The following is a 72,089-nucleotide window of genomic DNA, read 5'->3' as shown; positions in this document are numbered from 1 at the left end:
CTGACCTGTTTGCAATTAACATGTTCATCTGTGGAATGTTCCAAACAGGTTCTTTTGAGCATTCCTCAACTTTCCCGGTCTTTTGTAGCCCCTGTCCCATCAAATTCAAAATCAGTGAATATTTGCAAAAAAACAACAAAGTTTATCAGTTTGAACATTAAATATCTTGTCTTTCTAGTGTATTCAATTGAATATAGGTTGAAAATGATTTGCAAATCATTTAATTCTGTATTCTTTTTTTTGACACAACGTCCCAACTTCATTGGAATTGGGGTTGTAACACAACGTATAAGTAACAGATTTTAAGTACATATTCTGCTCACCACAAATATTGTGTAAATTAATTGTCTGTCTAAGCCTGTTGTGCTTTTTTCCCCTTCCCACTTGGAGTTTATTTTTCAAGCACTCATTATAACTCAGTTACAATAAGAGCTGCAGCTCTCAAATTGATTTCTGTATTCGGACATTGTTACATTCCTGCTGCTTGCATTGTCAGAGGATTTGATAAGGATTTACTTGTGTTCATGTGTGTGTGTGTTTGGTCCTAAGTGTGCAAGCACTAATCTTTGGCGAGAGCATCTGTCTCTAAGAGATAATATAACTAGTGAATTAGAAACGCCGTCTTGCAACCAACACTCAATCTCACTTTTACAGCCCCCTTCAATAATACCATAACTGTTTGGACATGACACGATGAGCATGTGTATGTAACATGTACGTGTTTGTGGCATGTGTGTGTACGTGTACGTAGCGTATGTGTATGTAACAGAGATGGAAATTAACTTTTTTGCCCACCAGCCACTGTGGCAGGTAGATTAAAAAATCTACCAGCCCTCATCTTTTTTACCAGCCACTTTTTATACGCTATATATTTTTTTAATATATGCGTACATTTTAAACATATAATAGTAACAATAGATAAGAAAAGTGTTTTTCATACACATCTTTTTTTCCATCAGAAGTCATTTTTACTGTAAGTAGGTTCTACCAAGGAACTGAGTTGAAAACATTACACTCTTACCGCTCATGATAAACAATACACAGGTATCTGCCATGTTAAGTCAAGTTAAGTTTATTTCAAAGGTGTTACGATGACAAGTTTGGGGATAATTCAGCTATACAAAGTATTTTCAATAAAAAAAGAGTAAAACGAGAGTAAAAACAACCCCCCCCCCCCAAATCATATGCAGAGGACAAATAATTAGTTGTTCCAAAATAATATATTTCATTTTATTATTTTGATTTCCCCCCTTGGGGTTTAAGTGCAATCAACAACAACTAGCCAAAAAGGCATTATTGCAGTAAACAGTGTAACATGTAACATAACATAAAATACAATAAAATATTTCTGTAAACATGAAATATTAATAATAAGAGGTTGTTCTGATAAAGTGCCAAAATAACATTCAATAAAGCATTAAATCAGTGCATGAGAGCATAAGGTGCTTTTTTAAGTTGGAACATAAGTAAGTAAGAACATGCGCTTCGTTAAACATTTTTAGCCAGGAAGACAAGCCTGTCTACGACCTCTGACTTTAGACATACCCGGTGGCATGTAACAATGGCCCCCCCTACACTGAAAACCCTCTCTGAGGGCGCACTTGTTGCTGGGATTGAGAGGTATTTTTTTGCCAGGACACTTGCACTTGAAAATTCGGTTGGTGGCGCTTCCACCACTCAAGAGGATTGTTGTCTGGGTCTACGTCAGGGGTCAATAAGTAGGATTTCAGCTCAGTCTCCATCTTTTCTTCCTCTGACTGGTTGGGAGATGACACTGCATTCTTTTTGAAGAAGGCTGCTAAAGTCATCTTCTTCTTGGGTGGAGGCTGTGCATCTTCTTGGCGCACCTGTACAGCTGTGCAAGGCTGCTGTGGTGTACTGTTGTTGGCAGGAGACATCAGCTCATCAACAGCTCTTTTTTTTACCTGTTCCACATTGTCTGGGTCAATGTAGGTTGTGCGGAAACTCGGGTCAACCAGTGAGCCACAAGTTGAAGCGTATGCATCCTTTGAGACCCCCTTTGATAAAAGGGGGTCTCAAATGTTGACCCTCAGTCACCTATTGCATCACTTCCTTTAGGGCTTCGGCCTCCTAATTGATCATTATAGTATAATTGAATGCCCTCTTTCATATATATGATACCTCCACCACTGGGACGTGGCAACAATTCCCCAAATCCATATGGGGAGGGGGGGGGGATGCTTGTGGACAGTAGGGGTGTATACTCAACATAAATAGGAAGCAAACTCAGGAGAAGTAATGACATCTCACAAATATTTATTTAATCAATTGTTTCAAATAACCCTGCCTCGCTAAATCAATTAGCTTGGTGTTTTGCTTTCCAAAATAGGTTATAGTAGAAGTCTAAACTGCAGAAAATAAAAACATCCAAGCTGCCTTTTAAGGATACCTTGGAATATCTGCCTTTTCTCTAACCATCGGACCCTAGTTTACGACAAAAACAACACAATGGACGGCAGCTCCTTTGCCGCGTGGTTTTTAGAGCAATGTAAGGATTAGAGGGGGCGGTCGATAGCAACCACCATAGCAACCATAACGGTCAAGTGACTGGATGCAGCCCCGTTGAAAGAAATTGAATACCACCCTACACACTCAGGATATTAATGATATTTAAATTATTACGACCATGAAGACTTTATTTGCATGGGTTTACATTTCGTTCTGTGTAGCATGGAAAAATCAGAGAAACACTCCAATTCAGAATGCATTGGTTTACATTTCGTTCTTTGGAGCACGGTTATTTTTATATATTTATTTATTTTCAGTTTTTGAGGAGGTGCTTCAAAGATGCAAATGTTTCAGCAATAATCCAATGGCAAAACCCGTTGGCTTTTTGTCGAGGGAATCCATGGCGACGCTCACTTCCGGGTTGGCTGAATGAGAATAATAATAATAATAATTCTGCCATAGTATTTATTTAAGGGGGGGGGGGATACAAGTCTTTTGGCCATTCGTAGTGTTGATCAGCAGAGAAATAATTTGTCCGCAAAGACGGTGACGTCGCTTAGCAACGGAAGACGCTGGGATAGACAAGTCACCGGACTACTACCCATGAACGGAGCGTTCCACGGCATTGAGAAGACCCGTGTAATAAAGGCCTATAATATTTCTGTTTATGGCATAGATTTCTCCTCAGATTAGGCCAATAAACCAATGGTAAAATAAAAATCAAAGGCCCGGCCCGAGTATAGTGGTGGCAAATATCGGGCAGAGAATCTAAACACTGACTGGAACTAGGGTTAGGTTTGGGTTAGGGTTAGTACTATCGCCGAAGGCGATAGCACTGAATGCACGGGCCTAGGACTGAAGGGAAGCAAGGTCACACCCACCCCCAGGAAAAAACCAAAAACAGGAGGTCTAATGGTCGTAAGGGGTACCGTTTGGTTAGATGGTTTTGTCAACACAAGGCTTTATTCCCATCCCTAAGAGCGCAGAGGGGGTTTGGTGCAAGGGTTGCAGGTCGGAGGTTAGGAGGAGGGTGGTCAGGTGTGGGGTAGGGCTTGGGGTTGGTTAGGGTTAGGGTAGGGGAAGGAGGGGTTAAGGTTAGGGTAGGGGGGGCGGGGTTAGGGCAGGGGTGATGGGGTTAGGGTTAGGGCAGGGGGGGTGGGTTAGGGTTAAGGTTAGGGCAGGGGAAGGAGGGGTTAAGGTTAGGGTAGGGGGGGCGGGGTTAGGGTTCGGGCAGGGGGGTTGGGGTTAGGGTTAGGGCAGGGGGGGGTTTGGGGTTAGGTGATAGGGTAATGGTTGGGGTAGACTGTGTGGTCGCAGTTGCAGCTGACCTATTGTACCGTGTGTGAGGTGTGGTCTAGGTGTGGGTGAAATGTGTGGTGAATGTAACTAGTTTTAGGATGACCGTGTAAGAGGGGGCACCTAGTGATTGTATGTGTGGAATGGATGTATAATAAATGTGCATCTGTTGATTATGTGTGTAGTAAATAAGGGGTGGGTGTAATGCATGTGTAGAAACTGGTGAATGTGTAATAGGTGTGTTGTGAATAATGAATGTGCAAGAGGTGTAATAGGTGTACCTTGTGTGAGGTGTGCGGATGATAGATAATGTGAAGGAGGGGAATGTGGTGAATGTGTAATGGTAGTGGTTGGAGTGTGGGTGTGTGATAGTTTGGGAGTGTTGGTGGTGGTTGTAATGAGTGTGTAATGAGTATAATGAGTGTGTAACAGGTGTATTATGAATGATAGATGTGTAGTGGGTGTATGATGGATCTGTAAGATGAATGTGGCATGGATACTTAGCGCTGGGAGTGTAATGGATGGCAAAGGGTGGATGTGTACAAAACAGTTGTGTAGGTGGGTGTAGTAAAAGTGTAATGGGAGATGTGTGTATGCTGGTTGTGGTGGATGTATGCTGGGGTTCACAATTTCTCATTGAGACCTGTGGGTGCAAGTGTATGTAAGCGGGTGATCCATTGGTGCTCTATGCGTCTGCGTTGTGGGGTGGTCCATCTGGGGTCGGACTCCAATCCGGCGATGGTGAGGTGAGTGACGGAGTGCTCTGCAAAGTGTCTGACCAGTGTGGTTTGTAGGTGCTGGAGTTTGATGTTGTGAAGGTGTTGTCTTAAACGGATGACCATAGTGTGTTTTTTTTTCCCCGATGTAATGTTTGTGACAGTGTGTGCATGTTATTATGTAAACCGTGTTGGGGGAATCAATACATGGGGGGTGAAGAATGGGTAGGGTGGTGTGGCTGTGTGGGTTTGTGATGGATTTGTGTGGTTTGAAATAATGTGTAATAGACGGTGGTGGTTGTGTGGGTTTGCGGGAGAAGGTGGAGGTGACCAGGAGATCCTTGAGATTTTTGTTTTTCCTGTATGCGGAGATGATTTTGTATGGTTGGAGTGGTGTGTGTTGTTGCTGTGTGGTGGTGAAGTGGGATTTGATGCTGCGGTGTATGGAGAGGGTTCTGTGGGAGAAGGTGGTGACGAAGGGTAGGATGATAGTGGGGGGAATCTGTGTGTTAGGGTTAGATGTGTGGAGGGGGTTGGGGTTAGGGTTAGGGGAAGGGGAAGGGTTAGGGAAGGGGTAGAGGTTAGGGTTAGGGGAAGGGGGAGGGTTAGGATTAGGTATGTGGAGGGGGTTGGGGTTAGGGTGAGGGGAAGGGGAAGGGTTAGGGTTAGGGAAGGGGTAGAGGTTGGGGTTAGGGTTAGGGAAGGGGTAGAGGTTAGGGTTGGGGGAAGGGTTAGGGTTAGGATTAGGTGTGGGAAGGGGGTTAGGGTGAGGGGAAGGGGAAGGGTTAGGGTTAGGGAAGGGGTAGAGGTTAGGGTTAGGGTTAGGGAAGGGGTAGAGGTTAGGGTTAGGGAAGGGGTAGAGGTTAGGGTTAGGGAAGGGGTAGAGGTTAGGGTTAGGGAAGGGGTAGAGGTTAGGGTTAGGGAAGGGGTAGAGGTTAGGGTTGGGGGAAGGGTTAGGATTAGGGGAGGGATGGGGGTTAGGGTTAGGGGAAGGGGGAAGGTTAGGAATAGGTGTGGGGGGGGGGGTAGAGGTTGGGTTTGGGAGAGGGGGATGGGTTTAGGTTGGGGTTAGGGAAGGGATAGGGGTTGGGGTTAGGGTAGGGGTTAGGGTCGGGGTTGGGCCTGGGGAGAGGGAGGGAGTTTGGATAGGGAATGAAGGTGGGGGAAGGATGGTTGAGGTTGGGGTAGGTGCCTAGAGGTTGGTTGGTGCTGTGTGTGTGTTGTGTGGGATGTCCGACAGAGGATGACCGTGGGGTAGCCGGTGTGAGGTCGGGTGTGGTGCATGGAGCGGTGTGTGAGGAGGGTGGTGCGCGAGTAGGAGCGAGTTGTGATAGTGTGCTTGTTTTGATTGACCTGAGAAACCTTTTACTGTAACCACGTGTCCTGAGTGCTGAGAAAAGTGTGCTTATGGCGTGTTGAAGGTCAGTGTGGTGGGTGCAGATTCTGTGGTAGCGGATGATTTGTGACTTGATGATACCTTTAAAGGTGTGCTTTGGGTGATAACTGTGTTTGTGAAGGAGTGCGTGTGTGTCCGTAGGTTTGAAATATACTTTGGTGGTGAGTGTTTTGTGTGCAAGATCTGAGTGAGGCTGTAGTGTGACTGTGGTGTCCAGGAAGTGTACCTGAGTAGTGTCTATTATGTATTTTACCTTAATTGTGTCGTGGTGGGTGTTGAGTGTATGAATGAATCGTGGAAAAAGTGATATGTCGTGTGTCCATGCCCCTATGATGTCATCTAAAAATGGTTTGTGTGTGCATTTTTGTAGTGCTCCCCGCTCCCACTCGCTCATGTATATGTTGGCATAGGAAGGTGCAAACCTTTGGCCCATGGCGGTTCCCTGTATTTGTACAGTATTCCGTGTTGTCAAAAGTGAAATTGTTGGTGGTGAGGCAGATGTGTAGAAGTTGGAGGAGGTGGGTGTCGGGTCTGAGTGGGTCCGGGTTATTGTTGAATGTTGTCCTGATTGCGTCTAATCCTTGAGTAATGTTTATGTTTGTGTATAAGCTGTCTATATCAATAGGGAAGAGGTGTGTGTGGGGAGGAACCTGTATGGAGTTGATTTTGGTGAGAAAGTGTGTGGTGTCCCTGAGGTAACTGGGGTGAGTAGTGGAGAGAGGGTTGAGGTGGTGTTCGATGTAGTGTGCAATGTGATAAGTGCTGCTGTTGAAACTATTGGTCTGCCGGGAGGAACCTCAAAGGGAACAGTCCAAGCATCTGGGTCCTTGTGTATCTTGGGGAGGAGGTAGAATTTGCGGGGTCTGGGGTTGTCCGGTCCGAAAAGAAAATTGCGCTGTTTGGCAGTGATGAATTTATGGGTGTATAGTGAGGTAATTATGTGTCGGAGTTTAATTTGTGTTGTGGGTTGGATGTTGGTGGGAATGGGTAGGTAATGTGATGTATTGGTGAGTTGTCGGTTGGCTTCAAAGAGGTATTGGTGGATGTCTAATGTTACAATCTTTGAGCCTTTGTCTGCCGGTTTGATAATTATGTGTGGGTGTGATTTAAGTTGTTGTAGTGCTTGTCTCTGTTGTGTGGGGACGTTGTCCGGGGTGTCTGAAGTGGGTTGGAAGTGATGAAGTGAGTCAAGGTCCGTCTTGATTAGTCTGGTGATGTGTGGGTGACGTTGTGCGGCTGGAGGTTGCCAGTGAGAGGGTTGTATGAATGGGATGAAGTTGGTGTAAGGTGTGCATTGAAAGTGGTCGAGTAATGCGAGTCGTCTGTGATACTTGGACAGATCCCTTTGAAGTTCCTCCCGGTCTAGTGTGATGGGGCGTGGAATGAAAGTGAGGCCTTTTTCTAAAAGTGATGTTTGTGCTGTTGTGAGGATGAGGGATGTAGATAGATTGAGGATGTTGGAGGGGGCCGTGTGTATGTGTCGGATGTGTCTGATTCTGTCTGCCGTGGGAGGTTGGGGAGTAGGGGGAGTGGATGTATCGTGTCTTGGTGTGATGGATGGTGATGTAGTGGGAGTGTCCTGAGTGAGGTTATGTGCTAGTGGAAATTCAACTGTGTGCACCAATGGGCAAGGATGCGCCGTGCTGTGTCCGGTGTCCAGTGTATGTTGTCGGGTTGAGTGAAGAAGGTGTCGTGGGGAATTTCTAATAGGGGACTGAGGTAAGTGACTATATAACTGTTGATTATGCGTAGGTTCTGTTGTTGTTGTAGTGTGAGTGTCGGTGAGTGGTTGATGACTGGGAAGTGGATGGTGGCGTTGGGGAATGTGGTGAGTGCCTGTTTGAGGAGTGCTGATAATTGTTTGTTGGATGTGAGTTCAGGGTTATGATCCATGTTGTTGATACCAATTGAGAGAATAACTGTTTGTGTGTGAGTATGTGTAGAAGTTTTCTTTAAAATATGTAAGATGTGCCCTATGGTGGCTCCGGGGTAACTGTCAATTTGTATGTGTGCATGTGTGTGTGGGGGAATTCTATTGAGGTTGGAGTCTCCGATAATGAGTGTGGGTAAGTGACCTGTGTATGACCAATCCTGCAGCTTATTGCCCGCCCTAGCCTTGTGGTAGGTGGGTCGATGGTATTTTAAGGCTGCAGGATTGGTCGGGGAGGGGTTGAACTGGGAGGGGCGGGCAGTGGGGGCCGGAGGGTTGGTGTCAACAGTGACCTGGCAAGAGGGTTGTGGAGGGAGGGGGGAAGAGTTTATTTCAGGTGGGTTTAGGGTCATGTCGACCTTGGTGAGCCCCTTCATCATTACTCTTTTTTCATTTTTTTGTTGTTTTTTTGCCAGGCCACTGGTGACACCTGTGGGGAAGAGGGGTGGGGGGAGATGGATTCGGGTGAGATGGAGTCTATATGGTCCACGATGATGTTAGTGCGTGTGTGTGAGCTAGCAGGGGGTCGGGTGAGTGTTGGAGTGTGATGGGGTCTGGTTGGGAGTTGTGGGTGTGAATAACTTGTGCATCGATGTGAGTGATTTTCTTCTTGTGGGGGTTGGGAGTGGGGGAGGTTGGATGTAACTGTCTGGATGGAGTGAGGGGGAATCCTGGAGAGAGTGTGGTGTATGGTGGTGTGTTGATTGTGGTTGGGTCTTCTGATATGGAGGCAAGTCTGGTGAGCCGGACTCTGACTTGTTGGAGTGGGTGTGGGGAGAGTTGGGTGGGGGGTGGGTTGAGTTGGGGGGGTGAATGAGGGGGTGAGTGGTCTGGGGTGGTGTGGAGAGTGTGTGGTGTGGTTCTAATGGTGTCCTGGCTCCTGTTGCAGTTAGGGAAGGTGCGGGCCCTACCCCTCCCCCTTGTCCTTATGGGTAGGGGGAGGGCCGGTAGTGTGAGGGGTAGGTCTGTTGTGTGTGTGGTGGTTGTGTGTAGGGTTGTGAGTTCAGTGAGTGTGGGGCGTAGGCCTAAATAAAGTTTTCTTTTGGTTAGGGAAGTCGTGCGAGGGGGAAGGGGAGGGAGGGAAGGGGGGATAAGGGGGGGAAAGTCTGTGTGGCTGAGTGTGGGTTGTGGAGATGTCGGTGAGGGGGAGGTCCAGGCACGAGGTGGGGTGGTATGCGGACTGGTCGGTGTGGGGGAGTGGGGGGGTAGGTTGAGGGGTTGTGGGTCGGTAATGGGTGGTGAGTGAGGAGCGGACGGTGTATGGAGGAGTGTGTGCTCTAGTTGTTGTAAGGTGGTGGGTAATAATCTGTGTCCGAATCTTCTGTGTGCCCAGTTGGTTGCGATCTTGAGTGAGAGTGTGTTGGTGGGTAGGGGTGTTTGTGTGAAGTCGTCTACTGTGTGTGTGTAATGGGATTGTAAGATTACCATGGCATTGTGCATGTATTGTATAGTGTTGTCATGCAGTTTTTGTAGTGTGGTGTCTGTGGGTGAGGCAGGTTTGATAAATTGGGACAGTTTCTGAACCTGCCGTAACATCCCCCTCTGGAGTTCCCGAGTGGTTACAGCTCTGTCTGCTATCTGGCCATGGTGTAGTGCCTGGATTATTTTAAAATACGATTTGGCTTTCTCACGGGTTGGGCCATCTGGTGCAATGTACTGGGTGTGTGTTGGTGGTGGTGGGAGGAGTGAAGGGAGGGGTGGACGGGCGAATAGTGGAGGTGGTCCCTGTAGTCTGGCTGGTTGTGTGTGTGGGTGTGTCGGTCTAGGTCTGGTGTGTTGTATGGTTTGATATGTGTGTGTGGGTCTATTGTAGTGATACTGGGTGTGTGAGGGTCTGTACAAAAGGTTGGGGGGTCTATAACCTGATGTGGGTGTGGGAAGTAGTGTGCGTCTGTTGTGTGTGTGGTAGTGTGGCTGTGTGGTGTTAGTGTGATTGGTGTATGTAGGCCTCCAGGGTGAATACATTTCAACAAAAAAATCTATCAGTTAACAAAAAATTATAACTATTACAAAATTAATTGTGGGGGGGGGGGGGGGGGGGGTTAGAGCTGTGAGTGGGCTCCTACCTGCTACCGGTGATGGTCCTAGGGTGGGTTGCCGGAGGGGATGCTGGTCCTGTGGTTGGTTGAGACTGTGGGTGGTGGGTTGAGGTTGGGTGAAGTACTGGAGATGGGGTTGAAGGTCCCCTGGTGGAAGTAGCGGAGCAGGCGAGTCCCTGGTGGGTGGCTTGTTTATTGCTGACGGTGATGGTCCTGAGGTGGGTGGCCGGAGAGGGTCCTGGTCCTGGGGTTGGTTAAAGCTGGCTGGATGGGGGTGAAGGTCTCTTGGTAGAGGCAGCGATGGCAGGCCAGTATCTGGTGGCTGGCTTGTTTAAAGGTAGAGTAGGAGAGTGAAGGGGCTCTCTGGTGGAACCCAATTGGGGTGAGGACTTGATGGGAGGCCCAGTGGTGGTGTGGGCCTCTGGCTGCGTAGGAGTCCTCCCCACAGCTTTAAAAACCTTGTTGTTTAATTTGTTCTTTTTAAAAAGAAGCTATTTAAAAAGGGGCAATTCTGCCATTAAAAACTATGAGAATCATCACCTGGGAGGCCTGGTGAGATGGGTGCCGGGTTCGGGCAAGGGGGGTGGGGTTAGGGTTAGGGCAGGGGGGGGTTTGGGGTTAGGGTTAGGGTTAGGGTTGGGGTTGGGGTTGGGCCCAGTGTGGAGGCCTCCTGTACCCATCGCCCTCTCGTTCAGGCCGAAGGGTTGTAAGGTACCCAGTTTAATGATCCAGAGCCTCTCAGCCCTCCTCCTCTGTGCGACTGACCACCTGGGGTTCGTTTCCAGAACCGTGGCCACAAGATTGTGCCAGCCATGCAGTAAAAAATGGTTTACAAGGGGGGTGCGGGGTCGCCCCACCTTGCAAATGTTATACCTATGTTGGGTGAACCTAGTCAATATGGTATTTCCAGTTTCACCCACATATTGAGCCCCACAGCTCTTACACCAAATAAGGTAAACACAATTGCTGGATTTAGCAGAAACACCTTTCTGCACGGGGAAAACATTATTGTTTTGTTTATTGCGTACGCAAACACGGGTACGGAAAAAAGATCCGTGCCCCGATGGTTTGGGGGCCCCGAGAGGTGGGAGTTTGGCCTTGACTAGGATGTCCTGTAGGTTTTTGTTTTTTCTGAATGCCGCTATAATACGAAAATCCCGTAGCAGGTTGTTTTGTGCCAGGAAGCTGTGAAAATTGGCTTTAATGGTCCGAACTAATTTGACCGCCGTCTGAGAATAGGTTGTGATAAACGGGAGCAACGAATCAGTTGTTATCGGATTTATGTTATTGAAAGTCTTGAGAACCCCGCGTAGAAAGGAGCGCGAGTACCCTCTGGTCGACAGGGCCGAGAACAAAACTTTCGTGGCGTTGAGGAAATCCGCCTGCCTAGTGCATATCCGTTGGAACCGAAGCAGTTGCGACTTGACAAGGCCAGCATATGTATGCCTGGGATGGAAGCTGGTCTTGACGAGGAGGGCGTGTGTATCGGTTTCTTTAAAGAAAACCCTGATGTCAAGCTTGAGGGATCTGATAAAATCGTGCCCTTTAAAGGTGCACGTGTCAAGAAAATCCACTGAGGAGTGGCTGAAAGTGGACTTTATTTTTATTGAAGGGTTATGATTGTTGAGGAATGTACAGAAAACGTCGAAATCTTCCCTCGAGTGGGGCCAGACGCCCCAAATGTCATCTAAATAGCGGAAATAGTGTAAAGGTTTTTTCTCGCAAGCCGCGAGCGCCGAAGTCTCCCACTGTGCCATAAAAATATCTGCGTACGCCGGGGCAAACTTCTTGCCCATCGCCGTGCCTTTGATTTGGAGGAAATATTTATTGTCAAATTCGAAATTGTTCCTGGTCAAATTTATGTTTAGTAGTTGCAGTTGTTCCTTGTCTGGGCGCTTATTGTTTGGAAACTTGCGAAAGATGTTTTTGACGGCCTGAATGCCCTCTAGGATATCAATGTTTGTATACAGGCTGTCGACGTCCATGGTGAATAGAAAGGCATCCACAGGGATGTTGAGTTGTTTAATTTTAGCGACGAAATCGTAGGTATCCTTTATGTAACTAGCATGCCTAATCGAGAGTGGGTTTAGATAATAATCAATATATTCTGCGGTGAAGTAGGTCTCACTGCCACAATCCGAGACAATAGGACGGCCAGGGGGTATTTCAAAAGGTTTGCTCCACTTGGAGGGTTCCTTATGAATTTTAGGTAGCATATAGAATAATCGGGCTCTCGGCTCGCCCTCACCCAGGAGATATGTCATCTGTTTAAAATTAAAGAATTTTTTAGTGACCAATGAACGGACAATCTTTTCTACAAGGGAGACCGTGTACCTAAAGATGGGTTTTTCGAGCCTTGAATAATAATTAAGGTCGCCCAATTGTCTATACGCCTCCCACACGTATTTCTCCCTGTCCATGATGATAGTAGCACTACCCTTGTCAGCAGGCTTAAGAATGATGTGTTTGTTAGCGCGCAACGCAGCTAGGGCCTCGAGCTCAAACTCCTCTAGGTTCGGAGGAACTCTAAAAACGCAAAGGTCTTTATGGAGATGGTGTAGGTCTGCACGTACGAGATCGCCGACCTGGTGAGGCAATAGGCCCTCAGGTGGAACCCAGGTGGACCTGGGGGTGAATGGCGGGCACTCAGACTCGTCCCTATCTTCAAAATGGACGGCAAGTTTGATTCGCCTGTGGTAGGCGTGAATGTCGAGTTGCGTTTGTTCGCGTGAAGACGTGAAGACATGTTGTGTCCCACAGATGGGATGAAGTTGAGACCCCTACTTAATAGGAGAAATTGAGCGGCAGTAATAGTGGAATTTTTGCAAAGAATGATAACATTTTTAGACCCCGTATTCTGGATAGTGTTCACAGGGTTGATTACTTTAACAGCTGTACCCAATGTTGATACATGCACTTAGCCATGCTGTGGGACCAGTGGATCTGGTCGCTGTCCGTGGTGAAGGCCGTCATGGGTAGCTCTGGAAAAGAGTTGCAATTGGCAGCAATATATTTGTTTAGGCGGCAAAGATTAGCCTGCTCCAGATGGGGGAGTGCCCTTGAAAAGTTGATTAGAGGAACATAAATCTGGGCTAGAGGAAAGGCCACCTTGGCCACTTTAACAGCCTTCTGTAACTGTTTGATGGTGGTCTCCTCGACCTTCTGCGACCTATTGTTCAGACCGAAGGCCAAGACCACCTTACGTACCGCTGAGGACAAGGTGGTCTTGGCCAGGATGGCCTCCGCGTGCCGGAAAGTGGCCCCAGGGAAAGCGTCAACCTGTAGGTCGTCCTCCTGGAAAGGCGGTATTTTACCCACATTGGAATCACCAATAATCACCCACTTGTGACGGGTCGTGAGGGACCAATCCTTCAGCTTTTGGCCGGTGTTGATGTGGCGGGTGGGCCTGCGGGTCGGGGTGGAAGCGGAGGTCTCCGATGCAGGCCTGGTGAAGATGAGTTGGCTCTGGGCCATGGGACGAGACGCACCCGGAAGCGTTGGGGTCAGGGGCACCTGGAGGTGCTGAGGGAGCCTGGTAGGTCGTCTGCTCCCGCCGTGATGGGGTCCAGGACCGGTGAAGCGTGGATCTCCTCCGTGGACAAGTCGAGTAGCAACGGCGGGGGAGCCGCCCTGACGACAGCAGAGGCCAATAAACCAATGGTAAAATAAAAATCAAAGGCCCGGCCCGAGTATAGTGGTGGGAAATATCGGGCAGAGAATCTAAACACTGACTGGAACTAGGGTTAGGGTTAGGGTTAGCAGGTGTCTGTAGGGCTATATCAGGAGTTAATGCACGCACTGCAGCCAATCAGAATCAGAGTATTCCCCCAGACCGTGGTCTAAACAATATTATTCACGAGTTATAAACAACCCCTACACATCAATATTAATGATAACCCTGTGGAAATTGCCATAAGTGAGAGATACAATTTCGCACGTTGAGCACACAGTTGTGTGACTCGTTTATTTAGTAAGAGAGAAACATGAAATCAAAACGTGCTGAAGGTAAACAAATCCCGCATGGGCTCTGACGTCATGAGACGCTCGTAATCCTTAAAAGGGACAGCGATCCCTGAACCACCAAGATAGTAAACGACATGCCAAACACAATTGAAAGAACAACACATGTTACTCACTACAACCCATTAAATACGGTATGATTTCTAGATGTCATGGCAACGTCTGCTCGCGACACTGCGGACGTTCATTCACATAGCCAAAAACAAGAGAATAGATGGCGAGATAAAATAAACATCAAGACATACAATTCTAAAAAGAACAGATGAAGCAGCTACCCTTTTTTCCTTCGCGGTTTGCCTACAGAGCAGCGCACCTGCATTTAATATATCCGTGTATTGTCACAATTTCTCAGTATCAAAGGTGAAAGTAGAAACGGGTGGCCAAAAGCTGTCGTATTGTTAGTCATCGGAATGTCACCCACCCTCCATCGCGTACGACACTGACGCTCGTAATCTGTAGTGCAAGGGAGTTCGTGCACAGATCCCTGAGACAAACGGCTACGCGCACACATGCAAACCCATAGCGAGTGACGTAGGACGTAAAGTCCCGCCCAGGTCGAAGTGGCGTCGATTTAGAGAGTCCCGAGTACGGGGAGTGTCCTTCGATCCACACTTCACGATTAGCCCGTTTTGAGTACGGCATCCGGGTCCTTGAAGTATACTTCTTTTCGCCGGATCTGAATTGGAACGTACTGCGTACTCAAATTTTGGCTAGTAAGTACGGACAGTACGGGTATTGGAACACGGCACTGTACTTATGTGACACAAACCAGCACCGCAAACGTTCTCTCCCGCTTGAGATGACGTCTTTCTTTATAGGTTCATGGGTCTGATTCGCCGATTTCCCATGCTGATATCCCCGGAGATTCTCGGGCATCTTCGACAATTTGGCTATAGATTGTCTCATTACACGCTAAATAATATCATTATAGCCTAATTATATATATAGCCTATACATATATATAGGCAATATATATAATTAGGCTATATATATATATATATATATATATATATATATATACATATAGCATTTGTGGTTTTGGCATAAACATAACTAGGGTGCACTGTACTATCTGCGCACACCCTTTCTGAAGCCTCTCTCTCTCTCTCTCTCTCTCTCTCTCTCTCTCTCTCTCTCTCTCTCTCTCTCTCTCTCTCTCTCTCTCTCTCTCTCTCTCTTTCTCTCTCTCTCGTACCGTTTTGTTGAGCACGTTCATTGTCTGACAACACTCCCATTCAGAAAGCATTGGTTTACATTTCGTTCTGTGTAGCACGCAAAAAGTCGGACTATCGTACTCTGGAACACGCTTTAATAGATTAACGTTCGTGGGCATGAGCACGCAATCGCGTGATACCGGGTTGCACACACACACACCCAGAATTTATAACGCTATTAGATAAATAGATAGATACATACAGAGGGAATTTCAATATTTCAATACACTTTTTGTCAAAATATAGGCTTGATATAATGTATTAATTACCGGATGCATTTATTGTCTTGAGAATGGAAAAAATATCATAGCCATTATTTAGACTTACCGATAGCATTGTGCAATCTGTGTCCAAAGCACTCGAGGTTGGGCCATGCATTGTCCTTCAGAGCTTTGATCATGTTGCTGCCGCTATCAGTTGTCATGCAAATGAGTCGGTCTTTGGCAAGGTTCCATGAATTTAGGGCATCTCTAAGCCCCTGGGCTATTATTTCACCAGTGTGGTCCACTGGAAAGTATTCAGTTTGAAGGCTTCGCAAAGTCCAATCGTCAGTGATAAAGTGCACAGTAAGACTCATGTATGGTTGCATCGTCCGACTTGACCATAAATCTGTGGTGGCAGAATAAAAGGACACCTCTTCCAACTCCTTTGCGATCTGTTGTCTCGTGCTATTATATAGTTGGGGCAAGGCAACGTCTGAGAAAAATCTTCGGCTTGGTAGCACATAGTTGGGGTCCAAAACTTTTAGCATATTTATGAAGCCTGGCTTTTCCACCGTATACATTGGGACCATATCCTTTGCTATGCAGTTGGCAAAGGTTTGTGTGACGGTGGTCTGTATTTTTGTAGCTGTGCGTGTGGTGCTTGTGGTGCCGCGGTCTCCCTCATTCCGCTGCGCGCAACATTTCTCCCATTCGGCGGGATGTTTTTGCCTGAGGTGCTGCAGTAAATTTGTCGTACTGCTGCCTTTGCTAGCAACAGACTTCGAACAGACTTTGCAGCGGGGTGTTGTCTGCTCTAAATCTGACCTCGCGAACACAAACCAATTCCAAATAACGGATGACACCGTGCCTTTCTTAGGAACATATTCTTCCCGACTCGCTGCCATGTTTGTTTGTGCATGACTTTGGTAAATGCGCGCTCTGTGCGGGGGGAGGGCTGAGATCATTCCGAACTACGCGAGCTGAGAGGGAAGCGTTGGCTGATGTTGAAGAGAAAACCGATTTTCATTTAAACAAATCGACGTGAGCTACACACTCGAGTTAATCGATAAAATCGGTTTATCGCCCAGCCCTACATGTGACTGCATACAAATGTGTCCTCAGACATGGAAACTAACGTGTGATAGTAAGCAATATTGGCCCTTAACACTAATATTCAGAAAAAACACTGCCTCAAAAGGCTATTGGCTTAAGCAATACAAGTAGAGGCATATACTTGAACTTTATACCCTGAACTTTTAAACGTTAAACATAATTATATATTTATGTGGCATTCAGTCCAATGCTGAAAATATATCTGTGGCCTTCAGTAAGCCAATGCTGTGGTAAAGTGTGTAAAGTATGACCTAGTCTTTCTTTCTGTTCAATAGTCTAGATAGAACTTTATCAATCCCCTGTAGGAGAAATTTGTTAATGTTTGTCCCTATAAAACAATAATGGTAAAAAAAAAAAATACAAAACACGACGGTAACTGAGTAAGTCAAACCGTCGAATCTGAAGGCTCTACTTAACCACTCCCCCTACTCACTTCCACCAATGCAAAGCGAACAGAACTGAGTAGGGGAGGGCGTAGCCTAACTAGTTTGTGAACGACCCAGAGAAATGCAACGCAAATTCAATGTGAACATGTATGAGGCTTTAATAAAAACCTGGACGATTTTGAAATTGCGCAAAACATTTTTTAAAAGTGTCTCAAAAAGAGGGCATGTCCGGGCAAAAGAGGACGTCTGGTTAGGCCTACCCTACGTACGGGAAACACATTTCGGTTCCTACCTGTAACACTGTTAAATAGCGGCCCAAATTGGTGGGCTGTATCCTGGTAATTTCTCTGGGTGAGAAATACGAGGTGTAGCGTGTGAGCGTGTGCATGGGTTGAATTCAAGCCCCCAGGAAGAGTGCATACTTCCGCAATCCACCAGTGCTCATCGGCCAAGCCTGGTATTGCAGCTGTTTAAGCGGGCTGTAGACGGGTCCCCGAGCCCAGAAGTAGATATCTCTGTTCACTCCAATACAAGTTGGGAACAGGAATGTGTTTTCGCAAAAAATGACTGGATATCAATCAAAGGCTCATAATTATCTTTATGCCATACTTAAAAAATGTAAGTTTTCTCTTTTCAAAACGCTACCTCAAGCGTTTTATTCGCCGTTTTATGTTATTATTTTTTGCTGGAGAAGGAGGGGTGGGCAGCTGAAAGGAGTGGTAGTGAAACAAATGTTGTTTCGGCCCGAATATTCATGAGGGAACTCATCCCTCTTTGGCTGGGACTTGGCTCGCTGGGACTTTGTCAGAAGGGCTTGTGAAAACAGAGGGCTTGTGAAAATCACGAACGCAAATAAATGAAACGTTGTTATAAATCAACACAAATCATTGTATCAATAGTGTGACACCTGTAATACAGTAGTTGTTTTTAGACAAGTTAGCATTACGAGCTAACGTTTGTTTTGGCACTTACAGAAAGGTAGCTATAGAGTTGCCGGGTAGTAGGTGGATTGATAGGTGAAAATCAATATTAAAATTCATGTAGCCCTCCGCGAAAATATTCTATGGATAGGCCTACAGATTTTATGGCCCTTCTTTCTATAATGTAATTGGTTGTGGGGTGTGGCAGAACCACTATGAACAAATATCAGAAATCATACGGTTTATTCTTATCCATCTACACCTAACCTCCAGCAGCTCCATCTCTCCTCAAAGTTGACATGGGTCTGGCAAATGTTGCAAGCTTTAATAAATCCTGCCATTATGCTCACCACTACTCGAAACAGAACAGAATGGAATCTTAATGGAAATATCAAGACATGGACAAACAATTAGAAAAAAAAAACTTGGAAACAATCACCAGCTGCCGAAAGCACTGCGATGCGCTATACATAACGTTATAAAATATAATAAATACAAAAAGGATTTACTACAGTAGCCCCTGTGACACGTAACAGTTTCACAGGGGCTTTTAGATGAGTGAGCTAACGTTTGTACTTACAGAAAGGAAGCTATAGAGTTGCCTTGTAGTAGGTGGGTATCATGTGTCACATTATTCGTGTTGATTTATAACAACGTTTAATTCATTTGCGTTCGTGATTTTCACACAAGCCCTCTGACCAAGTCCCAGCGAGCCAAGTCCCAGCCAACAAGTCCCGCCAAGTCCCAGCCAATCTGGGATGAGTTCCCTCATGAATATTCACGAGCTTCCCACTACCACCCTGCTAAAAAAGAATTTGAGATATCAAAGGTTGGAATGTCATGACGATGTGGCATAAAAAAAGTGGCATCAAAAAAACATATGTTCGAAGGTTTCTTCACACTCACCACAAAATTACAAGGGTCAACTTCAAAACTAAATCTTTTATGAAGAAGTGCGGCTCTTGGGTAAACATTAACAATAATCTTAAAATGAGTTTCTTTAACTTTAGGGGAGACGGGACATTTAATACATTTGTGAAATGCTTTATGTGTAATAGATAAGACTGCTGAAACTGGGACCTTAAAGGGGACATATTATGAAATCAGCACTTTTCTTGGGATTTGGGGTGTTGTTCTGGGTATATGGTGCTCCCACACGCATACAAACTTTGAAAAAAGTCTGTACTTGATTTTTTGAGTAAGATACGCATTTCTGGAAGCAGCCCGCCTCAAGCTACCAAACGAGCGAGTCAGTTTCAGCTCCCGTTCCTACGTAAGATGGGGCGCTCATTTGAATATGACCCCACCCCCTTCAATCAGAGTATAAATAGGACACAGCCTTGTGTTTCATGATTGGAATTCATCATGTCGAGGATTCACAAGAGGTCTTCTGTTGTTGGCTGTATGGACGTCCACAAATCCCTCCATCGTGTCCCAGAGGACGAAAGAGCGACGTGGATTGATTTCATTTTTGAAGGCGAAGTCCCTGCTACAGTTGGCAAAAACCTGTTGGTCTGCGCTAACCACTTTACGACTGACTGTTTCTCCAACTTCGGTCAGTACACGGAAGGATTAGCTGTGAAACTTTATCTGAACGTGGGGTCCCTTCCAACTTTGCGTGGAATACCTACAGACATTTGTAAGTATACAAATAATTTGCTGTGTGTTTCTTTAGTAGATTAGCATGAACTTGTGCGTGTTTGTGGTGTGAGTTTTTCCATTGAAAACGATGAAAGGCGAGGGAAAGCACATGCTCCAAAGCTACCAAGGATGCATTCAGTGAGACAATGGGTGAACTCGATTTTTATAGGTAAACGTTCGCATTGTGGGTAGTTAATGCAAAGGTGACAAAAGGGAGTTGGAGTGACCATCGTGGAGAATGCAAGACAGTTAACGGAATCTACATAACACAGAAGTCATTCGATAGACATGGCCTGAGTATCTGATTTCGTGGCTACAATGGCAATTCAAATACCAACGAAGCTCCCATCCAGAGAGAGGAAGGGAGGTATCTAAAGGTAGGGGAGAGTGGGGTAAAGTGAGACATTTTTTACATTTGCTCCCCTCTAAGCAAGCTAAAATTACATATCAGTCAAATTTACACATTTCCCATTAATTCATGATGTTTCCTAGCAATGGAAATTATCAGAATGTATTCAGGACGAAGGGCAGTGAAAATATGATTGTTTTATAAAAAGTGGTCTTGTGTCTCACTTTACAGGGGTATCAGGGGTAAACTGAGACAGAGCAGCGAAATCAAGGGGGTAAAGTGAACTAGCTGGGGGTAAACCGATCCACTTACTTTATCCACTCTGAAACTACCATAACAACACATGTTGTAACAGTTAGAATCCTGACAGCTCCTGTGTTTGGTTGCAAAGTTAAATATGACAAAGTCACCCACGGACAGATCTGTGTTTCCTGGATCACTTCTCTCATCCTCGGAGCTCTCTTCGTCAGACACATCATCAAGTGGGACAGGGACATCACCCTCCTCAGAGCTGCTAACTACGATTTTCTTTTTGGGTGCTTTCTTTTTCGGTTTTCCCTTTTCTTTGCCATTTTGCTTTTTCCCTGCCAGTTTCTTTTGACTTTCTTTATAAGCCTTTTCAATTGCCTGCTTCTCAGGAGTATCAGTTATGATGGCTGTCTTCACACGCTTTCGTTGGGTTTGTGTTCTGGGGGAACATTTGGGAAGTGGTACGATTTCGCGAGGAGACACATACCCAGGTCGGTTGGGAACACGTGGCACATCTGTCAGCTGGCGGGGCACAGCCATGTGGACCATCTGCAGCGGGTGGACCAGCTGCAGTGGGTGGACCATCCGGATCATCTGCAGTGGCAGGCTGCAGCTCAGGGTTTGGCCGGTCTGACACCATGGATGGTGCAAACGCTCCATCAGGGAAAATGTCTCGGTTAGATGGGAAAATCCCATTGGACCTAAATCCAGAAGTGATGTTGCGTGGTGTCACTGCTGACATGAAGGCCTCATTCACAGGTCCTGCAATCTGGTAGATGGAGACTGTTTTTCCAGGGTTAGATCTCATTCACCCATCAAGAGCTTGGCTGTATTGGGTCTTGAACGGGCCATACGGGTCACGTCGAGAGGCTGCATGCGATAGGATGTGTGGGGAAGGAGAGTGAGCAGAACAATACCGTTGCTCTTGGCTATTTCTACTGCTTTGAGTGAGATGTGAGCCTTAAGATTATCCAGGATAAGCAGCATGGGACGGTCAGGGGTGCAGTTAGTGTGCTGTATCAGGTGATCAAGGAACTCAGTCCCGTTCTGGTGGAGGTACTTTTGGCTCCTGGAGGTGCTCCTATCATGAAGTAGTCCTTAAACTTAACTCTGGGGAAGACAAACTAAGTGAGACCCTGTCTCACTTTACCCCGCAGCATTTGTCTCACTTTCCCCCACCACCACCATTTTAGAAAAAACGACCTCTCTCAGTAATTCAGGCTAATCTTCAGCTAGCATCATTACATGGTTTTGTATGTTGGTAGTTCATCAACATGTATGATATAAGTTTTTCTACCTGAATCAATTAGCTTTGGCACAACAGTTGATTAAGTTGACAGCAAGAAAATGTACTTTTACATGCAAAAAAAATATTTTTGTGAAAAAAACATGCTTACCACAGCACCAGGAGGTTCTCTCCTTCATGGCCAAGGGGAAATGGAAGGGGCTTGAAAACATAATGGTCACATGACCACAAATGTGTACCATTGCCTAGATACAGGGGGTCTCTCACATTACCCAATGTCTCACATTACCCCGTTCTCCCAGCGAGAATGTATACAAGTGAATAGCAATTATATATACACGGTGAATATAATTTGTATATTATAGTTAGGCAGTGGCTATTCGTACGCCGACCAAGCTTGTCACGTGACCACTGCTCGGCGCTAACCCTAACCGGGCCGACCGTAATTAGAGTAATTAATTATAGTAATAACCCTAACCCTTACCATAACCATAACCTGCCGTGAAAATAGACTAATGCAGTATTTTTACGGCCACTGCGTTATAGTTATGCTTGATATTTAAACGACACAGAGCTATGTATGCAAGATAAGGTTGACGTCTCTTTTTTTTCTCGATAGGCCTCAGAGCATCCTGCATCATCGAAGTTACCTGCTACAAGGGATATTGGCTGCAATACTGAGCCACCTCAGAGACACCATGTTGGCACACAACTCTCTTTGAAGACTCTTCATTCACATTAGAGAAGTGAAGGTTGGTAGTGTTTATACTGTAACAGTGCAGTCATGTTTTATTCCTAAGAATGCCCTATCATAAATATATACCTTTTGTTACAGCTGTCCAGGCTACTGTGTCCTTCAAGGACTTTGGCACATCCACTGATCCCTTCACAGGCCCATTGCCTGTAGCATGCTCGACACCTGTAAAGCCGCCACCATCTAATAGACCTCGGCTGCAGCAGCAGGAGGAGGAGGAGGAGGAGGAGGATTGTCTCGAGGGCAGCGCAATACTGGCTTCTGAAGGGCTGGACGCAACCTTTCACCCTGAAGACTCGGTCATAACTTTGCCTGAGTCAACATTCATGTCGTGAGTAACTGAAATATCCATGTCTCAATGTATATAATCAGTTATCAATTTTTTTGTGGAATTGGATGGTGTGTACTTCAGGAGTTCTGCTTTATAATGCTTTTTTAAAGTATTTTGTTATTGTTCAAACAGTTTGAAAGAGTTATTGATTAACTAATTCCCCCCCCCAGAAATGCTGAATCCACATCCAAACACGATATAAGGAAGTACATAGTGTACGAGACCTGTCTCATGGAGCTGTTCGAGGTGTGTCCTGTGTGCAAGCGTGTTTGCAGTGTGAAAAACAAAGTGCTTGGGACATTCATATCAGTGAAACAGTGAAACAGTTGGCAAAGCCAACCTCTTCTGGATAGCACACCAGCTGGGAACTTGCAGCTTTGAGCAGCAGTGTACATCAGTGGAGCCTCTTTCTTCAAAATTCAAAGGGTAAATGAGTGAATAAGTAAATAATAATTTGCCCCATTGTTGAACATGGCATATGTTTTACATTATGAAGTCCTATTTTTTTTTTTTTTTTTTTTCAGGTGCTCAAGGCGATGCATCCGCAGATTTTTCTGTATGATACCTTTCGTCGGCATGCCCGAATGTTTATAGAGCCAGCTATTGTCCATAAATGGAACCATTCCCAGGATGTGATGCTGCAGCAGCTCAGCAAAGAAAGAAAAGTAATACTTGGTGGCGACATGAGGGCTGATTCTCCAGGTATATATTTTGAAATGCCAAGAGTAGGATATGTCTGATTGTAAATGACTACGAATACATACATACAGTACAAACGCATACCAGACAAATAAAATATTGTGACTATGTTTTCACAGGGCACTGTGCGAAATTTGGGTGCTACACCATGATGGACCTCAACACCAAAACTATTGTCGATCTCCAGTTGGTTCAGGTAGGCGTGACGAATAAAGTGTAGTGTTCTGTTTCTTACTTAATTTTTGTCAATGTCACAAATTTTTAATATGGGCCCGTATGGCATTGTTGGATGCACGTGGTGTAACCATCGATAGCATCGTCACTGACCGTCATCCACAAATCCAGAAATGTCTGAGGGACAACAACATCACTCAATTTTATGACGTCTGGCACATGGAGAAAGGTACACTCACCCAACGAAACATTAGAAACCTATAGCAGGGACCCCCTTTTGCCTTCAGAACAAGATACAAGAAGTATTCTGTACATATTTCGGTGCATAATGATAGGATAGTATCTTGTAGTTGGGGAAAATGTGTGGAATTCATATTGGGTTCACTTCCGATTCTTAAAATATTTATTCTGATTTGTAGGAATTACAAAGCAACTACATAAAATTAGCAAAACCAAGGACTGCCAGAAAGTAAAGACGTGGATGCGAGCCATCAGAAACCACATCTATTGGACGGCGGCATCGTCAATAACCGGGCCGGAGAGAGTGGCAAAATGGACCTCCCTCCTGAACCATGTTCAGGATATTCATACTCATGATGATCCCCTCTTCCCAAAATGTCTGCATCCAATTCGCAGTACAACGGACAAGAGTAGATGGCTCTCAGGAGGTTTGTCTCATTCTCTTTTCAAAACTGGTTTGACTATATTGATTAGCTGCAAGTCCAGTCATTACCAATAAGTAGGATATAATGTATGATATTTTTGTCTTTCAGCAACTCCTGCATTCTACAAGCTGGAGAAGGCGCTGACCAAGAAGACAGTCCTGAGGGATATAGCAAAGCTCAGTCCCCACCACCAGACGTCCTCTTTGGAGGCATTCCACGGCGTGATCCTGCGGTTCGCTCCTAAAAATGTGGTCTATCCATTTCTAGGAATGCTGTGCAGGTAAATTAAACTGCGATTACTTGTTGTGAACATTTGCCCATTTCTTGCAATTATTTTCATGTTTGATTCTTCTTTTTAATGTCAGACTCTACCTGGCTGCACTGCATTACAATGAGAATTCTGATAGAGGACAAGCCACTACGTCATCAGGGGATCTTATGTTCAGACTGACCTTTCCTAAGGCCAGGAAGGGAGAGTACAGAGCCAAACCAGTGCAGACTGAGGCGACATTCCGTAAGTGTCAACTTTTTTTTTTACTCAGAAAATGAACATTTATATTGAACATGAGACAAAGTACTGCAACTCGGGTACTTCCAACACAATAAATGAACAAATAAATACACATAAATACCTCAAAATATACCAAATATTCAAAGTGAAAAATGTCAATGCATGAACAGTTAATCAATGAATAATCTAGTAACTAGTGATTCCCTTTTGTGTGTATTGCACAGAGTATGTGAATGATTTGATGGACATGATCATGGAGAAGGTCTTTGTCGACCCAGCATCCTACAGAGCTGAGATTCTGAAGATAAACATCCCGCCGGAACTGTCCTCAGAATATGAGCATCCAGACAAGGAGGAGGTCATCGCCAGCTACGTCTCCAGATTTAATCAAGGGAGGGTGGTTTGAAGCCTCCGTATATTCCATGGGCGTCCGGAAATTCCCGGTGTATGCGAAGAACCACGCATGATGGGATAACAACCCGTATCTTCCGCCCAAGGAAGCCCCAGCACCAGCTCACAAAATGTCTGTAGGCTAAATACCTGTAACGACTGAGAAAATGTAACATTGTTAGTCAACAGGTTCTACAATGTCAACATCTGTGTTCACATTTTCTCATTGAATTCAGTGAATTCTTCACTTATACTGTATTTAGATGCACAAATATTCATGACTGCATTCAATAAATGTTTATTGTATCTGTACAATGTTTTATGTGAATGAATGGGTAATATGCAGTATCTGCTTATGAAAAAATTGGCTTGTTAAAATATGATGTGAAATTGTGGCTTTGGCTGACTTTATTTTGTTTATTGTGTATGAACAGTCAAGTAGGTTATTATATGTAAAACTCACTGCTCTATCCCCCGTAGTCGCAAAGGACCGTAGTCAGCTCTGTAGATGTTGCATGCGTTCTGCAGCGAGAACACATTCAGACAAACCGGTTCTAAACCTGGATGGTCTATCATGCAGGGAGGCCTTTCATCCAGCTGTTCCAGCCGTCTTGTAACCTATTATGGATAACATGAGGTGAGTATCTGCAGTGGCATGTTATCAGAAATCATGCACTGCAAACAAGTGTAGGTAAGGGTTAGGTAGCTGCTAATGTTACCTGAGGCACCTCAGGTAGCATAAGTTCTCCGGCTCTGACTGCATTGTGACAAAGCACCTGATGATGATGTGATGTCGAATCCAGACAGAAGCGCCTCAAGGCCATGAAGCGGCGAGAGCCGAGCGGGAAAAAATGATGATGTATACAAAAATATGTTATGTTTAAAAATGTTCATGTTTAAATGAGAAACAATTGTTTGATTAAATTGTAGTCTTTTTGATTGGATAAAACAAATTATTTCTGATAGATATTTCTTAAATGAGAAACAATTGTTGGAGTGAATCAATATTTTTTTGTTTAGGATTTAACATACGATTTAAATGTATTAACTTCATTCAAAGAATAGAATTATACTTGGTGCCAAGTTGTATTATTTTGTTTTTATGAACATAGGAAATATTGTTTGAGGCAAGCTATATATTTGTCATTGGCTCAAGTTATGTAATATAGATGTGAACCATTACCCTTGTTTTTTTTAATTGGTTCAACAGAAGGCTTTTTCCAGTGTGGCACAATTTCCACATGCACTGGAAAAAGGGTTTTAAGCCGTACTTCATCTGATTATTATTTTGTAATTCAATTCAAATAAACATTTTTTGTTTTATTTTTAAAATAACTTTTTTTTATTTCAAAATACTGTGAAATATAGATATTTTTAATTAGGAGCTCAATTAAGAAATATCCATTTTGACAAATGTAAAATTTTAAGGTTGTGTATTCAACTGATTAATAATTTTGTCATTCAATCCAAATAATTTGTTTTGTTTTCTTCCTAAAACACTGTTATACTTGATTAGGAGCTCAATTTAGAAATATTTGTTCAGACAAATGTACAATTTCAAGGTTACGTACAAGCCTGCGCATGCGCATTAAATACAAAGACGCTTACGACTACTGGACCAAACCGCAGTGTTGCCAACTTAGCGATTTTGTCGCTATATTTAGCTACTTTTCAGACCCCTTTGGCGACTTTTTTTCAAAACAGCGACAAGCGACAAATCTAGCTTCTTTTTCAGCTGCTATTGGTGACTTTTGGCGACTTTTTGAGGTGAAAGCACTAGCCTTGACCAGAGTGACGATGACTCACTGGTTCTGTGAGCTAGGACAGTCTGTCTGTGTCTGGAGGGAGGTCTGGAGTTGGTCTAACTCTGCCATTTAGATTGTTAATATATATTGTATATTGTGTGGCGGCAGTAGCTCAGGTGGTAGAGCGGGTTGGCTGGTAATCTGAAGGTTGTTGGTTCGATCCCCGGCTTCACCAAGCAGTGTATCGAGGTGTCTTTGGGAAAGCACCTAACCCTGACTGATGTCGTGATGTGATGTCGAAGCGCCTCAAGGCCATGAAGCGGCGAGAGCCGAGCGGGAAATGATGATGATGATGTATACAATAATGAGAAACAATTGTTTGATTAAATTGTAATCTTTTTGATTGGATAAACCAAATTATTTCTGATAGATATCTTAAATGAGAACCAATTGTTGGAGTGAATCAATATTTTTTTGTTTAGGATTTAACATACGATTTAAATGTATTAACTTCATTCAAAGAATAGAATTATACTTGGTGCCAAGTTGTATTATTTTGTTTTTATGAACATAGGAAATATTGTTTGAGGCAAGCTATATATTTGTCATTGGCTCAAGTTATGTAATATAGATGTGAACCATTACAGGGGTTGACACTAACGGTTGCCCGCTTGCCCGGGGCAAGTAAAAAAAATGTTTGGGCAAGTTGAGATTTTTTCTGGTTGCCCGAACGGGCAAGTGGATTTTGGGTGGATGTTAATATAAAAGCTATTTATTCAAATGTTTTTAGAAACTGCAGAACAACCTTTTGTTCCGCAAAACCACACAAAATAGAAGTATTTGCAATTGATCAGCGCGCTGTCTTCTCTTCTCTCGGAAAGCGAGTTAACAGACACGCATCGCTTCAGTGCGAATATAGCCCCGCCTTCTGTCACTCACTCGCAGTGCGTTCTCTGGCAGTGATTCGCTGAAGGTTAGCCAACACAGCTAGCATCTCAAGTGCAGCACCTCCGTGAACGGTTTAGGTAGAAGTTAAATGGAGTAGTGATGGAGGAGTGCAGTTTGGAAGTACTTTGGATTGAGGCAAATTATCAAGGAAAGTCAAGAACACGTTTTTGGGTTTCATAACTGTGCACATGCACACAGCAATAGCGATCTTTTTCACGAAATTGGACCCTCACAAACTACTGTATATATTACATGAAAGCTGAGCCTCCACTTATTCCAACAGTCCACTCCAAACCATATCATTCTGTGACTAAAACTCGCAAATAACGACTTAAGAAGAAACATCCCCTTTTCTTTTAACAACCAAAAAAGTATTACCTTTGTGATTTTTGTCCCCAAAGGTGATTCTGATCGATTAAAACCACCATAAACAGATTATCCAGTATCTGGGCCAAATTTTGCAACTTAACATGGTGTTTTCAATCAATGAATAAGAGAAGGTTTCTTCGGTAATAGGTAAATTGCCTTCAATCAGAAAACATATTCTTCAGCGCAATCTAGTGGCCATATATTTATTTGCGAGTGTTTGGCTTGGTGCATCCGATTGCCCTGAACTTTAAATAGAGGTGTCAAGTGTCAAAATTGTAAGATATCTACCTTTATTTGTGTCTCATAGTAAGACAGCGCTCCCAACTGATAACGACCAACTGATACTGATAATTATTTCAGGTGGAAATGTTATCTTCCACTTATGCTGTGTTCCATGGCTTTATTCACTTTAACCAAGTATTATCCCCATTGAATATTTCACTTGCACAACAATCTTTCTTTTGGCCCAAAGATGACATTATCGCCCTTGCCGTTGTGGAGATATAATCTATGTTCTTTCCTGAAAAAAACTTTTCCCTGATATCCAAAATGGTATAGAATATCGATCTTTTTCCAGGAATGGTGTTGAAGTTAGAAAATCCAGTATCGTGACTTACAACCCTACTAGAAACGCGATTGTGATTATTCAGTTAGAGCTACAAGAAACTTGAAAGTTAAAAAAGTCATATCTTTGCTACTACCTCTGACATTTAGTTATGTACATTTGCATCAAATCATGCAGGTCTACATATAACTTGGCGATAGCTTTAATAGGTTGCAACGGTGGACTGAAATCACTTCATGGCACGATGTGACCGCTCGATAAATAAGTAAACAAAGAGAAGTTTGTTATTTTTTAAACACATGTGTGGAAGCTAACATTCAGCTTCAGTCTGAGCTAGAAAGATTTTTCTGAGCCCCCCCAAAACCAGGCCGGGTGCCTGGCAAAAAGAGGCTCGTTCACGATTCTGATTATAATTTGGGCAAGTGAACATTACATTCGGGCAAGTTGAACCTGACCTGTACTTGCCCGATGGGCAAGTGCTTTTGAACCCTTAGTGTCAACCCCTGCATTACCCATGTTTTTTTTAATTGGTTCAACAGAAGGCTTTTTCCAGTGTAGGTAAGTTAGGCAGGTAGTTTGCTTCACCTCTTTTTGGCCGTTTCTTGCTTGAGGATTCTCCCTCTGGGTTGCCTTTACTTCTTTTGCCTCCATTGATTGCTACATCCTCACATCCAGCTTTTCGAAGCTTTGTGCGATAATTGGCCATCTTAAATTTAAGGCTGTTTTTCCAGCCATACCATCTGTGTGGTCCAGGCTCAGAGAGGCAGGGGTGTTTGCTAATCAGTGCTTTTGCAACACTGCTGAAGTCATCATCTTCAGGGTACGCCTTGAAACTGTACATCCTTTCAGCAAGCTTTTCTAGTATGTCATGCTTCATATCTCTTGGTAGAGTCATACGTGTTCCATCTTTCACAAAGGCAAGATCTGCCTGCATGAGTCTATACCCAACATCAACTGAGAAATTGTGTACGTCAAAAAACTCTGGCCACTGTTGTCTTAGCAATGGTGATGCTCCTACAGTCGACAGGATCTCAGTGTCTGCTGTGCTGCAATCAGTGTCTGATGGTGTGGTGGGTGATGACAATGCTATTAAATGGAGAGTCACAAGAGGGATGATTTTGACTGTAGCTCTTTCAGGTAAATCAGTTACTTCAGTCAAATTGCAGAGGGCATTATTGAAGTCTTGATCTTCATACTGCAGTTTAAAGTCATACTGCAGTGACAGTTTATCCACCAGTTGCACTTTGAATTCTTCAATGGACTGTGGTCTCTTATTTAAAGTCAACTTCCTTATATCATCTTCAGCAATGATGACTCTCAGCAACAACCTCTGGTCCATTTTGATAACTGTTTGATTCACTCAGCATAATATGTGCCGTTTAAGTGTGACAAGCTGCTTGTCTCCCACTCTGTAAAGTGAAATCGGAAAAACATCATTTAGTTCAGACAACTGAGTGACAGAGAACGTGGACAAATGGTTACTACAGAGCTCGTATGCTCTAAGATGTTCATTGTACCATGATGTCATGAGTCTGCAGACAAATATTATGTCTGTATTGATCACCACAATCTTTGCTATTTGTCTGAAATCCGGGAGCCCAGAGCATGATCCAACGGAAATGACCATATTAGCACTGTACTTAAGGCCATCTATGCAAACAGAAGATGCTACAAGGACTGTGTTCTTGTAGTTATTCCTGAGATAGAGACAGTTCTTCACATTGTCAAGAAATGAAGCAACCATTACAGACTTCACTTTGTTAATTTCAACAGATGGCTTGAAAAAGGAGGTTGCAGCTAAATGGAAGGCTATCATATGCTGGTGTCTGAGAGCTAAAGTAAGGGGTATGTTCTTGAAGTTGTGAATGTGACGCACAACGTTCTTGAAGAACTTGTGTTTGCCTTCAAAACGCATTGTCCACACATCACACAATGGACCAAAAGTTTGAATCAGTTGAGGGTAGTGCTCAATGTAGTGGTGTTTCGGTCGTAGCCTTTCGTTCGGGAAAACTTTCTGAAATATATCTCTAAACTCCAGAGGTGGTGGGAAATGTGAGAAGGTGAAATCCTCCCCCTTCTCACTGTCTCGCATTAGAGCTATTATTATTATTATTATTATTATATTGTGTGTGTGTGTATATATATATTAGATTGGGCTGGTGGAAGTTAGTCTTCCGTCCCGGTAGGGGGCAGTATAGTAATGTAGCTTTAGGTGAAGAATGTTCCCCCCCCAACTAATGGTCTGGCCCATACGGCCTTGATTGGGCCAATTGGCATTTCCCTATTTAAGGGCTGCTCATTTGGTGTTTGGGGGCTGAAGGTGGTGCTGGCTTGATGTGAGGCCAGTACGAGAGACTTATGTTTCGATTAGGTTATGCTATGTTTTGTTATCTTAGTTTTTGTTTGCTGACTGATGCAGCCATTTCCTTTGCTTTTGGAACGTTGCTCTATTTTTTTGTGAATGTTTTAATGAGAATTAAACTTCACTGTTCTTAGTCCTGCGTCCATTGCCCTCATTTTTGCCCACACTCGCAATTTCCAGTTGGCCGTATCCCAGATACGTGGGGTGACCATGCCGGTCCCTCACACCACCCATTAGGGGCGTATGCAACATGGTCTCACAGGAATCCGTGAAATGACCACGGACGCTTAACACAAAATCTGTGGCATCCTCACGGAAACACGCCAATTTCCGTGATATGGCCACGGCTTTTGCTCCAATGAGTGTTGATGACACTAATATTCCGTGGCACACACACAGATCCCCGTTTCAATGAACGAGTCGACCATGGGCGCTTAACTCATAATCCATGGTGGCCTCACGGAATCCCTTAAATTGTCCGCGATATGCCAACGGAATTGGCTCCAATGCAAGTTATGCCGTGTTTCCACTGCAGGGTGCCGTACGGTTCGGTTCGCCTCAGTCCGGGAGGGAGGGGGCGGTATAGCCCAGCTCAGTTCCGAGGTCGCGTTTCCACCGCAGACAGTACCCTTTATGGTAGGCCGGATGTCGATCGCTGCGGCAGCTACGTAAACAACGTCTTCCTCCCCAAGAATGTAGAGGAGCTTCTCCACCTCCTTGTTCGCCCAAGCAAGCGTTTTACGCGACATGTTCATTGTAAAGAATAATACCTCGAGGCTACTGTTTGTTTGTTTTTATCCCCACATCGCCCGGAAGTGACGGTTCTGTCGACCAATCAACGGAGGGGGTGTGTAGCTCGAATTTTAAGCGTCTCGTCTCGTTTTCAGTACTCCAACGGAGGAGTACTGAAAACGAGGGCAAAACGAGTACGGCTCAGTCCGGGTCACGCCCACTTTTGGCGGTGGAAACGCAATCCGTACCACACCTTTGCGAACCGAACCGTACCGCACCCTGCAGTGGAAATGCGGCATTAATGACTCATATTCCGTGGCACACACACACAGATCCCCGTTTCAACGACCGAGTCAACCTGGTCTCACAGGGATCCGTGAAATTACCATAGCCTATATATATATCAATGAAATTCATATTGACGGTATGGCACTATATCCCTGTTCTCGCCAATGCACCGATCTTGAATTTAATAGACCATTTTCGTCGCTTCGAGGAGGTCTGGTGGGCTCCGTATATAATAAATTAACATCCATATATTACGAAATAAATAAATATCTATAAATATATATGTGTATTTATATATATTAATATATATATATATCCTGTGGCAACCCCGATCGTCGGCGGCTGAGGTTTCCGGAGGAGATGGACCAAACAAGGCGTAGGTTAACGTTCGTTTATTTCGGTTAACCACTCATGCAAAAAAAGGAACAAAGGGGTGAACTCAGGTTCTTCCTGGTCTGGGAATAAAGGACACCGCGCCGGGTCTGGTCCTGCTGCGGGGGGCGGGGTCTCGATCCCCTGCGTCTTCGGCGGCTTAGTCCTGGGGGGAAGCGTATTGGCATTAGCGGGGGTTCGGGTAATCTCCACCCACTGCGTCTTTCCCGTTCGGTCGCCTTCTCCTGACTGGTGTCCACGCGGCCGTTAAGTCCCCTCCGCTGTCTTGCTCCGCCGGGTGCTCCGCATCTCCGTGATTGCGCGGGTGCGCTCGATGCTCCCTCCCGCATCGCTGCGCCGAGCGGCACATATCTCCCCCTGACTACCTGCCCGCGGAGAGGGCGCTGGCGGGGCTCGAACTCCTCCGTGGGATCGGGGTTGCCACACACCCCCCCCCTCAGCTGCAAGTCGGGGTCTGCCCGGCATAGGCCTAGGCAGGCGTCCCTCCGGGACAGTGCGTCTGCGTTGGCGTGTGCGCGTCCAGGCCGGTGGACCACCTGGAAGTGGTAGTCCTGCAGGGCCAGGAACCAGCGCGTCACCCGGGCGTTGGTGTCCTTGGCCGTGGCCATCCACTTCAGGGGGGCGTGGTCTGTGACCAGGGTGAAGGTGCGTCCGAGGAGGTAATAGCGGAGCTTCTCCACGGTCCACTTTATAGCCAGCGCCTCCTTCTCTACGGTCGAGTAGGCTTTCTCGCTGGTCAGGAGTTTCCGGCTGATGTAAGTCACCGGGTGCTCCTCGCCCGACCGGACCTGGGATAAGACCGCTCCCAGGCCCACCTCGGACGCGTCGGTGTGGACGACGAAGGGGAGGTTGAAGTCCGGGGTGATCAGGAGGGGCTCGGTGCAGAGGGCCCGTCGGAGGGACAAGAACGCCTCGTCGACCTCCTCTGTCCACTCGACCCGGTCAGGCAGAGCCCTCCGCGTCAACTCGTGGAGGGGGCTGGCCAGGGTCGCGAACGCCGGGATGAAGCGCTGGTAATATCCCACCAGTCCCAGGAATGACTTCACCTGCTTCTTCGTCCTCGGCCGGGGCCAGGTCTGGATGGTCTGCACCTTCTCCTCTTGCGGTTTGACGCTGCCCCTCCCCACCCGGTAGCCCAGGTAGGACGCCTCTTCGAGGCCCAGGTGGCACTTTTTAGGGTTGGCCGTGAGGCCGGCGGCTCGGAGCGCTCCCAGGACGGCACGGAGGTGATGTAGGTGCAGGTCCCAGGTGCTGCTGTGGATGACGATGTCGTCTATGTAGGCGGCGGCATATTCCCTGTGGGCCCGTAGGACCCGGTCCATCATGCGCTGGAAGGTCGCGGGCGCCCCGTGCACCCCGAACGGGAGGACCGTGTACTGGTACAGCCCGTCGGGGGTGGCAAATGCTGTCTTCTCCCGGGCCCGCTGAGTGAGAGGGACCTGCCAGTACCCCTTCGTCAGGTCCAGGGTGGTAATGAACCGGGCCGGCCCCAGCCGCTCTATTAGCTCGTCTATGCGGGGCATGGGGTAGGCGTCGAAGGCCGACACTTCATTCAGCTTCCGGAAGTCATTGCAGAAGCGGTACGACCCGTCCGGTTTGGGGACCAGGACCACCGGGCTGGACCAGGCGCTGTGGGACTCCTCGATGATCCCCATCTGCAGCATGCTGGTGACTTCCGCTCGGATGGCGGCCCGCCGTGCCTCCGGAATGCGGTAGGGCCGGAGTCGGACTCTGACTCCCGGTTCCGTCTTGATGTCATGGCTGACGGTCGCGGTCCTTCCGGGCCGCTCCGAGAAGACATCGAGGTGCTGGAGGACCACTTCCTTCAGGTCCTGGGACTGGCTGGGGCTCAGCTGGTCCCCCACTGGTACCTCGGGCAGGGGTAGTTGGGCGGATAGGGACAGGAGGGCTGGATCCCGCAGGGCTGTTGGTGGGTGCCACTGCTTCAGCAGGTTGATGTGGTAGACCTGGATGGTCTTGCGCCTCCCCGGTTGCCGCACCCGGTAGTTGACTTCGCCGACGCGGTCGATGACGTCGTAGGGGCCTTGCCATTTGGCCAGGAACTTACACTCAGCGGTCGGGACGAGGACCAGCACCTGGTCCCCCGGGTTGAAGGTGCGGAGCTTGGCCCCTCGGTTGTACACCCGGGCTTGGGCTTGCTGGGCCCGACCGAGGTGTTCCCGGACCACGGGCCAGATCTGCGCCATCCGGCCGCGCATCTGCTCCACATGCTCGACGACGGTGCGGTGGGGCGATGGTTGGCTCTCCCAGGCGTCCCGGGCGATGTCGAGCAGCCCTCTTGGTCGCCGGCCGTAGAGGAGCTCGAACGGCGAGAATCCCGTGGAGGCCTGGGGCACCTCTCGAACGGCGAATAGGACATGCGGAAGCAGCTGGTCCCAGTTCTTCCCATCGGCTTCCATGACCTTTTTGAGCATGGACTTCAGGGTTTTGTTAAACCTCTCCACCAACCCATCGGTTTGGGGATGGTAGACGGAGGTCCGGAGGTGGCGGATCTGTAACAGACTGGTGAGGCCTTTCAACACCCGGGACATAAAACAGGACCCCTGATCCGTCAGGATCTCCCGGACGATTCCCACCCGGCTGAATAGGACCATTAGCTCCCTCGCCACTGCCTTGGCGGTGGCGGCCCGTAGAGGAACTGCCTCTGGGTACCGTGTGGCGTAATCCACCATGACTAGGACATAGCGGTGACCTCGACTAGTCTTGGGGAGGGGACCTACGATGTCTAGCCCCAGCCGGTCGAACGGGACCTCTATCAGCGGCATCGGTATGAGGGGGTTCCGGACCGTGGGCCTCGGGGCGGTGTGTTGGCACTCGGGGCACGCCCGGCAGTAGTCCTCTACGTTCCGTTTTACCCCCGGCCAGAAAAATCGGTCCAGGATTCTGTCCCTCGTCTTGTCCACCCCCAGGTGAGCCCCCAATAGGTGTGTATGGGCCATGTAGAGGACCTTGCTGACGTACGGCCTTGGAACGACCAACTGTTCTACCTCCTTACCCCCTCTCTGTACCACCCGGTATAGTAACCCCCCCCTTGTGCTGAAGTGTGGGTACCGCCTGTCACTCACCGAGTCCCGCGAGAGGCCCTCGTGGACCTGGACGTGTCCCCAGGCGTGGCGGAGGGCGTCGTCCTCCAGCTGGGCGGTGGCGAACTGTCCTCCCTTGCCGGGTCCTCCCCCGTCGGCCAGGGGGTAGTCGGTGAAGTCTATGAGGGGCGGAGACTCCTCCTCGTCTGGCGGAGGGGCCTGCTCGGAGCCCGTCAACGTGTCCGGGGTCCCCGGGGGAAGGGACACCGTGGACGAGGCGGGGGCATGTCGTGCCGCCTCTCTCGGGGCCCTGTCGGGGGACTCGTTCGAGTCGGACCGGGAAGGCGTCGGGTGGGAGGCCATATAGGCGGGCCGGCTACGCAGCCGGCGGGGTAGGGTCCGAGGGGGTCGGCGTCGGGGTGCCTGAAGCTCGGCCCCTAGCAGTTGGGCGAAGATCGGGCAGTCCCGCCCGATTAAGAGGGGCATCGGGAGGTTTGGGACCAGCCCGGCCCGAACCGTGAAGGTGCCCTTCGGGGTCCGGACTGTGATCTGCCTCGTGCTGTAGGACTCGGTCTGCCCGTGGATACAGCCGACGTCGATCCTCCCCCCGGGGGCCCCGTCCGCCAGGTCGGGTCGGACCAGCGTAACCACGCTCCCGGAGTCGAGCAGGGCGTGGGTGTCGTGCCTCCCCACGCGGACCGGTAGGCTGGGGGTGTCGGTCCTCTCGTGGGACCAGCAGGTGGTGCGGAGGCAGACCCCCCCTCTCCTGTCGGACGGACTGGCCGTGGGCATGGATACGTCTCCGGCTCCGGGACAATGGCGAGCCAGGTGGCCCGTTTGGCCGCACGTGTAGCACCTCCACTCCTCTCTCTGGGTCGGAGGGGCGGGCCCTCGGCGGTCCGCGATGGTCTGGTTCGGGTAGGCGGGTGCGCGGGTGGGCGGTGCCTGGGTGCGCTGGCTCTCCGGCGTCCGTCCGCGCCGCTCGGTCCGCGTCTCCCCCGCCCCCCCCGGGGCCGGGGTCGCCCCGCCGCACAGCCGCTGGGTGACCTGGTGGTTCTCCAGTAACTCCACGAGGTCGTTCACCGTCCTGGGTTGGTTTCCGGAGGCCCAGCGTTTGGCCCCGGTGGGCAGGGCTCGGATGCAGCGGTCGATCACCAGCCGGTCCAGGTGCGGGGGACCCTCCCCCTCGACGAGCCACCGCTCCGCCAGGCGGACGAGTTGTGATACCTGGCTCCTCACCGAGCCCAGGGGGTCGTACACCCAGTCGTGGAACCGCTGCGCCTGGGCTGGGAGGCTGTGGCCGTAGTGGGCGAGGATGGCCCGCTTGAGCGTGGGGTAGTGCGCCGCCTGGGCCGTGCTGAGGTCGCGGTGGGCGCGTTGAGCGTCCCCGGACAGGAAAGGCGCCAGTATGTAGCCCCACTGGTCCGCTGGCCACCTCTCACGGGCCGCGGTCCGCTCAAAAATCTCAAGGTATGCCTCAACGTCATCGTCCGGTCCCAGTTTGGTGAGCCGCTTCGTGGGGGCGGCGTGAGACGGCTCCCGTGCGAGCTGCTCAGCCATCCGGGCCATGCATCGCCGCAACACCTCGATCTCCTCCTCCCGCGTTGCGGCCGGGACTCCGGGTTGACTCATGGTCCTCTAGGGTCTGCCGTAGGATCGCGTTGCCTGCATTCTCCACCACTGTGGCAACCCCGATCGTCGGCGGCTGAGGTTTCCGGAGGAGATGGACCAAACAAGGCGTAGGTTAACGTTCGTTTATTTCGGTTAACCACTCATGCAAAAAAAGGAACAAAGGGGTGAACTCAGGTTCTTCCTGGTCTGGGAATAAAGGACACCGCGCCGGGTCTGGTCCTGCTGCGGGGGGCGGGGTCTCGATCCCCTGCGTCTTCGGCGGCTTAGTCCTGGGGGGAAGCGTATTGGCATTAGCGGGGGTTCGGGTAATCTCCACCCACTGCGTCTTTCCCGTTCGGTCGCCTTCTCCTGACTGGTGTCCACGCGGCCGTTAAGTCCCCTCCGCTGTCTTGCTCCGCCGGGTGCTCCGCATCTCCGTGATTGCGCGGGTGCGCTCGATGCTCCCTCCCGCATCGCTGCGCCGAGCGGCACATATCTCCCCCTGACTACCTGCCCGCGGAGAGGGCGCTGGCGGGGCTCGAACTCCTCCGTGGGATCGGGGTTGCCACAATCCACATACATATTTATACATAGGCCTATTTATTTATTTTTTTGTTGCTTCGAGGAGTTTTGGTGGTCTCCGTATATAAATAAATAAATAAATATAAATAAACCGGTAGGCCTATGTAGCCTACATACCTATTTACATACATACATATAAATTACTATTTATGTATTACATACGGAGAGCACCAGACCTCCTCGAAGCAACGAAAGTGGTCAATTAAATTCAAGAAGGGCCGGCGAGAATATTAGGGATATAGTCAATATGAATTTCATTCATTTCTGAGAGGAGGGTCAATGGTCCGATACAGATCTCGTTATAACAGGGGTTAATCTAAACCGGGAAAGAGGGGCGCTGCGCCTCCTTGTTTCAACCCAGCGCCTCCTTGTCGAAAATTTTAAATTACTTAAAATCTCACGGAATGGAGAGCGAGCAAGCAAGACCGCGCACAGGAGACAGACGCGCTCCTAACGGCGTTCGCATCTGTGTAGCGAGCGCGCAGCACAACAGAGAGGCTCACGTGTGCACGTGAGCCTCAGGCGCCTCCTGATTGGCCTGGATCGGTAAGTCAACCAAGTGTTTTTAAAATGTCGTGCCGCGGGGCGAAGAAACGCAAGGATTGTCTGGGGCAGAAGAAGATCACGTCGTTTTACTATAAGGAACCTAAGAGAGATGGCGGAAGCGAGATCGGCCCCATTGAAGGAGCGATTGAAGGCTCCACTGAAGGAGCAATCGTCGGCGAGGGATCCAGGGCGTTACTGGAAGACTCAACCGCGCCCAGCGAAAGCGTGTTTGGGGAATCGGTGACTCTTGACAGCCAGCTGACTGGAGAAAATGAAGGAAACTAATGTTCCTTTGAAAGGCAAGAAGAGAAAAGGATGGAGTTCAAGCAAAGGTTCAAGTAAGTTATTACCACTTGTTATTACCAAACTCCACGACGTGCGGGAAGTCCATTAGCTTTGTAGAACTTTACAGCTCGAAGGCTGTTATCCCTTTTATCTCCCGTTGACAACATCCAAAAATGTTGGATGGCTGCACACATACAAGGCTATCGCAACCCTGTATCTTTTGTGTGATATCCTACCGCACCTATCTGCCCTCAGCAAATGCTTTCAACAGAAGAGCCTGGACCTGACCGAAATCCAACGTGCAGTCGAGGCCAAGAAGCAGGTTGTGAGGGAGGCCAGAGATGCGCCGCTGGTAGGAGGCAGGCTGGATGAGCTGGACCAGGACCTAGGTCCTGAGGGGAGACTGTACGATCTCGACATCATGGATTCCGTTCAGCAGAGGCAACAGTTCTCCCAAGTCCGTAGGGAATTCATTGACAATGTGATCGAAAACATGGAAGGACGATTCCCCCAAATGGACCTGTTAAGCGCATTCAGTGCTCTAGATCCGGCACGCTTGCCTACGAACTTGACAGGTGAGTATGGGTGGCAGAACATCACCACCCTGTCAGAGTTTTACTCTGAGGGGCCCTTCCCAATCAACCGGCAGGAACTTCGGGATGAGTGGATTGGGTTCAGGTAACAGCTTGCAGGCTACAGAGGCCAAACACCCAAAGTGATGTGCCAGCTAGTGTCCTCCAACGTCACCCTGTCCTGCCAGTACCCTAACATCAAGGTAATGTACAACAGGATGGTGGTGATACCTGCTCACACTGCAGACTGTGAGCGGGCATTCTCTGCCTTGAAACGAGTCAAGACCAGGCTGCGGTCTACACTAACAGCTAAGAACCTCAACCCAATCAACCGGCAGGAACTTCGGGATGAGTGGATTGGGTTCAGGCAACAGCTTGCAGGCTACAGAGGCCAAACACCCAAAGTGATGTGCCAGCTAGTGTCCTCCAACGTCACCCTGTCCTGCCAGTACCCTAACATCAAGGTAATGTACAACAGGATGGTGGTGATACCTGCTCACACTGCAGACTGTGAGCGGGCATTCTCTGCCTTGAAACGAGTCAAGACCAGGCTGCGGTCTACACTAACAGCTAAGAACCTCAACCACCTGCTGATGGTGCGGATCGAGGGACCAGACATAAGCCAATTCAAATTTGACCAAGCAGTGGAGCGTTGGGGGGGGCTGAGGAATAGAAAAATACTAATTTAAATAATAAAGATAAAGTGTTCTTCCAGCAGGTTCCCGAAGTACGTGTTTTTTTTTCTATATACATTACTGTATGTAATGTTCTGCATCTATGGTAACTTAGCCATTTTGAGTAATTTGGCTTTACTATACGAGTCAACATACTGGTCCTTCACAAGCCTCAGAATGATCCATTTCTACCTCAAATTTTCAAAAGCTCCGCACCGCGGAAGGGGGGGAAACCCCCCCTTCCACACCTTCCCCCCCGCTCGGTTTTCCCCCTTGTGAATTTTTTCTAGTTATAACAATAATTTATATCGATGTAACAAGAAAGGATGTAATGATAACGCCAAGAAAATAAAGGCTAGGCCTACATGGTTATAATAATTTTTAGATAATTAACTTACAAACTTACAAACAGACAACGAGACAATCTGGTTGTGGGCCAGCAGAGGCTGCATTTTGACCAAATTCGGCCTATAACCTTATAAATATAATAGTCTAACTCTATATGTCAAATGTATGATATGCTGTAGGCCTACGTATGGGCTAGTTTTTTTTATATTAGAAATATTTGAATATTGTCATACCTGAACCACATTCCCCATAGAAACAGTACACTGTGTAACTTGGTGTTACAACCCTCTTCGTTGATTGGATTGTTGGAATTGGATTGTAAATGGTCAGATAAAGATCTTGTTGTAACGATAATAGATACATGGTCTATTTATAATATTATAACTAAATAATTGTATATTTATTTATGTATAATATATATTTTAATATTTAATTTATTCAATATTAAACCAATGCATTTCAATCGGGAGATTATTTTCGATATAAGAAGGGAGGGGCAGGCTGCGCAGGATTCGTCAAAACAACAATCCGATTTATCCGATTTTTTGAACGAACCCCCTCAAAAACTGAACTTCACCACGTTCCTTAAACCGAGGCCCCGTCCACACGGAGCCGAATTTACTTATGTGAAAACCGCATAAGTCTTAAAGTGCGTAAGTGCGTTTCGGCCGACCGTCCAGACGGAGCCGGCGAATCCAGTGCCCGAAACCGCACATTTCTGAAACCACCCTCGGAGGTGGTTTCAAATCTATCCGAACCTATGCTGTTTCATTTTAGGATTCGTGTTGTTAAGTATTTTAAGAAGCAGCATTACCCTCACATAGCCACAAGGGGAGCAAGACCTTATTGAAGGCTGCTCCACCACAGAAGGCATCACCTTTAGTTAAGGTGAAGAACCCGTCCTCTCTAGCGGGTGATTTCGAACTCCAGAGGCAGAGATCAATAGGTAGACGGAGCAGAAAGCCACCCGGGCCTAAGCCCGGGGGGCTTGAAGTAGATCACGGTATTTTCCTCTCACACGCGTTAGATACAATTCCCTCCATAGTCTCCATTTACCATACCGAAACATGCCGACTTTATAACAAATAAAGTGAGTTAAAGTAAAGCAACCCGGGATTGGACAACTTTCTTCAAGAATATGCAACATATTTGGTGACCCACGACGTTTGGAAGAAAGTCCCGAGAATCCCGGCGGGCGCGACGCTAAAACAACTTCAACAGGCCACACACGTCTGAGGTAAGTAGAACTCATTGTCTTAAAGATTTAATCTGAAATAGGATTGGTTATAAGAACATTTAGGTGTAAGTTTGTTTTAGCCACCGTCCGATCTTGCTGCTCCAGAGGCCTAGCATAACAACACGTGTAGATCAACGGTTGCAAGGAACTCGTTTGGAAGAAAGTCCCGAGAATCCCGGCGGGCGCGACGCTAAAACAACTTCAACAGGCCACACACGCCTGAGGTAAGTAGAACTCATTGTCTTAAAGATTTAATCTGAAATAGGATTGGTTATAAGAACATTTAGGTGTAAGTTTGTTTTAGCCACCGTCCGATCGTGCTGCTCCAGAGGCCTAGCATAACAACACGTGTAGATCAACGGTTGCAAGAAACTCTGAAGGCCCTCCCTCCCCCCTTTCTTTACGCTTGAGTTGTTTTGAGTGCTCGTCGTTAACAATCGTTCTTGGTACTGGTTGAGAGGTAAACCTCCCCTATCGGTCTCTGTATAGATCGGGCCAAAATAGTATATTAACGAGAGTTATCTTTCACTTCTCCGCTGAGGCCGGCACGGTCTGTGTTCCTAAGCAGTAGCACCATAGCGGACGTTCGGAGTGTATACTATCTTATCTGCCGATCCGCTAAATGTTACCCTAAACGGCATGCTTACATTTTACATTCAAGTCTGTTGGTATTTTCTTATTAAAGACGATGAATTATTAAGGTAAAAGACCCCCTGACCCCCGACACTCGTAAAAGTCCCCACCGCCCCCCCCTCCAGGCCCCCTACACACAAGTACCCCCCCCCCCCCCACCCCACCATTCTAACGCCTCCCTCCCCTTGAAACCCTTTCATGTCCCTCTAAAGATCCCGTCCAACACCCCACTCCCCTCCCCCGCACCCCCTTCGTGAATTTACTTTCAAACACTCTCTTCCCCTACCCTTCCTTATTCATATTGCTTAAAGAAGGCCACTCGCCTCTCTATTGTTAGTTAAATTGAAGTTATTTTCTTATTGTTCTTTCTTCCCCTTGCTCCCTCCCACCATAGACATGTGTTGGAACAAATGTAAATTTAGTTAAGTGTTTGTATATTTGGGGGTCTGTGTGTCTGAGTGCTGAAATACAGGGAGCCAGTCCCTAGTTGATATCGGCAAAACACACAAATATTTGTGTAGGTTGTAATCAATGTTTTTTGATTCACCAACATTAATAGTTTAAACGATCTGTAAATGTTTACATTTGTACTAAATTTATTCTTTCTCTTCAGGCCTTTGCAACCCAAGCAGTGATGGATGCCCGGCATTCGTCATTTTCATTGTTTACATTTCTTAATATTCTCTCTCTCTCTCTCTTCAGGAAAAAGCAGTATATGCAGTAACGAATGCCTAACACTCAGACATTATGTTTTTCAAGGTTGCTGGGCCCTTCTGTCTGTTTTCATGCGTTTTGTGTATCAAAACAGGAGTGCAATAGACACGGGTTGTGTCATGCACAATGATATTAGAGAACCAGGATGGTTCAAATAGACACAGGGTTCAACTGCTAAAATAATATGTTTAATTAATAAATGATGCACATGGTTTTAACCGGTGCACAAGGCGGGAGTTAGCTCAACTGCTGTAGTTCAATTACAATAACATTTGTTTCAACCGATAACTTCTGAATTTTTCTTTTAGGTTCAGTTTTTGTTTTGTTTATAGAATATCACCATATATTTAATACCAAGATGTGCATAATTGTTGTAAGTTTGGATGACTCTTTATTCTACCTAGTTTAGACGGTTTTGATTGACCTAGCTCAAGATTCACCAGGTGTCAAACGTAGGATTGTGGCACTTCCTGGGAGCCCCTGAGCCACACGTCGACTGCACCAGGCGTCAAAACGTAGGATTGTGGCACTCCTTGGGAGCCTCCGAGCCACGCGTTAATCGACTAATCGTTCCTGCAGTGTTCTGAGGTGGTAACGGTGGAGCTCAATGGGAGGCTCCGGGAGAGTTAACAATCGCGGGCTCACACGGGGAGTGGTGGCGGTGGGGCTCATGGGGAGGCCCCGGGAGAGTTGTCAATCACGGGCTCACACGGGGAGAAATCAAGTAAGTCAGTAAGTCAGAAGGTTGAAATAATGTATCGATTTGATGTTGACCAACAAAAAACTAGATAATTATAATAATAAATACTGTTCATGTAATGGTATAGTTAGGTCTGGGACCTGCGTAGCTAAAAAAACTGTTTTGGAAATAGTAATGAACGTGTCCGGGACATGTATAGCTATAAAATTATTAAAGATAAAACTGGGTTTTACTTTACTTCACTTTGCTAAGACATATGGACGTTTGATGTGGTATGCAAAAGGTGGCGCAATAGGATGTTGTGCAGAGAATAAGGCGTATGCACGTTTGATGTGGTATGCGATGTACATAGGAGTGAATCAAAGTGTGGAAAACATCAAATGCGAGCAATAGGTAGAATAAATGAAGATTAGTTCATCCAATATACATAGTTAGTGTAGGACAATCGGGTAGTATGATGAAGGTAACTGTTATTATGAGATACGGTTAACACAGAAATGATATTGAACATGCAAATTTTAACATTGTTATTTCCCTTTTACATCTTTTTGGATATAGCAACTTGGTTGCACTACGGCGTTGTTAGGTTTGGTTGTCATTCAATGCGCATGGCTGAAGCAATGCGCAAGGAGGGATGTAGTGTGAAATTAAATCAAAGTAGATACTGTAAAACAATTACAATTAGAATTAATGGAAATATGTTTTTGAACAACTAACTGCTGTACATGAGTTTGTATTTCTGCAATAGAAACAAAAGTTCCAGAACCAGATGCAGACACACCCGGAGCCTACAAACCACCACCGCCGAGCAAGGACTAACAGTCACATGAGGAGATCAAATAACAGCAGGATTTGAATCGGTTCTGTTTTGGTTGTCCACCATTAGAAAAATATTGTTTGTATAAATAACATATCATAATCAGCAACAGTTCATATAGTTTTCCACAAATAAGGTTAAAGGAATATATAAGGTATGGATATGTTATTGACAGAGCAATGAGGGATGTATGCGATGATAGGCACGTACTTTTATCCCCAATAACACAGCTCCGGTTGGGTTGGTGGCCAGGGCGCTGGCATGATTACAATCCCTCAGGTTCGAATTGGCAGAGAACTCCGGCATTAATGACCCTTTCACAGGATGGATGGAGAATATGTTTTGGAGGTGGAAAGGCATGATCCAGTAAGTGCCCGTTGCGGGAATAAATGCAGAGACCGTGTTAATTGTCACTGGCTGCCGTTGTATTCCCTGTGCACGAGGGCTACTGCATCTGCTGATCACCACAGCAGTGGGCGCTACAGAAGCGCCAAGTGCCATTCAGGCTTACATGGGGATCAGATATGATCCGATGAAAGTGAACGATACATCACCTGAGGAGCCCGACCCTATCCAGCTGTAATATGTAGAATAGTCAACACCTATACTATTCTAGTAGAATCGCCTGTCTAAGATAATCAATATCCTGGATTTACTTGAATAATTAATTATTGAACCACCAAGACGAATTGTGTTTGTTATTATATAGTATTGTTTGGTTGCGAGTGCAACCCGTTATTTCTGTATCGCTGCATTGATAATGGTACTGTTGATCTTCTTTGAGACGGTTGTTTACAGGCCACCTGTTGCTGACGCGACGACGATGGAGAACCTGTTTGGAAGCTCCCATGATGTAAAAGTAACCTCTTTGTGAGCTGAGTCCTTGACAAGGAGGGACGAGTCTTGGGTTCATGAACTACAGGCCCGACGGCGACAGAAGAAACAATGGCTACGATAATAACAACGCCCAAAACCACCCACATGCAATACACGAAGATCACCTGAACCACCCAAATCCATGCTAGCCTATCAATCATTTTGAATTTTTAAAATTGTATTATGACTACCAATTTTTACTTTACTTTTGCACATGTTGAAAATTGTATGACCTTGTAGCACATAACCGAAGGGTATTAGCTTAGAATTTCTATGGATACTTTTGTTTGTGTGTTGTTTGACCATATGATTGTATGATAATAAGATATATGTTCATTGTTGTATTGTTAAATAATGACCTGTATTTCCTATGAGACCCACAATGTGAATACCGTTTCAGTATTATCGGGAACGCATAGTGGTTTTTCTCTATTTCGAGAGTTGTTCCCACACGGTTGATGGTGTCGATGATTTATCCTACTTTGACTATGTTTTCGGTGTGGTAAATGGTGTTTATGATTTAAAATATTATTGTATGGTCATCTGAGATGACCAAGGAGGGATTGTTAAGTATTTTAAGAAGCAGCATTACCCTCACATAGCCACAAGGGGAGCAAGACCTTATTGAAGGCTGCTCCACCACAGAAGGCATCACCTTTAGTTAAGGTGAAGAAGCCGAAGCCAATTACGTCACTAGGCCACGCCCACTTGACGTCCTCTCTAGCGGGTGATTTCGAACTCCAGAGGCAGAGATCAATAGGTAGACGGCGCAGAAAGCCACCCGGGCCTAAGCCCGGGGGGCTTGAAGTAGATCACGGTATTTTCCTCTCACACGCGTTAGATACAATTCCCTCCATAGTCTCCATTTACCATACCGAAACATGCCGACTTTATAACAAATAAAGTGAGTTAAAGTAAAGCAACCCGGGATTGGACAACTTTCTTCAAGAATATGCAACAGTGTGGACGCCTGAAACGCAAACAATGACGTCTTTAGCTCTCACTGTCTGGTGGCTTATTACGTCACTCTGAGAGATGCGCACAGACATATTTGGTAGTGACACAGCCTACAACCTATTCGTGAAAGCAGAACATCGAGCTCATTGATTGAACGAGGCAGGGTTATTTGAAATAATTCATGAAGATATCATGTGTGAGAGGTCATTCCTCCCCCTGAGTGTTTATTGACTATTTCTGGTGATTGAAATGCTCATTGCAAGCTTCCTATTTATGTCTAGTGTACCCCTACTGTCCACAAGCATCCCCCCCCTCCCCATATGGATATGGAGAATTGTTGCCATGCCCCCGTGGTTGTGGTGTCATATTTATGAAAGAGGGCATTCAAATGCTACAATGATCAATTAGGAGGCCGAAGCCCGAAAGGAAGTGATGCAATAGGTAACTTCTGAGTTAAGGACAGTAACAAGTAGGCTATAGACCTTTAAGTGATTCTGTGAGGCCACCACAGATTTTGAGTCAGGCGCCCGTGATCGACTCGTTCATTGAAACGGGGATCTGTGTGTGTGCCACGGAATATGTCATCAACTTGCATTGGAGCAAAATCCGTGGCCATATTACGGAAATTGGCGTGTTTCGGTGAGGATTCCTTGGATTTTGAGGTAAGCGTCCGTGGTCATTTCACGGATTCCTGTGAGACCAGGTTGGCCGTATGACTGTTAGACATTTAACCAAAGAACAAGGGACTAGAAACACGTCAAATGACTAAATCAGCCCAGCTGCTCTAGCCACATGTAGATAAGAGTTTATCTGCAAATTGGTAAATGTAGAGTCAAAAGCAGGCGTTGTGTCTGCCAGTGTGAGATGAGCCCAGCTGGACCCCTCCCAGGTTCGGGTCTCAGGGGGCGGACCCCTCCCAGGGGGCGGACCTCTACCAGGTCCGGGTCTCAGGGGACACCGGACCGCAACACCTTCTCTTAATTCCCTCCATGTGAACTTCTGATTCTGTAGTGATATCGTAGTATCGACTCTCATTCAACAGATACACGGTGAACACTAGTTCTTCACCAGAGGGGATTATGTGCTGCATGCCAATCTGAATTTGGCCATGAGGATTAAATAAAATCCTGGTAGAAATCTATGGAAACATGGGGGTTGAAAATTAAGGAGCTAAATGAGTGACCCACAGATAGACTCCAGAGAATGCATAAGGAGCTTTCTAAGACAGCGGCTGTCAGCCCAAGCTAGCGATCTCCTGCGTAACAACTCTGTAATACGGCATCACAGAACAGCGGACTGGGAACAGCCAATCACAGCAGCCCAACCAGGGCTACTCTGTGCTGCTACAATCTGTTAAATGCTATTCTACTCCATTGTATGTCATCTTCTTCCTTCCGTATTCGTATTTCTATATTCTAGGAATAGACGTCACTGTTATTATCATGTCTACTTGGATTGAACGTGTGTAACGGTGTGATATTTTGTTATTTTGTTAGTTTTTAGTTTGAGAAAATGGGCTCTGCTGATAGGAAGTGGGAGTGGTTTACACAGACGGGAAAAACAATGGCCCTACTTATTTTCACTGATTCAAGAGGAGACAAAGCTAGAGCGGCTTTGTTGACAGTAGCGGCTAATCATCCGAGCACACTTCACAGCCGTGTGTTTGTAAGACACTTTAAGCATGACCGAGACATTTCTACATCCCCCCTGACATGAAATCGCACAAGCATGCGTGTCTGCATGTCAGGAAGCGCATTTGACTTGCTTATTGCCAAATTAACCTATTTTAACTTCTCAAACAGCGCCCTCTGTTGGATGAAATCATACCTGTCAGACAGGAAACAGGCAGTTCAAATTGGTGATTCATTATCTTCCTATCTAACTTGTTCTGCTGGAGTACCACAGGGCTCAATATTGGGCCCTGTTTTATTCAGCCTGTATGTCAATAACTTACCAGATGTCTGTAGAAATATTAAAGTGCAACTATATGCTGACGATACTGTATTATACTGTCATGCCAGCTCAATCAAAGAAGCTGCTGCAGTACTCTCAGGAGCAGTGGCGGACTCAGGGGGGGGGCAGGGGGGGCGACCGCCCCCCCCTCGTGGCTCAATGGTTAAAAAAGCGCGCTAAAGTGCCCTTCAAGAGTGTCAAAAACGAGAGGAAATGCCTTATTGGCTGCCCTTTTCACGTGCAAAACATGATTAGGTGCCCTCTAGGGTGCTCCTTCATACAATAAATTATGATGATGTCCCCTCTAGAACAAGAAAATTCAATGACGTGCCTTAATGAGTGCCATTATATTCCCCTTCTGCCCGCCTGGTGCCCTTTTAGTGCCCCCTTTAGTACCCTGATAATGCCCTTCTGCCCGTCTGGAGCCCTTCTAGTGCCCTGATAGTCCCCTTCTGCCCATCTGGTGCCCTTCTAGTACCCTGATAGTGACCTTCTGCCCGTCTGGTCCTTCTAGTGGCCTTCTAGTGCCCTTCTAGTACCCTGATAGTGCCCTTCTGCCCGTCTGGTCCTTCTAGTGCCCTTCTAGTGCCCTTCTAGTACCCTGATAGTGCCCTTCTGCCCGTCTGGTCCTTCTAGTGCCCTTCCAGTGCCCTTCCAATGCCCTTCTAGTGCCCTGATAGTGCCCTTCTGCTCATCTGGTCCTTATAGTGCCCTTCTAGTGCTCTTCTGCCCGTCTGGTGCCCTTCTAGTGCCCCTCTGCCCGTCTGGTGCCCCCATGGTTGAAAAAGTGTGCTAAAGTGCCCTCTATGGTTGTGAAAATGAGAGAAAGTGCCTTATTGGCTGCCCTTTACACGTGAACAAAATGTAATGAGTGCCCTAGGTAGCCCCTGATGATGATGATGTGCCTTCTGGAGCAAGAATATGGCAAACCGAAAAAAACATGTTGTGGTTAGCTATTGAGGTACAGACGTTCCTCTCTTTGGTAGCTGACGAACGGGGAATGCGAGGCTTTGCTTTCATGTGGCGTCGCCATGACAAACAGGTACATCGAGTGGTACTTAAATCTCCACTGGATAACGAAGCAAAAAGTGGATTAAGAGTATGTCAGTACCCATAGTGGAAAAGCGCAATTAGATGCCAAGTTAGAAAAACTTAATATTTTCAGTTTGCATAATCCGTTTAAAATGTATATACATTTTTTGAGCGTTCAAGATCATTCAAGTGTAGGTCATTTCATGCAAGAGAGACGATAATGGTCAGCTATCACCTCAACATGAAGGAAAACTTCCTTACATTTTTCCGTTGCTGGCTGTCAGCGGTCAAAGACTGTATGGTAGCGACACTTTGAATTTTCTCCAGTCTAATTTTTTACTTAAATGTTAGTAAAGATGAAAGCAGTAAGGCATCCTCCTTTCTTTGGCTTAATGTGAAAGTGCACATGGATGTGAACAACTCATTTAGGTGTTTATAAAGTCGCTAGAATAAGGGGAAACAGTGTCTTTGAAGCAAATTTTTTTCTGGGGGAGGACACCCAGACCCCCCCTTTAAATTATGAGCCCAAATATTCTTTTAAGTGCTACATGGAGATGTAACAAGTGCCCCGAATGGGACCTTCAAGGCAGCGCTTGCTAAGGTTAGGGGATAGGACCTTCCAGGCAGCGCTGCCTTTAGGGCTCCGTTGGGGGAACAAAACACAATCAAGATAGAAAAGCCACTGTGTCCGCTGGTGGGGCCCCATGTTGTCCAGAATGTGCCCTTTTAATTTTTTCGCCCCTGCCCTTCAAACACTCTGAGTCCGCCACTGCTCAGGAGCCATGGTGCCAGTGTCCCATTGGCTCCAAAACTGTTGTTTACATCTGAATACAAAAAAAACTAACTAACTACGGGACAGCAACCATCAGTCATGGTTGGTGGTGAGAGACATGAGGTGGTTGAATATTTTAAGTACCTCGGGGTCATCTTCGATTCTAACCTTAATTTTAAGCAGCATGTTAAGAAAGTTAAAAACACAATTAAATTTAATTTATCAAATTTCAAGCATATAAGACCTTTCCTGACTATTGAGACAGCAAAGACTTATATGCATGCAATGATATTTACTCACATCTCGTACTGTTACACAATATGGTCACATACATCTGAGAGCACTTTAAAACCAATCAAGTCTTTATTTAAGAGAACTCTTAAAACACTAGACAAAAAACCTATATACTACCATTATTGTAAAATTACAAATAAACACAAAATCATGGACTTCGATAGTTTTCAGCTGTTTTTGGATGTCTGTCTAATCTTTAAGGTTCTGAACGGTCTACTCTAGCCCCTCCACCATTACAGAATTTTATAAAGAAGAAATCCTCTACAATAAATACCAGAGCACTAACTAGAGGTGACTACGAAATACAACGCCGCAAGACCAAATTTGGTCAAATGGTGGTGTCCATCAGAGGAACACAGTCCTGGAATATATTACCAACACATGTTAGAGACTGTGCCACTTACACCACCTTTAAAAAACCTTAAACAGTGGTTAGTAGCAAGCCAGACCTGCTCTCATATGTAACCTTTGGTCATTCTAATTTTTTAACATGGACTCTTGATGTGGGGACCTATTTTGTGTGTAAAAGTGTTTTTTTAATCTATTTTGTATACTTGTATGTTGTTTTTATGTTCTTGACTTGCCTTAGGACAACGGATGAAAATTAGCAATTAAGCTAACTCTGGCATATTTATATTGATGCTCTGGCTGACATATTGATTAATGTGCACTGTCCTAATCAAATAAATAAATAATAATTTGTGAATTTGACGTTTATGATTCACTTGCTACGTGTATTTTGTACCGCAAAAACAAATAGCATGCCACCTGCCTCCCAAATTGACTGGATGAAGAAGTGAGAATTAGGGAATTGAATGTCAAATGAACTCTCACACACACACACACACACACACACACACACACACACACACACACACACACACACACACACTAAAACCCATTCAGGCACATTCAGGTCCGTGGCCATCGACAGTAATCTTTGTGTAAGCAGATTTTCACCGGCAGAGGACATTAAGGTCTAATCAGACCTCATTGTACTTGGCTTTCAGAGTGGGATTCTGAATGTAAAATTTGTTTGTAATGGGTGTACACAATATGCGCCTGTATGGAGATGTTTATTTATTGTATACATTGTAACGTACAATCAGATGAAGCATTGGCATTGCATGCAGGTAATAAACCGTTCATATTTAATTAAATATTCAGTAGAAAAATTATCAATTGTGCTGTTGCTGTCACGCACATTCCCCTTCTCACACACACAGACACAGACACACTCAATAAAACACGGATACATACACAAACACGTACACACACACACGTACACACACACAGAAACATATACTTTGGGCACCCACACATAACATGGAAACATGGAAACACAGACACATTAACACACACACACACAAGCGCATGGATGCATTCATACCAATCAAGCCATATGTTTTGAGGCTTTTACATCTCTGCCGCTCTCAAAACAAACTCAGCCCAAAGACAAGCAGGCCAACATAAATATTATGATCCGATCAGAATAATCCCCCTGAAGGGAGGGAAGGATGGTGAAAGACGACCATCTCCATTAGACGTCCTCATCACCTGCGCGGCTGGCCCCATCCATCAGCAGCAGCATCGCTCACCTCTTCCCTGCTTGATTGGACTGTTTTCTGGTCAGTGCTTTGAGCCTGCCAGCTAGATCGATAGTGTAGCACATACTCACAACACACACACTAACATAGACACACACACACACACACAAACATACACATAAATCAGCACAACATAGACAAACACACGCACACACACACGCACTCACACACACTCACACACATGCGCACGCACACACACACTCACACCAAGCTGGTCTCATACAACGTTCGTATGATATTTTACGTAAAGTTATTTCATAAAATTCCTAGGGATCAGTGCACCAGGAGGCCCAAGGAGTGCAGAACCATCGGGATTAAAATGCCTTTGGATAAAATTTCTATCAAGAAATTATCTTCGTTCAGTGATTGTATATGAGGTAAGTTAGTTAAACTGCTCGTGGCGTTTTTTAAAATGACCTCACTGTTACAGACACATTTACAGAAAAAAATACCTTGTCTTGTAATGAGTGTGACAGAGTTAAAAATGTAGTGTATTATTATATATGATTCTTGCCAAAATAAAACTGCCGTGGTTAATAAGTGTGAATGGGAGCCACCCGTGTCCATATGGTGTACTGCAGATCTGCCGCGTTTAGTTCTGTGCTGCGTGGAAATTTACTGCGTTCCTACTCGGTCAGAAAAGTCGTTGCTTTTGATCTGGTAGGTTCGCTATATAAAGCACTGTACCCAATATCAGTTTTCTTAAAGTGAATTCATGTTTAAGTTCATAAGTTCGATGTATCCCATGTGTTATGTTATTTTCCATTCACTGTAACGATCGTACTGTTGTTTGCATGTTTTAGAGAAAGTTTATTAATACTTTTCTTATGACCTTGGGTTTCTACATGCTAAGGCTAACATGGCTAGCCGTAAACTCCGCTAGCCACGTTCATACATTGGATGTAATATTACTCTCTTTCTTGCTTGTGCAGATGCTGTATATGTACACCGATTTCTGATGGCCATGATTTGATTTATTTTCCAAAGGTATGTGGCTCCATAATGTAAATAGGTTGTAATAAAGTGCTGTAACTGACTACAGTTATGCCCATTCATGGGAAGTTGAATGTTTTGTATGTATTTTCTATTACTAGTAATCGGTCAGAAAAGCTGTTGCTTTTGATCTGATGCTGTATATGTACACCGATTTCTGATGGCCATGATTTGATTTATTTTCCAAAGGAAAATAAAGGAAAGGAAATTCAACAGTTCTGCCTCCGTCACCCTGATGCTTGACCATCGTTACACTGGTGCCGTGACCCGGATCCCAGATCAGCTTGATGCAGATCGCCGCGCCGAGGGAGCTGCGTGGAAATCTAGGAACGCTGTCTGTACTGCAGTTTCGTTTATGGTCAGGTACTCAGGCTGCCAATGAATGAGGTTTCTGAGTGAACTGTTGTAATAATAATTCATATCTGAATAAGTTATTTTACTGTTATTTTTTTTATTTTATTTTTTTTACCCCCCCCCCCCCCCCATTTCTATTTTTTGTGGTGGAATGGCTAGTAAGTTAAAGCCAGGTGATGAGTCTGGAATTAGCCAGTTCTCCTTCGGGAGGGGTAGGGGTCTGATGGGAGGTTGTTTAAAGCCTAGGGAGTCTTTTGGGATGGATGTGGGTGCTTCTCCTGTGTTGCCTGCAGGAAATAGGGATTTAGGGTTGGAACAGGGCCCGACTGAATCGCCTGGGCAGATGTCGCAAGATAGGCCGCACCATTCAACTCCTTATGGTGAGAATGCCACACTGCATCAGTTAACTGATATGATTTCACTGTTAGGCTCCCAGATAGGCGAGTCTATTACAGCGTCACTTGTTTCTAATGGCGTCATTGGTGGGGTTGGTCGGGGTAATACTCCTATGCGCCATGCCGGTGACACACAGTTCAGTCTACACAACGCTGAGAGCACCCAGCCTAGTGGTGATACAAGTAGACTTAGTGAAAACACACACGTTAATGTTGTTGTACGGTCTGACAAGGAGCCTGTCATTTTCAGGGGTGATAATACTGACAAATACACGGTGGAGGAATGGGTTGAGTTAATGAAAGCATACATCAAGAAACAGAAGTGTGATGTTTCTTCACAGATAGAGGTTGTGATGGGGAGGTTGATGGGGAAAGCCAGGGATGTGGTTAAGGTTGGCCTGAGGAGCGACCCCTCACTTCAGTCTTCATGCACACCAGAGGTCATGAATGCTGACACAGTATTTTAGTAACACATCCTCATGCCTGCCCCTCCAAGATTTCTACTCAACTCTGCCCAACCAGAGGGAGAATCCCGTTGATTATTGGCTACGCCTTAACAAGGCTGCCGATGTAGCCGAATAGGGTCTGAAGCGTCAGGGCAGACGCATGGAGGATATGGGAGGGGAGATTTCCAAGATGTTTGTGAAGCACTGCCCGGATCTAGAGTTTGCATCTGTGTTCAAACATAAGCAGATACATGAATGGTCAACAAAGGAAGTACAGGAGAGGGTAGATGAGTACCAGCGTGAGCAGGTGTCCTCAGTGAAAGTGCATGTGCCTAAGACTCATGCAGCTGCACGGATTTGCCATGAAACACACACAGAACCCTGCAACACCTCAGACATGGAGACGTCCTGTGCTAATGTCCTCTCTCCTCCAGCTATCTCTTTAGTGGGTTTACCATCTCTCTCCCCCTCATCTGTCCTGTCACAGAACCAGCAGCATTCTCTCTCTTCAATCTCTCAGAGCCGCCAGTCATATGTGCCGTCTCTGCCACAGCACCAACAACAAACTCTCTCTTCGCTGCCGCAGTATCAGAGGCCGTCCCCATCCTTTGCACCTCAGGGCCAGTTGCCACTGAGTCAACAGTCAGGAAACGAGGCTATGCTCGGCGAGATGATGTCAATGCTCAGACAGTTGCTGTCTAATGTGCAGGTTGGACATACGAGGCCCGCCGTGCGCCGAGGTGGCAGACAATTTCGAGGCCAGCCTCATGTCCATGCAACGGCCTGTCAGGTCTGTAATGATAGCAGCCACATCACTGAGTCACACTGCCGTTCTGACCGTCTCTGCTTCACATGTTTCAAGCCCGGCCATACAAGTCGGTTGTGCCCCAGTCATTCCCCCGCCCGTGACAACGTACAGGGAAACTAGCTGGCCTGTGCTTTGAGGGAGGCCGCACAGACCATGACAAAAACTCCCACGTTAATGATGCAGCTGTGCTGTTTGACAAAGTGAGGAATCTGGATGGATCAGAGACCGTTGTCATTCAGAATACTCAAAAACTCAGGAGCAGTGACAGTTTATTTTATACCCCTGTTAAAGTTGAAAACAAAGTGACTCTTGGTGCTATGTTAGATAGCGGTTCGATGGCCTGCTCGTTGAGTGCTGTGGCGCGGAAAAAGCTGATAAATGCCGGTGTTCAGCTGAACAATCAGGAGATGACTGACGTTGTCTTTGTTGGATGTGGTGGTGTGCGCGTGAAGCCTGAATCAGTGGTAAACCTTGAGATGGCAGTATATGGATGCAGAGTGTCTGTGCCCACTTTCGTTGTACAGAATCAACAAGATGATTTAATCATTGGTTCAAATGTCATTAGACATGTAGTTCGTCAGTTCAAGTGTTATGCAAGCTACTGGAAAGCCGTGTCAACTTCTTCCTCAGGTGACCAAGAACGTGAACAGTTTCTCTCCCTTCTCGCTGGCTTAGAACGTTGGTCTGATGATGATGTACCAGACAGGGTTGGAACAGTCAGGTGTAACAGAGCTGTCACCCTGCCGGCCGGCAGTGAGTTTCTAGTGTGGGGCATGCCTCCTAAAAATGTCAAAATATCCGCCGGCAGCACTGTTTTAACTGAGCCGACATCATCTCACTCCGCGCCCAGAGGCATAATGGTTGCCAGAGTCGTGACACCTCTCTGGGGCGACAGGTTTGTCCCTCTCAAGATTCTGAACATCTCGGACAGCCCTGTCACGCTGCGGAGAAATGCCAAGCTTGCCGATGTCTACACCTGTCTGGCGTTGGAGGACATGGAAGCCCCGGAGCTCAGGGCCGCTCAACAGGCCACATCTGCCAGGCCTGCAGGAACGTCTGCGCCGACAGCTAACATCGAAACTGTGCGGGAGAGACTGGAGCATGTTGGCCTGAGGGATCTTGACCTTGAGTCTTGTGACGTGACGACAGAGTGGCAAACTAAGCTGGCAGACCTTGTGATCAAATATGAGGACATCTTCTCCAAACATCACCTGGACTGTGGTGAGGCCAAAGAGTTTGTGCACAGGATTCGGCTCACGGACGAGAGGCCATTCCGTTTGCCTTACCGACGTATCCCGCCTGCTGAATACCAGAAGCTTAGTCAGGTCCTCAGTGAGATGGAGGAGAAGGAGATAATCAGGAAGTCCACCAGTGAGTTCGCCTCGCCTCTCGTCCTTGTGTGGAAGAAAAATGGTGACTTGAGAGTGTGCACAGACTTCAGATGGCTCAACAAACGAACACTGAAAGATGCCCATCCACTTCCACACCAGGCTGACTGCCTGGCTGCCCTGGGTGGGAACACGTTCTTCAGTACAATGGACCTCACGTCCGGCTTTTACAATATGCCGCTGCATGAAGAAGACCGCAAGTACTCTGCATTCACCCATGGGCTTGTATGAGTACAACCGTCTCCCGCAGGGCCTGTGCAACAGCCCAGCCAGTTTCATGAGGATGATGATCAGCATATTCGGTGACCAGAACTTTCTAAGCTTGTTATGCTATCTGGACGATTTGCTAGTATTTGCACCAACTGAGGCGTTGGCTCTTGAGAGGCTGGAGCAGGTCTTTGGTCGGCTTCGCCTGCACAACCTGAAACTGGCCCCGAAGAAGTGCTGGCTGCTCAGAAGGTCTGTGAAGTTTCTGGGACACATCATTGATGAGTCAGGTGTGTCCACAGACCCAGCTAAGGTTGAGGCCGTCAACAAGATGGTGGCTACGGACCTGATGGAACTTGATGGAGTGACCCCGTCTCAGACTCGTGTGAGGTCTTTCTTGGGGATGGTAAACTATTACCAGCACTTTGTGCCCGATTACTCTGCAACGGCTAAGCCTCTCTTTGACCTCTTGGCTGGTCAGAAGCAGAAGCGCAAGGGAAGACCTCGCACAAAGCGCCCTGCTCCATACAGGAAGTTGACCCCTGCTGATTGGACGTCAGACCATCAGAAAGCTTTTGAGGGTCTGAAGACGGCGTTATTGACCTCAGCAGTCCTAGCGCACCCAGACTTCACACGTCCCTTCGTCTTATGCACCGACGCCTCCTTGGATGGCTTGGGAGCAGTACTATCACAAGTTCAGAAAGGTGACACTGTGGCCCGACCAGTGGCTTTCGCCAGCAAATCCCTCTCAAGAGCTCAGAAAAAGTACCCTGCTCATCGCCTAGAATTTCTGGCGCTAAAGTGGTCCGTGTGTGACAAGTTTAGCCATTGGCTTAAGGGTCATACGTTCACTGTGTGGACGGATAATAACCCCCTCACACACATCATGACTAAGCCACGACTGGATGCCTGCGAGCAGCGCTGGGTGGCAAAGTTGGCATCCTACGTGTTTGATATCAAGTACATCCCGGGTCCCAAGAACACGGTTGCAGATGCACTGAGTCGTCGGCCTTTCGTGAAGTCAGCTGCTGGGAGACAACTGCTCCGAGACCCCTACAGTGAGCTCCTTGCCAAAGCAGTCCCTGTCTCGGCTGACACTGTCCAGGACACCTTTAGGCAGTCTGCCATCCAAGATGACTTGGAGTGTGAAAGAGGGGAGCCCTATGTGTCTGACGGTGCCAAGAACCGATCCTTCTCCGAAGACGAGGTCTCTGCCATCCTTGAGACACACAGTCGATGGGAGTCAAGTGCCAGGGTGCGGGCTGTTGGCATTCTCCAACAGCTCCCACAGCTGGTTCCCACTGATGAAGAGGCCCTGCCTGCTTTTACAGAGAGAGAACTGCGTGAAGGGCAGTTGAGTGATCCTGTCCTCTCCAGGGTGCTGTATTATGTGGACTGGGGCCGTCGTCCATCCAGGAGAGAGAAATCTAAGGAGCCTTCTATGGTTGTAAGGTACCTGAAACACTGGGAGAAACTGACCACTTGCAATGACATTCTGTACAGAGTCTCCAAGGACCAGGTGTCCAGGAAGAAAAGACACCAGTTAGTGGTCCCTGACTCTTTTAAGTCCGAGGTCCTCAAGGGAATTCACGACAGTGCTGGTCATCAGGGGCAATTCAGGAGTTTGAGCTTGGCCCGTCAGCGTTTCTTCTGGGCTCACATAGACAGGGACGTTAATGAATATGTCCGTCACTGCCCAAGATGCGTCATCAGCAAGACTGCTGATCCAGAAGGAAGAGCACCCCTGGAGAGTGTAAAAACGTCTGCTCCTCTCGAAATCGTGTGCATAGACTTTTGGACCGCAGAGGATTCGAACAACAAGTCTGTTGATGTGCTGGTGGTTACGGACCATTTTACTAGGCTGGCGCAAGCCTTCCCCTGCCGTGATCAGTGTGCCAAACAAGTGGCGAAGCAACTCTGGGACAAGTACTTTTGCATATATGGCTTTCCTGAGAGGATCCACTCAGATCAGGGGGCCTCGTTTGAAAGTCAACTCATCAGTGAATTGTTGAAGGTCGCCGGTGTGAGGAAGTCCCGAACCACCCCATACCATCCAATGGGCAACGGCAGTGTGGAGCGTTTCAACAGGACGTTGGGGAACATGATTCGCGCCCTCTCGCCTGAAGCTAAATTTAATTGGCCCCGACACCTCCAGACACTGACGTTTATGTACAATTGCACGGTACATGAAACAACAGGTTATCCCCCATTTTACCTTATGTTTGGTAGAGTCCCACGCCTGCCTGTTGACATTCTCTTCAAAAACATCCTGAAAGATCCAGAGATTAGCAATTATGACAACTATGTGGTGTCTCTGACTAAAGACCTGCAAGAGGCCATGGCTATCGCTCAAGGACATGTCAACAGAGAGCAGGATCGGCAGGCTGAATTCTACAACCGTCGTACAAAGGGGAAACTGATCGCTGCGGGTGATCGTGTCCTGGTGTCCAACAAGTGGGAGAGAGGGAAACGGAAGATTGCAGACCGTTGGGAGTCCACAGTGTATACTGTTGTCAGCATCAATGCCTCCACCCACACCTACCGGATCCGACACCCTGAAACAGGCCAAGAAAGAGTTGTCCATCGCAACCTGCTGATGCTCGTTAATTTCCTGCCCATCGATGCAGACAGTGTTTCAGATGGAACCTTTGTGTCCTCCTGCGGGAAAGTGTCAAGCGACATCGCTGATGCAGATGAATCGATGCCTGTTGCGGGGAGAGAGGATGCTGGAGGTAGGACTCAGGAGTGGGTTGACAACCTGACCACTGTGAGTGCAGATGTCCATGCAGAGCGTAGCTTATCAGAAGACGTCCTGAGTATGAGTAATGGGTCCGGGCATACAGGCAGTTCACAGACAGAGTCGAGCTCTGGACATGGCTTCTCTCGTGCCTTCCTCACTGACTCTCGGAATACACGCACACACAACGCAGAGCGTTTAGACGATACACGAAGCACACGGTCATCCTCCGCTCACTCAGATTCCAACACCTTGCACACAGCTAGGAGTCGTTTTGGACGTATAGTAAAGCCAGTTAACCGTTTACTGTGTCAGATGTCCAAACAGGGTTTTGTAAGCAATGCCGTTTCTAGGTCAATGTTTAGGATGTTTTAGTGAGACAATGGGCCCTATCTTGGATCCTTGGATCCTATCTTGGACTTAGTCACTGGCGCATGTGTCGTTGCTAGTTTACAACTGGCGCAGAGCCTTCTTTTCCCACCAGCGCCACTCGCCGGTAAATTAGGGATTGATCATGCGCCCCAAGGGGCGGTTCAGCGGAAGGAGGAGGCGTGTTCTGGCGCAAACGGTATTTTGCCGTCTCTGAATACCATTGCGCTACTGACCAGGAAATACCTGGTTTAAAGTCAGTGGCACGTTGTTCAGATGCTATTTTAAGGGCGCATGCATACATGCGCATGCGATGCATACGGATTGCTTGTGCACCTCTCGCATACACTTTGCTTCTCTCATCTACCTAGCCGCACATTCTTTGTAAATGATTTGGGAAAGAACAGCTGATGCAGCGGTAATAAGTTGTACTTTTAAATCAATGCATCTGCAAACACCGTACAGCAAACACATATTTTCTTGACACAGACATCGTGTAGGCCTACATGCCCATAACTTTTAGGATTGATGAGTAGGCCTATTTGATCGTGAAAAACATTGTTTTACCGCGAGTGAGTGTTAAAAAGAATGAATGAATGCGGGCGCGCGTGTGTGCTCTGTTTAAACACACGCAAACTAAACACTCTCATCATCATCTCATCTTCGTCCGCTTATCCGGGGTCGGGTCGCGGGGGGAGCAGCTCAAGCAGGGGGCCCCAGACTTCCCTTTCCCGGGCCACATTTACCAGCTCTGACGGGGGGATCCCAAGGCGTTCCCAGGCCAGTGTTGAGATATAATCTCTCCACCTAGTCCTGGGTCTTCCCCGAGGTCTCCTCCCCACTGGAAGTGCCTGAAACACCTCCCAAGGAAGGCGCCCAGTGGGCATCGTTACCAGATGCCCGAACCACCTCAGCTGACTCCTTTCTAAGTAAAGGAGCAGCGGCTCTAATCCGAGTTCCTCACGGATGGCTGAGCTTCTCACCCTATCCCTAAGGGAGACGCCAGCCACCCTTCTGAGAAAACTCATCTCGGCCGCTTGTACCCGCGATCTCGTCCTTTCGGTCATCACCCAACCCTCATGACCATAGGTGAGGATAGGAACGAAGATCAACCGGTAGATCGAGAGCTTTGCCTTGCGGCTCAGCTCTCTTTTCGTAACAACGGTGCGGTAAAGCGAACGCAATACCGCCCCCGCTGCTCCGATGCTCCGGCCAATCTCACGCTCCATAGTTCCCTCACTTGCGAACAAGACCCCGAGGTACTTGAACTCCTTCACTTGGGCAAACTAAACACGTAACGCATAATACAATCAATGGCAATGTCTATTACCGCGGGGACACATGCATATTAGGATAGCATACAATACTGATAAGAAACAATGTTTATAATGTATTGCGTATATCATTAAATAGAACCACAGTTACCGCATATCATATGTTATAGCCTATCATACGTTTTCTTTGCAGAAATTTATTTGAGGACTCAGTATTTCTGAAGTTGTGGAAGAAACCCCCTTATTCCATGTGTGAATTAGGCCATATTATTTGGCAATAAACTAAGCCATTTGCAGTTTGAAATTCATGTGCATCTGTCTCATCGGAGACTGCAGACGCGCTGTCAAAATATCAACTCGTCCGATTCAAATGCGCTCATGGCTCTTAAAGGGGATGGGAGCTGGCACTCTCATTGGTTTGTTGCACGTTACGCCCAAACCACACCTACGGGTAATTAGGCTGCTTCAGACCAACCCTTTTGACACTTGCACCGCGGCGCAAGCGTCATTTATCCGCCTGTAAAATAGCGATAGCGCCGTAGAACCGCCCACAAAGCTACTTGCGCTTTGCGCTTCCCACTTGCGTTTCAGACCGTTAAAATAGGGCCCTAAGGGTCTTGATGTGATCAGTGTGTTTTGAAATTACATGAGTCAGAGTCCAGGTGTGGGGGCCTGCTTCTATATCTGTTAGACATGGTTTGTGTGGGGTGTAGACTGCATCCTGCTTCCAGAAGTTGGTAGTGAGTTTCGTGCCTCTCTTTCCACTTCATTCCTTTGGGGATACTTTTCAAGTTGGAGTATATGTGTAACCATGTCATGTGGGTTTCTTATTATTATTTTTGTTGGTAGAGGTGGACATAAGAGGGGGTGGATGTAACAGAGTTAAAAATGTAGTGTATTATTATATATGATTCTCGCCAAAATAAAACTGCCGTGGTTAATTAGTGTGAATGGGAGCCACCCGTGGCCATATGGTGTACTGCAGATCTGCCGCGTTTAGTTCTGTGCTGCGTGGAAATCTACTGCGTTCCTACTCGGTCAGAAAAGCCGTTGCTTTTGATCTGGTAGGTTCGCTATATAAAGCACTGTACCCAATATCAGTTTTCTTAAAGTGAATTCATGTTTAAGTTGATAACTTCGATGTATCCCATGTGTTATGTTATTTTCCATTCACTGTAACGATCGTACTGTAGTTTGCATGTTTTAGAGAAAGTTTATTAATACTTTTCTTATGACCTTGGGTTTCTACATGCTAAGGCTAACATGGCTAGCCGTAAACTCCGCTAGCCACGTTCATACATTGAATGTAATATTACTCCCTTTCTTGCTTGTGCAGATGCTGTATATGTACACCGATTTCTGATGGCCATGATTTGATTTATTTTCCAAAGGTATGTGGCTCCATAATGAATAGAAATAGGTTGTAATAAAGTGCTGTAACTGACTACAGTTATGCCCATTCATGGGAAGTTGAATGTTTTGTATGTATTTTCTATTACTAGTAATCGGTCAGAAAAGCCGTTGCTTTTGATCTGATGCTGTATATGTACACCGATTTCTGATGGCCATGATTTGATTTATTTTCCAAAGGAAAATAAAGGAAAGAAAATTCAACAGTTCTGCCTCCGTCTCCCTGATGCTTGACCATCGTTACATGAGTCAATATGTATTCTAACAATTAAGAGCCGAAAGAATATTCATAAGAAATTACAAACTCAATGTTAACACTCACAATCTTCGTTCAGTGATTGTACATGAAGTCAGTTAGTTAAACTGATCGTGGCTTTTTTTAAATGACCTCACTGTTTCAGACACATTTACAGAAAAAAATACCTTGTCTTGTAATGAGTCAATACGGTATTCTAACAATTAAGAGAGCCGAAAGAATATTCATAACAACTTACAAACTCAATGTTAACACTCATCACTGAATGAAGATTATGATGATTAAATGCATATTCCCAGTATAAATGTTATCAAAATCCATTTTTAATGCCAAATCTATAGTTTGTGCATAGGCGCACTGATTGCTTGTTTTGCTGGAAATTTGTAAGAATTGTACCAAAAATGTTGCCTAACCTTTGGTACAATATCATCCCTGTAGATCCAGCGTGGTACGGTGGCCAGACCCTGGATGGTTGAGGCTCTTGGTGGCCGTGGCCCTCAGGAGGCTGTTATTCTCTAAACATTTAGTGCTTGAGCAAGTAATGATATCTGCTTGTAACACAGAAAGGAAAAATGGGAATGCATCAAAATAGAAAATGGAAAATAAAGTGGTTTGAAGGAGTAATTTGGTGTGGCTGTTAGAGCCATTCGTAAAGACGTTTTTTGTTCAACTACAACAACACTGAGTGAGTGTCCTCATTTGCACTACACTGGTGAATGATGTTTGATATCTCAATATTTGTCTGCATCTCCTGGCCTCTGGAATAAAAAAAATAACATGCGTAAATGGATACTTCACCTATTCAGAACCGGCGTTCTATCATTATAAAATCGCTATTATCGTGTGTGTGTTTGGCACACGTGTGTGTGTGTGTGTGTGTGTGTGTGTGTGTGTGTGTGTGTGTGTGTGTGTGTGTGTGTGTGTGTGTGTGTGTGTGTGTGTGTGTGTGTGTGGCTGTGTGCGTGTGGGTTAGTGGGTGCTACCTCAACATGTGTGAGAGAGAGGAGACAGAGGCTGTTTCTCCAACCCACTCCCCCCCTCCCCTCTGGTTGTGTGCCTTTGTGCCGCCTAAGCAAATTGGGGCCATTAGACTTTGTCACTCCATGCCCCTGAGCTCACCAAACAGAAAGCACAAAGAGTGACTGAGAGAGAGAGAGAGAGCGAGAGAGAGAGAGAGAGAGAGAGAGAGAGAGAGAGAGAGAGAGAGAGAGAGCGCGAGAGTGAGAGAGAGAGAGAGAGAGAGAGAGAGAGCGCGAGAGTGAGAGTGAGAGACAGAGAGACAGAGAGAGAGAATCATGGCAGGGTATAAGCAATAATCGAGAGAAGAAAAAGCTGGAATGATGATAAAGTGCAAAGAAAGCGAACAAGCCAAATGCTGAAAAGGAGAGAGAGGGGTGGGAAATGGTTGGAGCAAAGGACAGGGCCACATGCAGAGAGAGGGAGAGAGAGAAAGGGAGAGAGAGAGAGGGGGAGAGAGAGAGAGAAAGAGAGAGACAGAGAGAGAGAAAGAGGGAGAGAGCTAGGGAGAGAGGGAGAAGGAGGGAGAGAGAGAGAGTGAGAGAGAGATGGAGAGAGAGAGTGAGAGAACGAAGTGACAACCTCAAATTAAATCCCCATCATGTCAGGGTTGACCAGAATTCAATAGTGTTTATTGGCAGCCCCTAGCCTGAGGGAAATTACATTCTGAGACAGCACAAGGCATGGATGCCCCCCCCCCCCACACACACACACACACACACACACACACACACACACACACACACACACACACACACACACACACACACACACACACACACACACACACACACACACACACACCTTCATGCTTGTGCACAAAAAACAGATTGCGCAATGAAGTGCACACACTCAAACTTCACAAATGTATACGAGAATCCCTGTAAAATGAGCAAGGCATTTAACTGATGGAGGTGTGTGTCAGTGATTAAACCATTTGCATTCATATTTTTGGGTAGACATTGACATGTGTGAGGCGTGTGTCTTCCAAACATTCTTCCTTACAATACTGCAAGCAACAAAACATTTATCCTAACTAGTATAGGATATATATGTATACATATTCAAATATGTGAGTATGCACACACACTCACACACACACACACTCACACACAAACATACATTGATTGAAAAAGTACCAAACGTACCAATCAATCACACTGCACTGATCACCCTAATGCATATAAAAACACACTTTCAAACACACACACACACACACACACACACACACACACACACACACACACACACACACACACACACACACACACACACACACACACACACATCGTGTGTATAGGGATGTATTGGCTGTATAATGTGTGTCCCTGGGCTAATATGTGTGCTTCAGCTGGCTTTGTGCTAGCCTGCGCCGCGGTTGTGGCAGCAGCAGCAGCTGCTTGGGTGGCAGCCCGCTTTAATAGAAAGCTGTTTAACAGCTTTATGCAGAACACATGTAGAGGCTATTACTGCTGATGTGTGTTGGATGCAGATACAATCTGCCATTTACCCCCCATCTCTCTCTCCCCTCTCCCTCCCTCCCCTCACTCTATCTCCCTCTCCCCTGCTCATGTCTCTCTCTCTCTCTCTCTCTCTCTCTCTCTCTCTCTCTCTCTCTCTCTCTCTCTCTCTCTCTCTCTCTCTCTCCCCTCCCCTCTCTATCTCCACTGCTCTGGCATTCTCTCTCTTTCTCGCTGTTTTTATCTCTGCGTCTTTAATAAATCCCTCTGCTTCCTCTCATGCTTCACTACCCAATCCCTCCTCTGCTTTTATCTCTCTGTATCTCTTCCATCTATCTCTCTTATCTATCTCTCTTTCTCCTTCTATATTTATCCACTCTCTCCTTCTTTAATAAATTCCTCTGCTCCCACTGTTTCACTCTCTCATGCCCCACTACCCTATCTCTCCCACTTTTTACATCTCTTACAACCCTTTCATACCTCTCTCTCTCTCCCTCTGTTTCTCTGTCTCTCCTCTCTCTCTGTATGTCCCTCTATGTCTCTCTGCCTAGGAGTCTGCTGAGAAGGCTCTGAGCTGTTCGTTGGATGATCTGAAGGCTTCATTCTACTGTGATCTGTGTGACAAGCAGTACCTCAGACACCAGGAGTTCGGCAATCACATCAACTCCTACGATAACACACACAAGCAGGTACATGAATCAACTGCATGTACGCACACACAGATACACACGCGTACACACACACACACAAACACACACACTCACACAAACACACGCATACACACACACACACACACACACACACACACAGTGTCACACACATTGGTTTGCATATGTAAGTTGTTCTATAATTAGCAGTGTGAATCTCCCCTAGTATTTCCTGTGACTTGGCTAAATTTTTAGACTGGTTTTCTGTCTTTTCAGTGCAAATTAAAGTAATTTGAAGACAGTTCTGAGGCAGGCTGAGAACACGGCACATATACATATTCATGGTCACAAATTCACACACAAATATCGAAATAAAACTGAAATCCTGACTTTAAATTACTAATTTACACTCACAAAAGACAACAAATTCTATTAATTCTGATTTTTCCTTGGACTATTTCCTTCTGTGCAGCTTATACAGACGTACTGTTTATTTGCTCTTTCAATTACACCGGCCCCAGTCTGATAGCAATTGCACTCCTTATATTTCTGGAAAGGCAATCTGCTGCGGTGTTAATGTTAAATCACTGGGTTTAGAGGAGTTGTATCTACTCTAAACTACCGCATCCAATACAAAACCCTACTCCTCACCTACAAAGCTCTCCACAACCTAGCCCCCAGTTATCTCTGCGACCTCCTCCAAGAATACACTCCCTCCCGCTCCCTCCGCTCAACCTCTGCTGGACTACTATGTATCCCCACATCACGACTCACTTCAATGGGTGCCCGGTCATTCAGCTGTTCAGCACCCAGGCTCTGGAACTCCCTCCCCCCACACATAAAACAGTCAGACACCATTACAACCTTCAAGTCACAACTCAAAACTCACCTGTTCAAACTCGCACACAACGTCTAACTGATCACTGTTTTGTTTGTTTTTTTGTTTTGTTTTGTCTTGTTTTTGTTTTATTTATTTCTTATTGCTTATGTTTATTTATTTATTTATTTATTTATTTTTTCCACAATGTCTTGTTTTTTAAAAAATGTATGATGACTATATGCTCTGTAAGGTGACCTTGGGTGTTTTGAAAGGCGCCTCTAAATTAAATGTATTATTATTATTATTATTACTCAAAGGCTCCGGGCTAAAGGGTTCCTGGACCTGGTAAGCCCTTGAATTCCTGTGAATATGATTCATTGGGATGAAGGTTGGTAGGTTGGTACGATTTGTTTCATGAACATCCATTTGGTTGCGTGTTCTCTGAATTTGTTATTATGTTTCATGATGTTGCACAATATATAATTAAGCCCAAAATGAATTTGTAATTGGTACAAATGAGTTTGATCACGTGGGCTTTCATCAGCTCCTTCCAACAAACTCCCCTTCCAACGGCCCCCATAGTGCAGCAGCAGATCCAGCTATTTTTCATACCTGGAGTGTTATTGTATTCTTCCGGCTTGGACAAGTTGAGGGCAGCAGACTATTAGGAGGAGACAAGGCAGCGGTCCTCCTCTGTGTGCTGCTTTCAGCTCCGCTTGCCTTTGACAAACTCAAAGCTTTGCTGAAGGCGTAATCTCCTCGAGCTGTCTCTGGCAATGCCGACACACACACACACACACACACACACACACACACACACACACACACACACACACACACACACACACTAGGGCATAAACTCAACACTATCTCTCTATTACACACACAGATGCAAAGATGGCTCCAGAAAATACACTAAACTGTACACGAAACACACATTAAATAAGACCGTTCCCTCACTGACATTGTTCCTGGAAAATGAATTAGAGCAACTGTGGGCCAATGTTAGTGCTTTGTTTTAGCCAGAGGCGCCACATGAAACAAACTGCACTGAGCGCTGAGCACTGACAGTAGCCGCTGGCACTTTAAAACATACTCACACATGCATGCAAGCACACACACACACAAACACATACACACACACATGCACACACACACACACTCACACACACACACACACGCAAACACACACAAATACACACACATACACACACACACACACACACACACACATACATGCACAGACAAACACACTCGCACACGAATACGCACACACACACACACACACACACACACACACACACACACACATGCCCACACATGTGTGTGGTAGAGATGCGCGGTTGGCGGTTGCAACCGCGGACTCCGCGGTTAAACCGCGGATCGGGGGGGTGACGTGACAAAAAATAATATTTTAATTAAATTCGGGCGGTTGGCGGTTTAACCAACGAAATTCAAAAATATATACACATTGTTAAATGTCGTTACCTACTTCCAAGCACATTTTGAAATAATCCAATTCTCATCAGGCAGTAAATTGGCCTCTCTGTCTCTATCACACACACACACACACACACACACACACACACACACACACTAAAGGTGCGGCCACACCAGACGCGTATCTCGCGTACCTCGCGTATAAAATCGCCATTTTTTCCATAGGGAACCATTGGTTTACGCGCGTATGAGACGCGTACACGCGTATAAGCAACATTTTACTCGCGTTAGGGGCGTATGAGGCGCGTATATATACGCACGTACATATACGCGCGTATATATACGCGCGTACGCGAGGAGTTAAAAAAATTGAACTTTTTACGCTCATACGCGTGATACTTAGCCGCATTAGCCAATCAGCGTGGCGCTTGTCCCGACGTCACTGGCAGAGAGTAGTGTCGCTTGCACAGAAGCATACGGCCGACATTTTTCTTTATTCTGGGTGGAAATAGTAACATAGTTACGCCATTAAATGCGTTTATGGAAACATTTCTAGCGAGAAATGTGCATTTTACTTTCATAATGTTCGCTCGGTGAATGTGAAGGATGTTTGGTTTGATAGTTATGACGAAGAGTGAACGCTCCGTTCACTTGCATGGACAGAGTCTCTGATTGCTAAGCAACCTCAACGTCTTGGCAGACTATTTCTCTGCTGATCAACACTACGAATGCTGGAAACACACCAGACACACCATGTGAAGTTATTTAACCCGATTATTGTTATTTATATCCGAGATTATTTCATCTAACCCGATCCAAGCTCTATCATCCACCCAAACACGGCGGCGTTTGGGTTTCCTTCCTCGGACTCCTAAATCCAGCGCAGCCACAGGCTGGGGGGGGGAAGTTTTGGGCGGTCTCATCTACGCGCGTATGCGTACGCGCAAATCTGACCATTTTTTACACAAAATGGTCAAGCAACATTTTAGCTGCGTTACGCGCGTACATGGTACGCGAGGTACGCGCTTGGTGTGTTCGCACCTTAACGGAAGCCAAAAAGTTTAAATGAAGTGACGATCCGTCCCATGTCGCGTCTCCACAAACCTGCAAGTTATGAGACAGCTGTCAGTATTGGAAGAAGCTTTAACGTCTCGTAGATGAAACTGCCTGGGTTATTTTGTTTCGTATAAGTTATATTTTAAAACAGCCATTGCAGCCTACCACTCGCTGAATATGGAATTTGATCATCAAAGAGATGATGGAGTGATTTGACTCAGAAGTGACATCAGGCATTGGCAGCGCGAGATGTGCAGAACAAGTTAAACTTCTAGCTCAGTAACATCAACACCTAAGAAAGAAGGTAAGAAAAATAGTCGGAAAACTTTGATTTGCAAGGCAAGCAGGCAAGTGTTGGGCTTGTTACAGTAGCCTATATAGCCTTCAATGCGGTGACATTTCGGAATTAATAGGCTCGAGTCGGCGTTTCCTTAAAAGGCTATCTTTCATTTTGCAAAAAAAACAACACAGTAGGCTATATTACCATATTAAAATGGTGTACCAAATTGCGTTTTATTACAATGATAAAAAAGTGTAGGCCTACTAGCCTATGGTAAGGTCAGGTTTGATGTGCTTGGCTATTTTAAAGTTTCTCCCTGTGCATCGATCAGAGACAGACGTCACTTCACAGATAATATTCTGGGGATAGGCTACAACATAGCCAATAGGCTTTCATACTAGTGACTTTATCCTTTAAATATCTTTGCTGCATTGGATCAGTCTCCTTTCAAGAACAGGCAAGAACTTTCTAGCCTCGTGTCAGCAGCGCATATACCTAAAAACAACAGGCGGATGGCGGGCGGGTGCGGTTTTGAAGATTGGTCAAAAAATTTGTTGCGGATGGATGGCGGGCGGATCAAGCGTTTTGTGATGCGGTTGCGGATGAAATAATAGCCCATCCGCGCATCTCTAGTGTGTGGGCATGTGTGTGTGGGCAATTCGTGTGTGGGCAAATCCACAACACTTATCTCACTTTATAGGGTAAAATAGGGCATTGGGAAGATGAAACCTATCTCCCAGACTCTCTCTCCCCCTCTTCGAATGGTCCCTTTCTTGGTACTGTCAGCACCATGGACAGCTACCACTATTCAATGAAGTCGTCTTTAGTCCAAGATAGTTCATTATTTATGACTCTCTACTCGAGCATGAATAATATTTCCACAAAAATGGGCATGTTATCAAAGCCCTCTCAGATCAGATCCTCTCAGATCTTCTCACAGTATGCTAATAGATACAAATGCACATTGGGAAGGCACACGCCAGAACACTGAGGTGCACGAGAGACTGTGCGCCAGCACGTGTTTGAAACACAAGGCATAAGGATATACCTCAGAATATTCACACACTCACCATTTCTCATTTTCCACTAGGGTGTTAGGCATCCAACAATAACGTAAAGAGACACTCGCATGTGTAAGACTCAGCAGAGATTAGCTTGATGAGTGTCGACCATGCGAGATGGAGAGACAAGACAAAGAGTGTGTGAGAGAGAGAGAGAGAGAGAGAGAGAGAGAGAGAGAGAGAGAGAGAGAGAGAGAGAGAGAGAGAGAGAGAATGAATGAATTAATACTTTATTCCGGACTCGAAGTTCCATTTACAAGACAAGAATACAAATGACATGACAATACAAATACGAGGTCAAACTGATTAAAATACCTATAAGCATCGATTCCAATGTTTCCACAACCCAGGGGAGTACCTTGTATCACTCTGTTTAGTGTCAGTGAGTGCAATTATTAGCTTGTTTTTTGACTCTACAAGTCGATACATAAATTTGTACATAAAGTTCCTCAACACAGCATGAAAGGTGGGGACATTACTAGTCACAAACAAAGAGCTAGCACTTGTCCATCTTGGAAGCTTAAGGAGGATCCTATACACACCTGTAACTTCTTCAGTTTTGCTGTTCTATATTTACACCAGAGCTGAGCTGTGTAAAATGGAGTAAAGTAGGCTCTGAAAAGACTTACTTTAACATCTTCCGTGCACATATGGAATTTGCGTGCCAACATATTGGCCAGTGCATAAAGCTTACAGCACTGGCGCGACATCATCATCATCACACAGATCATCAGTGATGATGTGAACTAAATACCTTACCTTCTTAACCACTTCTAAAGTACGATCAGACAGTAAGAATGAGGGAAACTTTTGATTCTGATCCTCCTTAGTTTTAGCAATCATAATAACGCTCTTCTTACGGTTGAACTTAATGTCATATTGAACTCCGTAGCTAGAGCAAACTTTAAGCAGTTGCTGTAGCCCAGCACTATATGGAGACATGATGACCAAATCTTCAGCGTATATGAGGTGGTTGATCAGACTCTCTCCCACCATACATCCAGTCTTACACTCTTTAAGCTTCTTAGAAAGATCATCCATATAGACATTGAAGAAGAAAGGTGACAAAATGCCACCCTGTCTCACCCCATTAGTGACTTGAAAGGGTGCAGATAAACTACTGCCCAATCTAATTTGCAGACATGGGGGACTCTCGAGTCACATGACTTGACTCGAGTCAGACTCGAGTCGCAAATTTGAGGACTTGAGACTTGCTTGACTAACACTGATAAAAGACTCGACTTGACTTTGACTTGGTCTTCATGACTTGAGACTTGACTTAGACTTGAGACAGATGACTCGAAATTACTTTTCTAAAGTTAGATTATAGGTTGGATATGTGATTTGCGATACGCCAGCAGATTTTGAAAAGACGCAACTCAAATGGTCCTACCCCCTCTCCTTCAACGCTGACTCTGACTCCACCCATTCCAAGTACATGGACGCGCAATCACACAAGAGCGCGAACACAGATGCGCGAGAGTGGGCCAGGGCAGGCTAGCTAGGTTGGAGTTTAGGGTTGTATTCTAGCGCTAGGTCCAAATGTGGATTAGCTAGTAAACTAGCTCCAGTAGCTACCGCAGGATAACAACAAACAGAAGCTTGCTCTGGGTCACGAGCTTTGAGTACGTGCACGTGCACGAAGAGGTCACGCGCGGGGGGAGGGGGAGTGCAGTACGACCGTTTGATTGACGTACTTACTGTCCAATGCCACTCGGTGTTTCTGAAAATCATTGGCTGGAGTTTTTCGAGCCCTGCCCGTTCCACAGATGATTAACTTGTTTAATTTTCATGTTAGTAGTTTACTTCTAACTCAGTGGTTTTAAGTGTCTTTTTGTTCAAGGTGGAGGGACGAGTTATAGAAGTCCCTGTATCAAGTGCACCTGTTGAACGTGTGTTCACCCATGGTGGGGTGATAATGTGACCGCATCATTCAGAACTCAGTGACAAAGTACTGTCAAATTATTTTTTTGCAAATGCAAAGCATTGTAAGTCGATGTATGTTGCGAGGCAGCAAGATTGCTACCAGCTTTCAGGCTTGTGTATTACTATTTCCCCTTCCTACAGTATGTGTATGTGATATTACTTTCGAAATATTCATTTTTTTCATGTCTGATGCCATGTGTTACAAATAATATTCTACAACATGTAGGGAGATTGAGTGATTGACTTGAACTGTTGTCGTATACAGCTACCTAGAGGTTATATTTGATTCTGTTCATAGGTTGGAGGTAATGATCATAAAAAACATATTCAAACTATGCACATAATGGTTTTGGAATGTTTTGAATAGTTTGAGTTATT

General features: G+C 46.3%; 1 protein-coding gene across 5 annotated transcripts; it reads left to right on the top strand.

The window, feature by feature from the left end:
- Positions 1 to 19,018: 19,018 nt before the first annotated feature.
- LOC130391510 (uncharacterized) lies at positions 19,019 to 25,639 on the top strand. 5 transcript variants are annotated; one of them, XM_056601703.1, is made up of 11 exons: positions 19,019 to 19,341; positions 21,807 to 21,939; positions 22,023 to 22,272; positions 22,443 to 22,698; positions 22,797 to 22,974; positions 23,091 to 23,167; positions 23,317 to 23,374; positions 23,565 to 23,813; positions 23,919 to 24,090; positions 24,176 to 24,324; positions 24,546 to 25,639. In XM_056601703.1, exons 5-11 carry the CDS (start codon positions 22,809 to 22,811, stop codon positions 24,725 to 24,727), a joined length of 1,053 nt encoding a protein of 350 aa, XP_056457678.1. In that variant the 5' UTR covers positions 19,019 to 19,341; positions 21,807 to 21,939; positions 22,023 to 22,272; positions 22,443 to 22,698; positions 22,797 to 22,808; the 3' UTR covers positions 24,728 to 25,639. The 5 variants fall into 5 exon arrangements, 3 of the variants coding, with proteins under 3 accessions (XP_056457678.1, XP_056457679.1, XP_056457680.1); XR_008896910.1 differs by lacking the exon at positions 23,317 to 23,374; XR_008896909.1 differs by having other exon boundaries at positions 23,286 to 23,813.
- The last annotated feature ends 46,450 nt before the right edge of the window (positions 25,640 to 72,089 follow it).

This window comes from Gadus chalcogrammus, chromosome 11, assembly GCF_026213295.1.
Source record: "Gadus chalcogrammus isolate NIFS_2021 chromosome 11, NIFS_Gcha_1.0, whole genome shotgun sequence".
Classification (NCBI taxonomy): domain Eukaryota; kingdom Metazoa; phylum Chordata; class Actinopteri; order Gadiformes; family Gadidae; genus Gadus; species Gadus chalcogrammus.
The sequence above is the reverse complement of the archived record's forward strand: the minus strand, read 5'-3'. Positions and strand labels throughout refer to the sequence as shown.

Coding starts and splice junctions, on each gene's coding strand:
- LOC130391510 (XM_056601703.1), top strand. CDS start 22,809: ATGCATCCGCAGATTTTTCTGTATGATACCTTTCGTCGGCATGCCCGA. Junction 22,975..23,090: donor CATGAGGGCTGATTCTCCAG/GTATATATTTTG, acceptor ATGTTTTCACAG/GGCACTGTGCGAAATTTGGG. Junction 23,814..23,918: donor GAGTAGATGGCTCTCAGGAG/GTTTGTCTCATT, acceptor TTTGTCTTTCAG/CAACTCCTGCATTCTACAAG.